Source organism: Micromesistius poutassou (genome assembly GCF_964030765.1).
Source record: "Micromesistius poutassou genome assembly, chromosome: 10".
Classification (NCBI taxonomy): Eukaryota; Metazoa; Chordata; class Actinopteri; order Gadiformes; family Gadidae; genus Micromesistius; species Micromesistius poutassou.
The window spans coordinates 14,321,340-14,390,915 of record NC_140280.1 but is presented as its reverse complement, the minus strand read 5'-3'; the positions used below and the strand labels follow the sequence as shown (position 1 = coordinate 14,390,915).

The 69,576-nt window shown below is 45.2% G+C and overlaps 7 protein-coding genes across 7 annotated transcripts; 4 read left to right on the top strand and 3 right to left on the bottom strand.

Annotated features, from left to right (window-relative positions):
* Positions 1-5,381: 5,381 nt before the first annotated feature.
* Positions 5,382-7,812, bottom strand: LOC311354435 (galactosylgalactosylxylosylprotein 3-beta-glucuronosyltransferase 1-like; the record flags this gene model as incomplete). Its single annotated transcript, XM_084474241.1, has 4 exons — positions 5,382-5,468; positions 5,920-6,216; positions 6,660-7,066; positions 7,698-7,812. The coding sequence occupies 4 exons, from the start codon at positions 7,810-7,812 to the stop codon at positions 5,382-5,384; spliced, it is 906 nt and encodes a 301-aa protein (XP_084330367.1).
* Positions 7,813-21,330: 13,518 nt separating this feature from the next.
* Positions 21,331-29,007, bottom strand: LOC311354942 (beta-galactosidase-1-like protein 2; the record flags this gene model as incomplete). The annotated part of the gene is made up of 19 exons (XM_084474806.1): positions 21,331-21,417; positions 21,503-21,619; positions 21,783-21,894; positions 21,999-22,086; positions 22,189-22,267; positions 22,409-22,480; positions 23,455-23,601; positions 23,785-23,894; positions 24,056-24,136; positions 24,315-24,452; positions 25,019-25,103; positions 25,203-25,267; positions 25,911-25,992; positions 26,070-26,162; positions 26,250-26,358; positions 26,580-26,675; positions 28,099-28,167; positions 28,308-28,493; positions 28,916-29,007. 19 exons carry the CDS (start codon positions 29,005-29,007, stop codon positions 21,331-21,333), a joined length of 1,908 nt encoding a protein of 635 aa, XP_084330932.1.
* A 556-nt stretch (positions 29,008-29,563) lies between these two features.
* On the top strand, positions 29,564-35,664 carry ei24 (EI24 autophagy associated transmembrane protein). The gene is made up of 11 exons (XM_084474106.1): positions 29,564-29,681; positions 30,854-30,990; positions 31,436-31,581; positions 31,694-31,754; positions 31,948-32,014; positions 32,224-32,348; positions 32,704-32,823; positions 33,368-33,479; positions 33,585-33,696; positions 33,857-33,931; positions 34,168-35,664. The coding sequence occupies exons 2-11, from the start codon at positions 30,949-30,951 to the stop codon at positions 34,331-34,333; spliced, it is 1,026 nt and encodes a 341-aa protein (XP_084330232.1). The 5' UTR covers positions 29,564-29,681; positions 30,854-30,948; the 3' UTR covers positions 34,334-35,664.
* A 405-nt stretch (positions 35,665-36,069) lies between these two features.
* On the top strand, positions 36,070-44,155 carry stt3a (STT3 oligosaccharyltransferase complex catalytic subunit A). Its single transcript, XM_084474396.1, has 18 exons — positions 36,070-36,134; positions 36,885-37,006; positions 37,104-37,164; positions 37,276-37,397; positions 37,534-37,679; positions 37,830-37,920; positions 38,017-38,123; positions 38,384-38,548; positions 38,837-39,017; positions 39,508-39,663; positions 40,084-40,175; positions 40,661-40,816; positions 41,594-41,782; positions 42,055-42,171; positions 42,279-42,381; positions 43,037-43,225; positions 43,512-43,627; positions 43,771-44,155. Exons 2-18 carry the CDS (start codon positions 36,919-36,921, stop codon positions 43,807-43,809), a joined length of 2,118 nt encoding a protein of 705 aa, XP_084330522.1. The 5' UTR covers positions 36,070-36,134; positions 36,885-36,918; the 3' UTR covers positions 43,810-44,155.
* Positions 44,156-44,697: 542 nt separating this feature from the next.
* LOC311354848 (uncharacterized protein) lies at positions 44,698-47,913 on the bottom strand. Its single transcript, XM_084474711.1, has 7 exons — positions 47,874-47,913; positions 47,497-47,548; positions 46,642-47,405; positions 46,244-46,544; positions 46,076-46,130; positions 45,555-45,894; positions 44,698-45,262 (listed from the first exon to the last, which is right to left on the bottom strand). The coding sequence occupies exons 2-7, from the start codon at positions 47,527-47,529 to the stop codon at positions 44,965-44,967; spliced, it is 1,791 nt and encodes a 596-aa protein (XP_084330837.1). The 5' UTR covers positions 47,530-47,548; positions 47,874-47,913; the 3' UTR covers positions 44,698-44,964.
* Positions 47,914-48,853: 940 nt separating this feature from the next.
* On the top strand, positions 48,854-52,215 carry thap12a (THAP domain containing 12a). The gene is made up of 5 exons (XM_084473981.1): positions 48,854-49,016; positions 49,131-49,257; positions 49,533-49,631; positions 49,733-49,769; positions 49,939-52,215. Exons 1-5 carry the CDS (start codon positions 48,931-48,933, stop codon positions 51,801-51,803), a joined length of 2,214 nt encoding a protein of 737 aa, XP_084330107.1. The 5' UTR covers positions 48,854-48,930; the 3' UTR covers positions 51,804-52,215.
* Positions 52,216-53,246: 1,031 nt separating this feature from the next.
* LOC311354796 (uncharacterized protein) lies at positions 53,247-66,501 on the top strand. The gene is made up of 11 exons (XM_084474650.1): positions 53,247-53,570; positions 54,655-54,775; positions 56,349-56,456; positions 56,557-56,593; positions 56,743-58,565; positions 58,642-58,672; positions 58,893-60,667; positions 60,952-61,000; positions 61,493-63,285; positions 63,999-64,035; positions 64,250-66,501. The coding sequence occupies exons 1-11, from the start codon at positions 53,464-53,466 to the stop codon at positions 65,803-65,805; spliced, it is 7,437 nt and encodes a 2,478-aa protein (XP_084330776.1). The 5' UTR covers positions 53,247-53,463; the 3' UTR covers positions 65,806-66,501.
* Positions 66,502-69,576: the final 3,075 nt, after the last annotated feature.

Genomic DNA, 69,576 nt, shown 5'->3' with positions numbered 1-69,576 from the left:
TTCCTCCACGCCGGCTCTCACTTCCTCTTGGACCAATCGGCGTCTGTCTTTGCCCAGGGCTTTGTCGTAGCGCGTGGTTGCAACGCTACCAAGCCCTGCTCGTCCAGATGCCACTGGGCCAACCAGCACGCTGTGACGCAAGCGTGACTCCGCCTGCTCGACTGCTTCCTGCGCCCTCTACTTCCTCCCAGTCCTGACTACGATACCAGCCTGGGAGACCTTAGGATCACTGGATTCCCTGTACTGCAGCACCTCTCTTGCATGGGTAACCATAAACTCCTCATTCAGGCTGCTAATGGGGAGCTTCAGTTTGTTTTTGTGCCCGTACAGAGCGATGCTACTCAGACTTTGTGGCAGGCCCAGCCATCTACGGAGGTAACGGCTGATCCTCCTCTCAAAGCCCTGTACTGTTGTTATTGGGAACTCGTACACAAGCAGGGGCCACAGAATCCTGGGGAGAACACCGTGCTGGTAAATCCAGGCCTTTAATTTACCAGGAAGACCCGACTTGTCTACTGCTGTCAGCCACGCCTCCAGCTCCCGATTTGTGGCCTTGATGGATGCAGCGTCCTTCAGGGTGCAATCAAAGCTGACCAATGGAATCTGGGAGCCGTCCAGAGAGAAGCGGAACTTATCAATCACTTTCCCTCTCTTGAGCACCAGGGACCTAGATTTTGCAGGCTTGAAAGACATCCGAGCCCAGGTGATGATCTTCTCCAAGCCCTGAAGGATCCATTGGCACCCCGGTACTGACGTTGTTGTTAGGGACCTAGGTCTTCCCCCCAACCAGCATCACTGTATGTGTTGCAGAGATAGTTGTTGATCTCCTCTTTGGGACAAACGAGGTTGCCGCTTCGTTTTTGCCCAAGCAATTGCTTGGTGACTCCAAAGGGGTTTGCGATGAAGGCAGACCGCCTCTTGGCCCTCTCTTTCCCCCGCCGTCTGTGCCATTCTGCCCTTCGAAGAGTAGTGAGCTTCTTCCTGAGGATGCCGCGAAGTTCTGATAGTGCATCCCTTTCCTCTTCTCGCGCTACCTTGTACTGCTGCTTCAGGACCCGCAGCTCCTGCCTTAACTGGCTGATCTTCTCTGCCCTACGGTTTTTCATGTAGGGGGTCTTGGTACCCAACTTCTCCACTGTACCAAACCTCTCGACAGCAAGGCTGATGATGATGGTTGCCATGCTTTTGAGCTTCCTGTCTGCATCGCCCTTGGCTGCTGATTCTAGGATTGTATCCACATCATCATCGAACTGGAGCCACTGTTTCTCCTTACTGGCCGGAGGCCACTTGACCCGACGATGTTTGGTTACTCTACCTGGGTCTGGGGCTACTGGTACGTGGAGGTTCCGAGCACTGTGGGGTGACTCCGGGCCAGACTCCTCCTGCGTCTCATCAGGTGTGATCCCTGTGTGCTGTATCAGTTGCTCCTTCAACAAGCATTTCATCTTGGCCTGGTGGATCTTCAGGCCACGAGGGTTTTTGCATACTTTGCCGCAGACACATTCTGCAATCATTGTCGATAATCCGTTTGCGTTGGTCGTAAACTGTAGGTCCGTCCTATTGGGGTGCTCATTCTCCCCCCCTCTCGGACACCCCTGGGGGTATATTTCATTAAGGCTTTCTGTAGCTGATTTGGGTACTTCCTCACGGAAGTTGCAGGTTGGGTTGCTGGCCCTTCCTACCCCGGTTGCCGTCTCTCCGAGCTGTCCACTGTCTCTACAGTTGTCGGCACACTATTCATGGTTGTCATCCAGTCTGTTCCTGAACGTCACTGGCCGGGCCAGGGTAAAGTAGTTTAATATACATCTATTGATGCACTTAGACACATCATCAGTGATGGAACCTTACCATTCACATTAATGTTACAGAGTGACATCTTTGTTAATTTAAACAGCGATATAAAGTGTAGGGCGTAGGCTATATTAGACTTGTTGAATGCAGAAATGTTTGCTGGGAGTGGTTATTCAGTTACACCACTCTAACGTAATTTTTCCTGTAAATCACCATTCCTCTAAGATTATGTTTTCATAATCTTATAGTCTTATAATCTTCAGACTCGACGTCTGAATATACAACAACGTCTACTGGACTTGTTTGATTAATCAAACAAGTCCAGTTTCGACATGAAAACATAATGGAATGGTGATTTACTGGCTGGGGTGCTAGATGGTGAAACACTTGTGTATTTTGGCCAGTCAAACTTCTCACTCCCCCCAAACCTTGTACTGGTGTTTTCTTTCCAGCTGCTGTGAAAAGATGGAATTCCAAGGCCACAGATACAGAAATCGAAGCAGCCATGAGTTTACACCTGAAACATGCACCTGCAAGGACTGGGGGGATGGGATTTTGGTCCCAATAAGTTTTAATTTTGTTGTTTAAAGAAGATGTAGGCCTACTTGGGTATAAATAAAATGTTTTGGATAGTGCACTTTATACCCTGAAATCTGTCTTTTGTTGAAGATGAATAGGACATGTATTAATGCTTGAGTGATAGCATATGCATAACTAAACAAAATATTATAGATGTATCTGTCTAGCTCAATATTGCTATCCTTTTGATATGAACCAAATGATCTAGGTGTTTAGCATTTGAGCCATACCGTGTTCTTTGGAAAATCAGGATCAGAGTCAGGATCGCTTTTAACTCACTTTATTTGATTAAAGGTCCGGTATGATGTATATGAAGCAAAAGGAGGGGAATTGTACAAGCACGCGTAGAGATACACTTAGTAGGGCATTTGATAAAATGCGTTACCTGGAGCGTTCTGACCCCTTGGACTGTGTTGTGACTTTATGAGTGGGCGTGGCCTCCTTAATGCGCTCTGATTAGTTAAGCATAGTGCTGAGCTCCCGCCTTTTGGATACCCGTATGTGTACTCGGTGCTGGTCCCTTGTGGCTATGTGTAGGTATTACAACTTGGTTTCCGGCTTGATAATGTCACAAGAATTGATACGTGTATGAATGGTTCTTCTCTAGTCGCCAAGGACATGTCCGGCCTGATGCATGCTAGAATATGCTACAATGCTAAAATACGCTACAGCCACATGTTTTACAGTGGGTGAGATTCAATGGTAAATACTTAATTAAATGACACTTTATCACAGGTGTGTTTAGTTGGTTACAAGTTTAAAAAAGTTATCCTCAAAATCACCACTTCCTTGAGATTATGTTCTCATGTTGGCAAAGGGTAAAAATAAAGTCACGTTGTGACTCAACGTCCATTGGACTTTTTTGAGGAAATATTTGCTGGAATTAAGAAGTACAGTCTAATGGTAAATATGTAACATTAAGAAACAAATAACATTGAGAAATATTATCTACACGCAGCACAAGTTCGCTTGTTATAGGTTTGGTGGGTGTGTCAATGGTCAACTCTATGGTGGCAGTGGAAGCTATAGGCTACTGAAAAACTCAAATTGGGGCAAACTACAAGGTAACTGAAATGTAGCTGAATTGTATTTGTGTTCATAATTAAGTGGGTATGTAGTGACTTGGCTTAAAAGTAAATTTCATGTAGGTTGAAGTAATGTCGTCTATACAATGTTGAAACGACGTGGACTGATGTTGTCTATGAGCCGTCGAAACGACGTAGGTCGAAAGACCGACGTCAGAAAAACTTTCATATCAGCCCATCAACTAGACGTCATATCGACCTCCATGACCAACGTCGATTAGACCTCTGATCGAAATGTTTGCTGGGCACGTTATTTATTTGTATGTATGAAAGTTTTTGGTTTTGCCCCTGCCTACTACCACTGGACTATGAAAGGACCAGACAGACTATGACTTGACAGTATATTGGCTATGAAATTTGCATATATGGGCTATGACATGCCCATATATAATATATAATAAAAGTCCCAGACACAGGGTTTCATTGAGAGGGATATTTATAACATGTATAACCATACCTCTTTGCTATGCTAGCCCTTTGAACCTTTGAACATGAACCAAAAATAACCAAATAAATACACCATCGGTCTCGGGAATGCCTCCTGGAATGCTAAAAGATTATCAGCATGACACACATCCATTGGGTACATTAATAACAGATGTACTACAATATTTAATTAACATAAGGTAATGCAGTTATAAGCATTAAATAACAGTAAAGTAATGGTCTAGTAATCAACTTTGGTGTCAATGTTTACTGATGAATAAGGCGTATTACTGCATTAACTAATGTTAATTAATGGTTAATTAATGTATGTTAAGTGTCACCCAGTCATTTGTGCATATACTACACAGTATTTTTTGCAGTTTTGCACACATCATAATGGTACGATAAAACCATTATGGAATAGACCTACACATAACAACTCTGAAGTCTCAAAATGAAAGGCAAGTTTGGCACATTTTTCGGGAAAAAAAAGAAAATACCCTGACTCATGTTGACCAAAGTGCTGTCAGAACAACAGCAGTAGATACAACAGTTTGAAATAGTATACAGTAACCTGAATGACCTGAATGACTGATGGAGGAAACCGTTAGGCAGGCGATCATATAAATAGTGGAAGGAAAAAAACAATACAAAACGAACCAGCACCACGTCCAAATCCAATCCATACCGGAGACAAAGTCCCACAAAGTCCCAGATGTCCATACAGCCCTATGGATACCTAAAGACAACTCCAAAAAACAAAGCAGGTGACAAAGCAGCACAAAGTCTGCATATAGACACAACATATCCATCTCCATGTACAATCAAAATACAGTTAACATTCACACAACATTCACATAACACACAAATCCATATACCCCATAACATACAACCCAGGAATATTTCAGAAATGCCCTCCACCATGTCTCTGATTGTCAATTGCCGCTGCCTTGCACAAGACAAGGGCCCCATTATTTCCCTGCACGGCAGCCCTGTGCCCCAACCAACTAGTTAGGGGCCGCAAAACAAAAAGGGCCCCTATGTCCAGCCGAGCAGGGGCCCGGGCTGGTGCTGTACGTCGCTGAGAGAGCTCTTTATTGTGCGGCTGAACCCTCTCTTCACGGCGTCCAGACTGACGGTGTGGTGTCCCTTTTCCTCAATGCCTAAAATGAAATTAAATATAATAAACAATGAAATGTAATTATCCAAGCATTGAAGCTTTTCAACGTACGTAACGTCATTTTACATTTACATTTAGGGCATTAACACAGACAGTGTTATCCAAAGCGACTTAATGTGACAATAAGTAAATTTGTCAGAAGAAAGAAAAACAATATATATTGCTGTCGGTACAGTAAGGATGTCCACAGAACCAAGTGCCAAGCACTAACAATAGCTAGATTAACCCATTCCCTGTATGCAACAAAGTTAGCTAGGACAAGAATCAGGACCAGAATAAGAGTAACAGTGTGGTTACCTGGGTTACCCCGGAACATGTCATCATACTTCAATATCAGGGTTTGTGAACCCTCGCTGGCCATCTTTCACCAGTGTTGGCCTCTCTGTCCTGGTGTGCCACACCAGCACCTGGTTGAACCACAGGGAGGAGAGCACATGAGATGGATGAGGACACACCAGATGGATGAGAACAATGAAAAAGAAAATAACCAATTGTCATTATCATTTTTAAGATATTCAACTTTTCTTTAAAGGTCTTCAAAGATGTCTCATGCACACACATGGGATACACACTCACACAACCAAGCAGAGAAAGGACGATTTCACACAAATGTATAAACCGCCACAATGTTGAAATATGGCCCCATTCAAGAAACATGGGAGCATAGGCTATATTATATGTGAAGAGAGTCTAGAAGGCCAAGCCTGCAAGTGACTGACAATTCGACAAAAAAACACAATTTCAACAGCTACTAATCCCCGGCGGTGACACCAATTGTTGACGCATAAAACATCCTTCACTCAAATGTCCTTGTCTCCAACCCAGACCCCCAGAGGAAGGGGGGACCTCTGGGCTTACCTTGGTGCAGTTATCCGCCTTGGGCTCCAGGTCGCTGAGGGAAACCAGCCCACTCAGCAGGTCGGTCTCCTGGTAACCTCCTGGGATGCCTCGCAGCTTGAAGACGACCTCAGACTTTCGGATGAGGAGCTTCAGGTTAATGGCAAAGCCGGCCATGTCGATGGCGAACGCCCGATTCGGTGCGAACCCTGTATCCCAGCCGCACACCTTGCCCTGGGCGTTGATCTTGGGCGACTCGAATTTCTGGCCTGCGATGAAGCCCACGGGCCACACGGACACCATTGTGGTGGAGCGCATCTGGGCGGCATGGGGACGTGAAGAGAGAGCAGGGATGAAGAACCATTGTGCGCTTGGGGTCACCCGTACACGCAATACCAAATTGAACGGAATGGAAAAAGGCAGACTAGCACTTACTGCTAACACTGAACCGTAGCAATTAACCGTAGTCGATTTTGAAGTGCATGTTTGTTCTATGAGCATTTCAAATAAGTTAACCTTAATCGTAGCTATTAATCCGGGACCATGTCCACACTCCTATCCATGAAAATCAGGCTTTTTGTTGGGACAAAAAGATCTCTAGAATACATTGGAGATCAAAAGAGAATTGACACAGCCTCAGTGTAACATTTCAATTCTCTAGGTCTCTAGGTCGACTCAAAGACTTCCCCCCCCCCACTTCCAGACACCTCATCCCAGCTGCATCATGCAAACCTCTCGGGAAAAAGCATGTCTGTCGTCACCTCCTCAAAGAGCTCCAGGCTGTACACGTTGTCATCGTCCGCAAAGTACACCACCCCGGGGGGCGCCTCGCCCATGGTCAGGCGCAGCCAGTGCAGCCCCAAGTTCCTCTGGCTGCTCCCCCGCGGATACCCGATCTCCTTCAAGCGCCTGGGCGTCTCCGTGTGGAGGTGGGTGTAGTTGAGGCCCGTGCTCTTCAGCAGGCGGCCCACCAGCGCGGTGGTGTTCTGGGCGTCCTCGATCACGATCCAGTGCAGGTTGGCCACGTGGAGGAAGGTGTGGGCCATCCGCATCAGCTCCGCCTTCTGCACCGCCCGTTGGAAGGTGGGGGTGATCACATAGATGGGGACCAGCGTGGCGGACCAGGGCGGGGGCCGGCGGTAGACGTACTCGATGCGCACCACCTCCGCTAAATACAAGATGAACCTTAAAATATGGCTCAGGTAATAATGCTATGAGGCTAACGATTTATAAAACAATGCTTCCAATACCAAACAAATGGGATGAAGGAGCTAAACCTTGTTAGGGTGAAAACGTGCATACCCGTCTTCATTGAGGCCTAGATATGGCTTGGCTAGAATTGTGGGAGCTGCTACACTAGGTTAGCTTTCCCTGCCCATTGCATGCAAGATGCATCATATATTGTGTCACATATCAAATAAAATATAAAGCAATGGACCACCCACTATTTTTAGACCATCTTGCAGACTTCCACAAATCAAAAGCAGGGCAGTAGTAGCAGCCAACACTAAAATACTCAGATATGATTCATATTTGTGTTTTGGTATTTGCTCCCAATACTTTTTTTAGCTTTAGGCCATTTAGGCTCCATACTAATTTAATGCATTTCTTAATTATGCAAAAACTCGCTCATTGGGGATCCGTATAGAACATGCTCCTTTATCATTTCATAACTTTCATAACTAGAGTCGTGGCTAGTGTTGTCCCATTCCCATAACCCAAGGTAAAGGATCTCAGTTTACTTTAAGTGGCTTTGGGTGAAAGCAGCTGGCTCAAGGATAAAGAGGGGCGATATATACCTGGCGTTCCTTTCCAGTAGAGGTCCATATGGTTGCCGGTGATTAGGTGCCAGATGAGGAGCGACCAGGACAGGGAGATCAGCAACGGAGCCACAAAGTCTCGACTGGTCAACATCTCACGGCTGCCTGATGCAGGTTGTTTTGGTTTGGACGGGGGTTACTGTTAGAATGGTCAAGAGATAAAGGCTAGAGTCAGTCCTCCACACTCCAACCACATAGGGGGCAGTATAGTATATCGTTTCTTTCATGGCCAATAAAGGAAGGGTCTGGTTCCCTGATCTAACGGGCCATCACTGCAACACCTTGTGATTTGTATTCTAATGTACCGCAGGCTATAAGCCCTCCATTAAGACATCAGCTGCAGACACCTTCAGTTGTGTGTGAGGAGCGCAGTTTTGGGCCACCTCTGCTTAATGCACACTAGAAATAGGGCCCAGAATATGCTTGGTCCTTTCCCTCTCATTTGAAAATCTATTTTACTACAGAAAGTCTTGTGAAAGGTTTGATATTGCAGAATGATTATTGTATTGTCTGTGTTCTCTGTCTTTGTCCTTATTTTGTTTAGTGTTCGTTCTCCCATTGATTACAAATATCAGCTGTATGGATCAATATAATATGCTATAATGATTATATTCATCCATACAACTGATATTTGCTGATCACCCTAATATGCTTTAACGATATATTACCAGATGGACCAGATGGACTTGGGAACAAACATGCATGTAACACAATCTAAATGCAATCTGATGTTGGCTTGTATTTTACTGATAACACATTTGGGGGACCATTATGTACAGCGTGCCATCAGGTAAAATTATTTTTTTGTTGTGTTAATTACTGTGTGCTGTAGAATATTGGTGTATTTTAGTGTCTCTCTTTCTTCACATTTCTCAAGTCTATGAACAGGCCAGTGCCTCTCCTATTGATACCAGGTGTTATTTCCAACATTCCTCCATTTGTTATGTCCCAACAAGGTCGAACAAACCTGGTCGTCTGGGGCATAGCAAGGGCCATATACCTTATCAAGGGAGACTACTTCTGTTATTTTGTTATTTACATTTTCTTATTATAATACTCACCCCAAACCTTTGGTTCGGCGAGAAGAGGGATCGACAGCCAAGGAGCACGTCAGGAGACTGCTCCTCACCACCTACACTATAGATTATTCAACCTAAGTCTGTATCTTGCTGTATTACATCCTGGAATAAACCATCCATTCAACCCTCTGATCCAATCTGTCAAGCTTCCTTGATTTACACTTCAAGAATTACTACTACAATTGGGAATATACACAACGCAGAGACAAACGGTTTAGAAATAAGCTGAAATCTAACAATGCCTTTCATCGCCTTTCAACACTTTGACATCAACACTGTGGTATTATGGTATAATAGTGTAAGCAGTGCCTTTATTTTGAAGTAATGGGGGGTGACGGACGTGAATCGTGTCCTGATTGGAGCAAGGCGGTTCACTCCCCAAGGCGGGTTGCAACAGTGTGTGACCCTGTCTCCCAAACTTTAGGCTACATGAAATATGGCCAATATCCCTATTGTGGTCAATTGTATTTTTTTTATTATTTATTTTATACATTAGGCCTCCATATTCATTTTTGTCTTTAATTTATATTTTAGATGTTTTTTTTCCTTGTCTTTTCCCCCTGTGGCTTCCTCTACTGACAAAAAAGAGTTGTCAGTGTTGTGATATGTAAATAGAACTAGATGATGCCTATGCAGAGTGATACGTCACTACGTGAGCAGCGTAGGAATACCAGTGTTGTATGTTCCTGAACCTGACCAAAGTAAAGTTATGTTGGATCTTATCAAGTCATCTTCCTTGTCTCCAAATAATACTTCATGGTGGCAGAGGTAATGGTTACCTCTGGTATGAAAAACAGCGATAAGACCGCTCTACGCCGATGTGAGTCTCCAACGAATTGTCTGAGGATAATTTGTATATCGCCAGACGTGCTGAGTGAGAGATACAGGCAAGCTAAGCGGCTAGTGGGAGCAAGCTAAGCGAGTGCCGACGTTGATTAAGTGCAAGAAAAGACGATATGGCGTCACATCTACCGATGATGAACTGGTCTGAACCGGATCTAAGTGAGGCTATATCACTGTTCAGACAGAAAATGTGCCTTTATTTGGATGATGAGGGAATAGAGGACGATGTTAAACGAGCTAGAAAAATCTGTCGTGGCATAGGAGATGAAGGGCTAAGAAGGCTGAATGCTAGCGGACTCAGCAATGACGACAAGAAAAAACCTGCCAGTTTGTGGACTTTTTTCGAGGACCAGCTTAAGCTTAACGTGAACTTGAAGGATACACAGACTCCACCTAATGCAATACAGACAAAAACTGTATGAAAATATCGATGATTTTGTGACTAGAGCCAGAACTTTAGCACTGAAATGCCAATTCACAGAAGGGGAGTTGCATGAACGAATCATCAAGCTCATCATTGCTAGCACGCCACATGATGCACTGAGGAACGACCTGTATGGGAAACCCCAAGGCTACTCCCTGGCTGATCTGTTAAAAGAAGGACGGAAATATGAAGCTTTATCAGCAGGGAACCAACAGCTAAACCAGCTTGGATTATCCAACTCTGAAAAAGTGCATGCAATACAAAGAGGGCGAACATGCCAGAACTGTGGCAGAAGCCATGAACCGTGTCAGTGTCCTGCATACAATGATGAATGCTCTGCATGTGGTGCAAAAGGGCACTGGGCAAGGTGCTGTAGGAAGAACAAACAACAACCAAAGCAAGACTTCAGCACAAGAAGAAGTAAGTCTCCACCACAAAACAAGCACTACAAACAACAGTCATAGAGAAAAGGACACAGACCAAAGTGTGAATCCAAAATTTATGTGGTTGACTGTTATGATTCAGACAAAGAACACATGTACCAACAACAATTCCACAGCATCACAATCAGTGAAAAATGTATGCATAGCATCAACAGCAAACCACCAAGAGAGGAGGCTTACACAATACTGAACGTGAGACCACCTGATTGTACTAGGCCATGGACACACACTTCGCCTGAAAATCGACACAGGGGCATCTGGGAACACTCTTCCACTGCGCACATTCAGACAAATGTATGGAAACAACGCACATGCATACACAAGACTGAAGAAAAACAACCTAAAACTGTCTGCTTACAGTGGTCATGAGATCCCGTGCCTCGGAACCATCAACATTCCATGGCAGTTCAAAGAGTCCAGTTGGTTCAACGCAAAGTTCTACGTAGTGGATGTACCAGGGCCAGCTGAAGTTGGATTACACCTACGCCTGGAGTCGAGTCGAGGTGAGTTGAGTCGAGTCGAGCTGATACTGTCGGTGGAAAAGCGGCAAAAAAGGCCTAGGCATGGTGCTAGTACAGAATAACAGACCCATTGCATTCGGGTCAAAGACTCTGACAGACTGCCAATCAAGATACAGCAACATAGAACGTGAAATGCTCGCAATAGTTTGTGGAATGCAGCGATATCACACTTACCTGTACGGAAAGTCATTCCTTGTGATAACAGACCACAAACCACTTACCATAAGTGCCCATATGTGCAAAACCACTACATGCAGCACCACCTCGACTTCAGCGGATGCTTATCAAGACCCAAGGATATAACTATGAAGTCAGGTACCGACCTGGAAAAGAAATGATACTGGCAGACACTCTCAGTCGTTTACCAAACCCTGAAAACAACAGTGACATTGAGCTGGATGAGCGCATAGATGGTATCGATGTAGAGATTGAGGATCCAGAGCGGCACACCATCGCCATAAATAATAAACTTCTCACATGAAAAGCAAGATGCTCTGCGGATCCAAATTGCTGCCGATCCAAAGCTCAGTGCACTAAAGGAACTCATTCATCAAGGATGGCCGGAAACCATAAAGGATCTACCCAAAGACCTGCGTCCATATTGGTCATTCAGAGATGAACTCGCTGAGGAGTCAGGAGTCATATTCAAGGGCAGACAGGTACTTATCCCAGACTCTATGACTGATGACATCCTAAAACAGCTACACGTAGCACATCAGGGCATAGAAAAAACACGCCGGCTGGCTAGAGAAAGTGTCTACTGGACGAAGATGAATGACGACATTGAAAGAGTCTGCAAATCATGCAGTGTTTGTGCGGAACATCATGATGCAAATCCAAAAGAACCTCTCAAACTGCATTAAATACCGTCAAAACCGTGGCAGTCAATAGCTTCTGACCTGTTTGAAATCGATGGCAGTCACTACTTGTTGACTGTAGACAGATACTCCATAATATCCACTTGTGGATGACATGCCTACTCCAGTATCCAGCCATGCAGTCGCACAGAAAATGCAGTCGTACATGTCATTATTTGGACGTCCAGAAGAAATAATGACTGATAATGGACCGCAATACACAGGACAAGCTTTCCAAAGACTGATAAAAGATTGGGGAATAAGACACACCACCAGTTCACCCCACTATCCCAAGAGCAATGGCACTGTTGAAAGACATGTGCGACACATCAAAAGCATTGTGAAGAAAACACAACAAAACAAAGATGACCTACACATAGCCTTGCTACAGGTTAGGGCGACACCTATTGACAGCAAAATGCCTTCACCTGCAGAACTGCTTTTTGGTAGGCCTGTCTCCACCTTACTGCCGAGCCGAGCAGATCCAGGAAAAGAGGGACACCGACAGCATCTGGCTCACAGAGCAGCTGTGATGAAGAAACACCACGACCGCAACTGTCGCAGAGAACTTCCTCTACTCCACCCTGGACAACATGTGACTGTGTGGAACAAAGACAGAAGAACATGGCAACCAGCAGTTGTCTTCCAAAAGTGCAATGAGCCATGGAGCTACATTGTGCAAACACCAAATAGAAACAAGATAAGGCGTTGCAGAAGTCACTTGCGTGGACCATACAACACACAAATACAACAAGCTACAAAAAGACTGCTTTGCTGAGCCACACACACTGGATGAAGGACAGGAGGGTGATAGCGATCAATCACAGACCGCACCACCCTGTGGAACTGAGACTGAGCCACCAGACCAAAAAAGCCCTCAGCCAGTGCGTACAAGGGTAGGAAGGGCTGTAGTCAAACCATCTCATTACAAGGACTATGTCTAACAGCGAGATTGATCGTGGTTTAAACGTGCACGCACGCGCGTGCACGTGCCCGCTACACAGATATAACTTCACACGCACGGAAATAACACGCACTTTTGTAGCCCCATTGGTGATGAACTCTAACTATAATATGCATAAAGACTGCACCAAAAACATGGATATATCAATGCACAACTCCAAAAAAATGCCTAGAATAGATCTTCAGAGCAGCCACTCCATAATACAAAGGTGTCTTAATTAACGTCATGCAGTTAACAAGGTGCGAAGGAGCTTGCTCTTCTCAGCAACCCTGCCTATCACGTCATCAGCATCCAAGTTCATTAGGACCTCTTTCTCTGTCACCATCAGCATAAAGGCCTCCAAATTATCCTGTGACAATCGTGTCCGATTCTTGATTAATTTAAGAGTGGAAAAACTCCGTTCGCATGCCACTTGAGTAGGCTACATGACAGTGTTAGTAGGAATTTATATGCCAACCATATAGGCCTATTGTTGTAGGCACAGGTGAAGAGGTTTAACTGCTGGAGAAGGAAATTGCAACAGATTACACAATGCAGGTAGCACATTTCTTGCTCACCATGTTTATTTCTGTAGCCTATCTTCCTCTATCTCCGGGCATCATCAAATTCCGACGCTCTGACGTCTCTCTGTGTACTCGTTTAGAGGAGACTTTCATTGACAGCCAACAGTAATCTCCTTCTCTCCTTCTGTCGCTGAATTCCTAGATTCATAGTTTAACCTCAGCAGACTCTCTTCCAACAACCCCCTAACACGCAGACGCGGTCTGATTCGGTTTTGAAATTCCCAGAAGTCATTGCTTCATAACCTTTGTTAACCAATAATAAAATAAAAAATAGGCAGATTTGTTGTATTTCACAATGCACTTTTTAAACATCTGATTGAATAAGGCTACAAAAGAATCCGATGTAAACATTGAGGGTAACCATGACTGTGTAGTATAGACTCATATCTGGTATAAATATTGATCAGTATCGAAATACGTGGTATGACTAGGGATTTAGAAATAAATGGCTGACTTGAAGCCGTCAAACACTATTAATGCTTTATAGTGGGCCGAGAGATAATGTGGGGCCGCGCGAACCCGACAAGCATGCCGCTCCGTGATTGGCCGGCCCACGAGAGGCCGCGGCCCCTCTGGCATCTGCCTGAATGCCAGACCGTCCAGTCCGTCACTGCTGTCATGTGAGGAATATGTTTAAATGTGTTGGATGGTAGAGAGAAAAAAAATAATAATAGTTTGACAATGTCAATGGATTGAATCATTCTCATGATATGTTAATGCTTACGGTTTTAATTAGCACTGAATTTAGTTACTTTTTAATAGTGTTGTTAATACACAGTGTTATGTATTTTCCTGGTTCTCTAGCTAAACAGCGGGGATGTTGTGATATGTAAATGTTACTAGATGATACCTATGCGGAGTGATACGTCACTACGTGAGCAGCGTAGGAATACCGGTGTTGTATGTTCCTGAACCTAACCGAAGTAAAGTTACGTTGGATCTTATCATCAAGTCATCTTCCTTGTCGGAAAGTGTGACTTTGCCTCCAACAGTGTGAATTGCAAGAGCTGTGAGTTGGGAGGAATCATCAATTTCTTCACATTTCTTACAGGAAGAAAGGCTTTTTTTTTTTTTTTTCTATAAACATTATTAATTATTGACATGATTAACTAAAAAATACAAGAAATTACAAGAAACACCAAAGCTCGAAATATGCTGCGTAATTGTGTGCAGATTGCAGAATATTGATAAATGTATCAAAATGTATCAACAGCTTGGTGGACATCTTTCTCTTTCAATGAAAAACATAACAAAGATTAAACTGCACTTAGTTGATCAGTTGTTCAAACCGATTGTCAAATTATTGACAAACAACATTATCCACTGTGTGTCTTGGATACAAGCACTATGTCGTGTATCTTATGCTTTTGGATCATGTTTATAAGAAATGTTCAAAAGTGAATCAGCCAGCTATGTGTCACAGATTAGCCAACAAATTAAAGAATGATGATGAAATATATCAATGTAGCCTAATAGACATTTAGAGAGAGAGAGAGAGAGAGAGAGAGAGAGAGAGAGAGAGAGAGAGCCGCTGCTCTGATCAATAAATATTAATAAAAAGTAATTGGGTTAGGTTTTTATTTTTTTTATTTTTTTTACTTTTAACAGCTAGCACCTAGGCGCTGTCCATGTGCTCCAGGCACTGTGGATTTTTGATACGTTCCCTTACTTCTCTCTCTCTCTCTCTCTCTCTCTCTCTCTCTCTCTCTCTCTCTCTCTCTCTCTCTCTTCACTTGACAACCCGTATTTCGCACGCATTCCATTATGCACGAAATAGGGAATAGCGGAATAAAGAAAAAATGCCAAGAAAGCATAGATTACACACCTGGATTCGCGATGTAGCATGCCCCCCTTCCGATAAATCCTCCCTCTTGATTGCCAAAATGTAACCTCAAATAAATCCCGTAAGAGAAGAGAGCCAAAAAGGTCCACCACTTTCTTCACAACATGTCACCAAATGCCCACCGACGCTGCGTCCCGCATACACACCAATCTGTCGTGAGCTGGCTTGTGGGCGAGGCGGGGCAAGCCAAAAGAAGTGTGCGGTTTGTCCCGTGTCGAGCACGTCTGTGAAAGGTTGAAGCTCCCTGGCGAACTACGCGCTCCAAGTATGAATGTGATTGGAGGATAAAAAAAAGCACTAATAATATCACATTAAACCTCCCACACACAATGATTGGATTTCTACAAATAGAATAGCCTACATCTGAATGTGCAGGATTCAAGCACCTACTGGAGTAAAATAAAGATGTGCTTTGCAAGACAAAACTGTTTAATTGTGAAAATAATTGCACCAGGCGGGCCTCTCATCGGTATGTGATCCGTATCACATACCGATGAGAGGCCCGCCTTAGAACTACACCTTCAAGTATTGCTATCCGTCTTTTAAAAACTGCTTTTGGTGGTAATTGTGCCTGCAGAGGTTTGAGGAATAGGTGCTGGCTTGAGACCCATGGGGGTGTCGGTGAGAACACGGTTGTCCAGTCAGAGTTCCAAGGTTCATAGGTCCTAAGGTGCGAGCAGGACTGTATGCAGTGACGGACTGGACGGTCTGGCATTCAGGCAGATGCCAGAAGGGCTGCGGCCGCGTGTTAGGGGGTTGTTGGAAGAGAGTCTGCTGAGGTTAAACTATGAATCGAGGAATTCAGCGACAGAAGGAGAGAAGGAGATTACTGTTGGCTGTCAATGAAAGTCTCCTCTAAACGAGTAGGCCTACACAGAGAGACGTCAAAGCGTCGGAATTTGATGATGCCGCGGAGATAAAGGAAGATAGGCTACAGAAATAAACCTGGTGAGCAAGAAATATATACCTGCATTGTGTAATCTGTTGCAATTTCCTTCTCCAGCAGTTGAACCTCTTCACCTGTACCTACAACAATGGTTGGCATATAAATTCCTACTAACACTGTCATGTAGCCTACTCAAGTGGCATGCGAACGGAGTTTTTCCACTCTTAAATTAATCATGAATCGCCTAAGGACACGATTGTCACAGGATAATTTGGAGGCCTTTATGCTGATGGCGACAGAGAAAGAGGTCCTAATGAACTTGGATGCTGATGACGTGATAGGCAGGGTTGCTGAGAAGAGCAAGCTCCTTCGCACCTTGTTAACTGCATGACGTTAATTAAGACACCTTTGTATTATGGAGTGGCTGCTCTGAAGATCTATTCTAGGCATTCTTTTTTTTTTTTTTGGAGTTGTGCAAGTTATATCTGTGTAGCGGGCACGTGTACGCGCGTGCGTGCGCCCCCGTGTGGGCCGCTGGTGGGTGAAAATGCCAGGGCCGTTTTTTAATCCCAGTCCGTCACTGGGTATGACTAGGGATTTAGAGATAAATGGCTGACTTGAAGCCGTTCAACACTATTAATGCTTGATAGTGGGCCGAGAGATAATGTGGGACCGCGCGAACCCGACAAGCATGCCGCTCCAATTGGCCTGCCCAAACGGCCCACGAGAGGCCGCGGCCCTTCTCGCATCTGCCTGAATGCCAGACCGTCCAGTCCGTCACTGATTGTCAATGACGCAGGACAAACTAATACAACGAGACATAACTACTTGTATAGGTAGTTTATTTAAGTTTAAACATATTTGACAACATATTACCTATAAAAATAAGTAAATGAACTAATGGCCATGACCGCAGACCTCGCTCTCGCTCGCTCACTCGCTCTCTTTTTCTCTCTCTCTGTCTCTCGCTCCCCCTCACTCTCTCTGCGCATAGCTTCCACTGCCACCAGAGTTGACCGTTGACACACCCACCAAACCTATAACAAGCGAACTCGTGCTGCGTGTAGATAATATTTCTCAATGTTAAACATATTTACCATTAGACTCTACTTCTTAATTCCAGCAAATATTTCCTCAAACTGCGTCGTCAACAAGTCCAATAGACGTCGAGTCACAACGTGACTTAATTTTTACCCTTTGCCGACATGAGAACATAATCTTAAGGAAATGGTGATTTTGAGGAGAACTTGTTTTAACTTGTAACCAACTAAACACACCTGTGATAAAGTGTAATTTAATTAAGTATTTACCATTGAATTTCACCCACTGTAAAATATGTGGCTCAAATGCTAAACACCTAGATCATTTGGTTCATATCAAAAGGATAGCAATATTGAGCTAGACAGATACATCTATAATATTTTGTTTAGTTATGCATACTCTATCACTCAAGCATTAATACATGTCCTATTCATCTTCAACAAAAGACAGATTTCAGGGTATAAAGTGCACTATCCAAAACATTTTATTTATACCCAAGTAGGCCTACATCTTCTTTAAACAACAAAATGAAAACTTATTGGGACCAAAATCCAATCCCCCCAGTCCTTGCAGGTGCATGTTTCAGGTGTAAACTCATGGCTGCTTCGATTTCTGTATCTGTGGCGTTGGAATTCCATCTTTTCTGCTGGAAAGAAAACACCAGTAGGGGAGAGTGGGGTGAGTAGTGCCACTTTTTACCCAAAGTGACTTTAAAGTGAGGCCATGACAGTAATGTCTCCAAATGAAATATGTATGTATATTTCAGGATGTGGTGCATCCCTGGCAACAATAACTATGGATCTGAAATAAACTGTTTAAGAAATATAGCTTTCAGAAAAAAAGTGGTCTCGTGGCACAACTTGCCCCCGGTGCAGGGTAAGTTGTGCCTTTGGAGAGAATACGTTGGGGTGACTAATTTAAGGTTTATTTAAAGTAAATATAGGGTTCCAACCAGGATAATGCTGAACATCCTTTCTTCTACACCAAGAAGAAGACAAGAACAAAAGAACAAAATGAGAAAGAAAACTAAACAACTAAACAAAATTAAATTCAAAATCAGGCCGTAATTGACTGAAAACCACAGATCCGGCCTACTACTTAACATTCCCCTTGTCGATGCTGCAGGGGAATATGAACTTCTCCTCCCTTCTGGCTGTACCACCAAGATTTTTTGGTGTTGGTAGTTTTCGGAGCACATCACCTCTAGGGATTGTCTTTAAATGTGAAGATGGGCTTTCCATCCACCTCTTACAACTTTGCCTTAGAAATTTTGCACTGATGTCGGCATCATCAACCTTCTCCACCAATCCAACGTAATTATAGGTTGTAGTTTTATCTGCAAAGCTCACAATGACAAAGTCACTGGCAGACAGATCTTTGACCTGTGGCATTGGTTGGCTCCTTGTGTGATGGTACAGGCAGGTCAGACCGGTCAGGAAGATATCCCTGTTCAACGGAAATATGCCCGTTGCTCTGAAACCTGATGTGATGTGTGTGGGTGTCATTGCTTAACAAGTTCTGCAACCTTGTAAATCAATACGGTTGAGGATCAGGATCTAGGATACGGACCAGGATGTGTGCGCATCCAACCATCCGTCGCTCTGTTGTAGTAGGTTTTCAAAAGGTTGGCAAAACTCACCCCAACCCTACCATTTTGCAAAACTAGCATGATTCAGCAGTTTAGGGATAACATTGTGCTAACTGTATAGACTCATAGTGTAGCATACTAAAGCACTAAAACATGTGTCAAATGTTTTCAAACTTGTCTATAATTGTTCAGACGCAACAATCAAAAAACCTTGATCATAGAAATTTTACTTTGAAAGGCAAAAAACGTTTTTTGAGCTTAAATGTGCAAACCTCTCATTCCATGTGTCTCCCTTCTTTGCAGGATGAGTCTAATGGATGGCTCTTCAAAAATATGTGGTCACATGACCAATTTTTTCTATGGTTTTCTAGAAACAAGGGGTGGCACTACTTCCCCACTGGCACAACTTACCCCACTCTCCCCTACAAGGTTTGGGGAGAGTGAGAAGTTTGACTGGCCAAAATACACAAGTGTTTTGCTCAGTAGATGAAGACAGTTTCACCATTCAGCGCCCCAGCTTGTAAATCACCATTCCATTATGTTTTCATGTCGAAATGAAGTCATGTTGTGACTTGACGTCAAGTTGTATCTTCAGTCATCGAGTCTGAAGATTATAAGACTAAGATTATGAAAACATAATCTTAGAGGAATGGTGATTTACAGGAAAACTTACTTTAGAGTGGTGTAACTGAATAACCACTCCCAGCTAACATTTCTGCATTCATTCAAAGTCTAATATAGTCTACGCCCTACATATCGCTGTTTAAATTAACAAAGATGTCACTCTGTAACATTAATGTGAACAGTAATGTTTACACATGAAGTGTTATTATTATATTATATTATTATTCCAAACGCAATATGCTATCATGTATATGGCCAATACGGGTGTTAAATTTTTTTATTCCAGCATTTACTCGAGTTCCATTTAGAAACTATTTTTCCTTGCGCACCAACACGTCGTAATCCCTCCAACGCATGTGCAGGTGATATCATTTCGCTGTCAAGTTCGGCAGCATGCAAGAGTTGCAGGTGAGTTTCGAAAAGACACTGCAATTTAAAATGCAACTGTATTTCTAAAGACATTACCCTTTTACTATTTGCATGCTAAACTGTTGAATTTGAGGCTACATGGCGTATTCTCATGGATAGCGGGTTTTCGTATTTGTAACGTTTCATACGAACTGGGAGCGGGAAGCTAGCAGGCTAACGTTAGCTTAGCCCTGAAATGGGACGCTGATACTTCCAAGCTGGGGAGCAGCAGCGTCCCGTTTCGGGGCTAATGTTAGCTGTGTGTTCTTGAAAATAAAACACGGTGGCAAAGCCCTTTCCCCGTGCATTAGTCCTGTGAACTGTTGGTCAATTTTAGGACCCATTCTTCTCATTATTCATAGCGAGAGGGGTGATAGCTTCCCATGTTGCTAGCTAAATGGACTTGATGTAGCCACCAGTTAGTCCTTGAGGCTGGGACGCTGGATGGTGAAACGGTCTTCGTCCACTGAGCCAAACACTTGTGTATTTTGGCCAGTCCAACTTCTCACTCTCCCCAAACCTTGTACTGGTGTTTTCTGAAATATTCCTGGGTTGTATGTTATGGGGTATATGGATTTGTGTGTTATGTGAATGTTGTGTGAATGTTAACTGTATTTTGATTGTACATGGAGATGTGTTGTGTCTATATGCAGACTTTGTGCTGCTTTGTCACCTGCTTTGTTTTTTGGAGTTGTCTTTAGGTATCCATAGGGCTGTATGGACATCTGGGACTTTGTCTCCAGTATGGATTGGATTTGGATGTGGTGCTGGTTCGTTTTTTTCATTCAGGTCATTCAGGTTATATACTATTTCAAACTGTTGTATCTACTGCTGTTGTTCTGACAGCACTTTGGTCAACATGAGTCAGGGTATTTCCTTTTTTTCCCGAAAAATGTGCCAACCTTGCCTTTCATTTTGAGACTTCAGAGTTGTTATGTGTAGGTCTATTCCATAATGTTTTTATCGTACCATTATGATGTGTGCAAAATCGCAAAAAATACTGTGCAGTATATGCACAAATGACTGGGTAACACTTTACATACATTAATTAACCATTAATTAACATTAGTTAATGCAGTAATACGCCAGACCATTACTTTACTGTTATTTAATGCTTATAACATTATTTAAACTTATGCATTACCTTATGTTAATAAAATATTTTAGTACATCTGTTATTAATGTACCCAATGGATGTGTGTCATGCTGATAATGTTTTAGCATTCCAGGAGGCATTCCCGAGACCGATGGTTTATTTATTTGGTTATTTTTGGTTCATGTTTAAAAGGGCTGGCAAAACAAAGAGGTATGGTTATACATGTTATAAAAATCCCTCTTAATGAAACCCTGTGTCTGCGACTTTTATTATATATTATATATGGGCATTTCATAGCCCATATATGCAAATTTCATAGCCAATACACTGTCAAGTCAAAGTCTGTCTTGTCCTTTCATTCATCCAGTGGTGGTAGGCAGGGACAAAACCGAAAAACTTTCACACATACAAATAAATAATGTGACAACACATTCACTTGATGTCGGCGGTCATGCCTAGGTCGTGCGTCTCTTCCAGCTGGATCTTGTAGTCTGCTTCTTGCTCCTCGAACGCGATGATCTACAAACACAGTAAACAACACCTCAGAGAGAGAGAGAGAGACACCAAGTGGACAAAATGACTGCGACTGATTTACATTTCAGACCTGATTCATTCCACTGTTGAGAAGGGGCCCCGGCAGATAGAGGGCCTGCTGGGGCCCACTGGACCAGTAGCGGCCCAGGTTCAGCCCGTTAATAAACACAACTCCTCTGCCCCATCCCTGTGGTTTCATGAAAGAAAAAGCCAAGGATGAAATGAAAGAAGAATGAAATTTATCTTGTGCTTAACAACACACATAATTACGTTGCCAACATTTCTGGGGAAAACAACATGAACGGAAGGCGTCATAGCCAGTGTAAATCATCACTTTGGCATTTACTCACAGGAAGCTTCACAAATGTGTCGCTGGGGTAGCCGTAGGCGAACAGCGCTCCCATGAGGAACGCAGGGTAGAGGGGGACCTCGGGCCGAGCTTTCCACGGCGCCCGGTACAGACTGGAACAGAGCACCCGTCATTGTTTTATGCAAACAAAAATCCTTTGACGCAGTATTTTTGCATTTTATGCCGTTCGCATATAGGAAGTCTTATCTCAACAAACCTATCTATGAAGCTTGGTTTCATATCAAGGCTGTAGATGGTGAAATCTCTCAGAGGCGTTCCGTTTAATAAAACATCTCCCACCAGGCCTGCAACAAAGCATAATAAATTAACACGTAGCGTGCCGGTGGACGCGTGTTCAACGCGTGAGTGGTTTGATGGGAGGAAATGCGGTGGAGTGGCGCTACAACCTTTGCGTTGCTTGTCAAGGTCTTTGCCTTGGTGTACCCGGCCACAGTTCTCCACCAAAAGGCTCAAAGTCCGCTTTCCCTTCTGGGGGTCAAAAGTTTTTTTTTGTTTGGTTTTAGGTCAGTGAGTCACTTAACCAGTACATACCAGAGATATCAGCAGCCCACACAGGCAGGCGACGTTAACCAAGAATGGCAGACAGTTGATAGATAGACAGCCTACCTCGCCATCAGGGACTGCCATCTCTAGAGTGTGGCGCTTAAAAAAACCAATATACCGTCTGTCCACAAAGACCTGAAGAAGGAAAAACATATTTAATAAGGCAGACTGAAAATAAACTGGACGCAATACAGTCACACCATTGTTAATATTGGATATGTGTGAAGCACATCACTCTAACAATCATTTAACTTTGATAAAAACGTTGAATCCAAACAAATTGTTTTTTGCTTTCATGACAATAGATAGACAACTCAATAGACAAACTGTCTATAATTCATATCCAAAGCAATGCTATATGTATCTGTGTGGGTGTTCAATGTCAAACATCACCGGGGATGGCATTACAGTGAATTTAACCCCCTCTCCGTCTGCAGACGACGCCGAAGGGTACTTTTCCCGCCAGTGACTTTTTTTGGAATTTGACGTTCTCGGAGTGAGACTGTTGGTGTGTTTATGTTGGTGTGTGTGTGTGTGTGTGTGTGTGTGTGTGTGTGTGTGTGTGTGTGTGTGTGTGTGTGTGTGTGTGTGTGTGTGTGTGTGTGTGTGTGCGCGCGTGTGTGTGTGTGTGTGTGTGTGTGTGTGTGTGTGTGTGTGTGTGTGTGTGTGTGTGTGCATACACCAACGTTTGTGTTGTGAGTGTGTCTCTAGTGTGTGTGTGTGTGTGTGTGTGTGTGCGTGTGTGTGCATGCGTGTGTCTATGGTGTGTTAGTGTGTGTGTGAGTGTGCACAATTGTGTGCACATGCATGTGTGTGTGTGTGTGTGTGTGTGTGTGTGTGTGTGTGTGTGTGTGTGTGTGCATACACCAACGTTTGTGTTGTGAGTGTGTCTCTAGTGTGTGTGTGTGTGTGTGTGCGTGTGTGCGTGTGTGTGCATGCGTGTGTCTATGGTGTGTTAGTGTGTGTGTGAGTGTGCACAATTGTGTGCACATGCATGTGTGTGTGTGTGTGTGTGTGTGTGTGCATGAGTGTAAAGAACATGTCTTATAAAGGGATTCCATGGTTACCAGACTATAGCATTCCATGGTGGCTCTTGAAAGGTCACTCACCAGGGCACGGTCTCGAACGTTGTCCCCAGACTTCAGTAAGCCCCCGCTAGTGATGGTGGTCTCATACAGTGTGTATCCTTGTGACTGGCCGTTTTTATTGTTCACTGGTAGGTTCTCCATATTGACCGGTGTTGCGGATTTAAACGGCTAAGATAGGGAAATTATATTTCAATCATATTTTAAGTTTGCTCCAAATATGAATTTGTCTCATATTTATATATTTTTTCCAGCAAATACACAGACACACACACACGCACACACAATAACGCACACAAGTACCCACATACTAACACACTTGTATACAAACACGCACAATAACTTTGCACTTACACCTTCAGTGAAGCTCAGAGCATCCCACAGGGACAGGTGGTTATACATGATAGCTGGCTCATAGGCCTCTCTATAATGCAGTGCAGGCATGTCAGGCACAGACTCATCACCCACAAATAAAGATACAAACAGGTAATCAGGCAACGACGTCTTCCACTGTTTCTGTGTAGCAATCATGTTGTAAAACAATTAAAAGAGATAGAAACAAGAAACGAAATAAGAGCCATGGTGTGCATATGAAGTGTATTTTTGTAGCTTTGTTGTGACTCACTGTTGTATCGACTGAAAATATCTCTAAGAAGATGGTACTTCGGTGTGTACTCTCCCGCCTCAGACAAGGGAGCGTCATAATCTGGAAGACACCAAAAAAAACGTAGTGGTCAAACAATTGCCCTGCACTGCCATCTAGTTCACACGACAAGTAGTGCGGCTATGAAATCAAAACGAATATGCTTTCTAATAGGACAGTAAGACAGACAGGAGCAGATAAATTGTTTACGGTTAAGGCAAAATACCACATAGCAACCAACCATAGCTTGGAACTATTGCTTTGTATGAAGGGATTCCGAGTGCACCACTCATAAAGCCAAAACTGGTGCCTCCGTGGAACATGTAGAGATTGATGGACATGCCTCTTCTCAGAATCTCCCTCACATTGGACACCATGTCTATAACAAAAGAAAGGTCACGTCATGATTCAACTCCTCTTTGGCCCTCACTGCCACCAGGCGGGATAACTGGTGAAAATAATTCTCAAAACAAAAGTATTTTCTAAAAAGTATAATTATTTATAATTTCAACACAAATTATATTAACTAAAAAAATCATGGACAAAATGGACATCTTCTCATTCTCCCGCCGTTTCATCAAAATAACTTTTTGGCCACTGTGATTTCTCCCTGGTTAAATAAAGTTTAAATTAAAAAAAAAAAAAAACTGGACTCAGTTTTCAGCTGGACTCAAAACTGGACTTAGGCCCAGCTACATCCCTTTCTCTCCAGGTATAACATTTCTACATTCTACTAGGTCTGTTTGTGAAAGCTTTTGGTTATCTTGATATCTCAGGACAACTTTAGACTAATGTAAAAAAAAAAGAAAATGAAGAAAAAAGAGCGTTCACTAAAAATCTCCAAGTTACAAATTTTCATAGTAAACATAACCTTAGCCCAATAGTGCAGCCTTTTCTGAATCAGATGCATCTTTTAAAGATGTCTGCCACAAAGGTCCTTCTTACCTTCGGGAGCGAGCACATGGTGAAGATCCCCCCAGGCATCGGCCATACCGCTCCAGATGTCCGTAACCATGGCGGGGCTGTTGGGCTAACACACAGCACAACGGAGGAGCTATACAGTGATGACTTCTACAGTGATCCCCGCACTATGCAGGACTCCAGGGCGGTGGACGATCACTACTGATACCTGGACAGAGTTCAGCTCCTGCATGTCCTTCGTACGGAGCTTCCAAAGCTTCAATGTTCTGATGGCTGCCAGAGAAGACGTATACATTATGGTGTGTGTGTGTGTGTGTTTATGCGTCCTAGTGTGTGTGTGTAGTGTGTGTATGTGTTTGTGTGTGTGTGTGTGTGTGTGTGTGTGTGTGTTTGTTTGATTGTGTGTGTGTGTGTGTGTGTGTGTGTGTGTGTGTGTCCTAGTGTGTGTGTGTGTGTGTGTGTGTGTGATTCTTAGTATGTGTGTGTGTTTGTTTGTGTGTGTGTGTGTGTGTGTGTCCTAGTGTGTGTGTGTGTGTGTGTGTGTGTGAGTGCTTGTTTGTGTTATTGACGTGTAATTGTTTAATCTAATTGTGTGCAAAGGTGCATGATTCCGTGTATGTGTATGTGTGCTTCAGTATGCATCTGCATGTGTGTATTTGTGTGTCTGCTTGAATCTATGTGTATGCATGTGTGTTCTTGAGTGTGTAATTTAAATGTACATGCAATTGTTTAATTTACATAATTGTGTGTGTGTGTGTGTGTGTGTGTGTGTGTGTGTGTGTGTGTGTGTGTGTGTGTGTGTGTGTGTGTGCCTACGTGTGTGCCTGCATGACTACAGGACTTCATTCATGTGTATGCGTGCGTGAGCTTTACCCATGTGTAATATGTGTATAATGAATGTCTTAGTGTACTATACCTCCATTAACACCGCCTGCCTTCAGTCCATTGGAAAGGTCTGATGTGAGGAGCATTTCATTGACACCCCTGGACGTCAAGGCCTTTGAGAAAAACAACACAGTCACAACAACACACTCACATTGCCTGTACCTATGTCTGAGGCCACATGTCGCACTACCTCCTTGATGAAAGCCATATAGCGGTTGTCCTTGGCATAGGACCCATAGCTATCGTCCAACTGTACTGCAATAATCGGGCCTCCCTTCTTGAACTGAAAACAAAACCGTCACAGGAGATTATGCACAATTTTTTTCCAAAACAACCACATATTTCTGTGACGCTTGTTGCGTGCAATGACCTGAAGTGGAACTATTTTTGGGATGAGTTTATCAAAGAAGACGTTGACGGCGTCCGTGAAGCCTGGATATGTTGTCCTCAGCCGCATGTTCTCATCTTGAAGAAGCCAGCTGCACACAAATTGAGTGTAAGGCAATCAATGTCTGACGCAGAACAATGTGCACGTTGTGCTGCTGGGTCAATTGGCTTCTGTGTGTGCGTACATTTCTAGAGTCTATACAGTAGCTTGATAGCTTTCACATGTTTTCTACACCCGCTGAAAGATGGATCACAGTATGGATGTAAGCAGTATGGAAGCTATAGAGGTTGTATATGATACCATCAGACTAACCTTGGCAGCCCGCCCAGGTCCAGCTCAGCAGAGATATAAGGCCCTGGTCGCAGGATTACCCAGAGTCCCAGATCAGCCGCTAGACTGATGTAAGACCTGCCATCAAGACCACAGAACACAATCAGAGAAAGGGTTCAAATTCGGGAGAGAATTTGGTGCAATCTAAGTATGACTTCTAAGAACCTAGCTCACCAACTAATTCATTTTCAAAACCATACACAGGGTCTACATCACACCCTATAAGAGATTTCAGATGAAATTGCAAATTACTAACAACTGTCATATATGTAACACTAACACTGCTTCACCCGGAACATTCTTACACATGTTTTGGGATTGTCCAGTTATCTCTAAGTTCTGGTCTCATGTAAACTCAGTTTTAGTGGATATACTTGATATTTTTTATGTTCCTAATCCTGGTTTTTTTCTGCTTAATGATAATTCTGATATTAATCTAAAGCAAATTCAGTTCAAAAGGATATTCGCAGGGTTTACCTCTGCAAAGAAAACAATTTTGAAAAACTGTTTTTCTCCAGATATGTGTATGAAAGCGTTCTGGATCCATAGCCTGGTCAACATTGTCAATCTTGAACATACAACTGCCCGACTTAATAAGGCACGACCAGTGACTGTTCAAGCTTGGAACTCTTTCTCATCCAAGATAATCTCTTGGGCTAGGGACAACAACAACTAGGCAATCTTTGATGTGATGTGTTACCTGCTGAACATGTTTTTGTTGCTTTATGTATTGTCTTACCAACCTGATATTTTTTCTTCTTTCTTTTTCTTTTTTACTCTCCTCAATTTAACATATGACTTTTGATATGTCTGTAACTCCCCCCCCCCCACTCCCCTCCAGAGAGAAAGAGAGAGGGCACACATTCCCGCTCCAGAAGTGTATTGATTGTGACATCCCAGACACAAGTAACCAAACACTTAATCACAGTCATCTGGGACCATCTAGGGTGGAACAAAAACAGGTTATCGAAAGACCCCTTTTCTAATTGGCTGTGATGTCACTTGCCAGCGCTAATAACGGTTTTTATATTCTTCTTTAGGATGCATATGTGGCCACACAGCTGCATATCTCCGGAGTTGGAAGTCTGAAAGCCTGGGCACTGAGTGTGTGGCCACAACACTAGCTGATACAGCATCCCTTGGTGGCTCCTGACTCTCCACTAGCGCTAATTGCCTTGCTGAGCGTTGCTGTTGTTGTGGAAAGGCTGCAGTGGTTGTCAGGTGGCTTCGTCCCCTACCTGGTCTCCCCTGGGCCTGGCGGCTTATGGCGGTAATGGTGAGGATGATGATGATGATGATATGAACGTGACACCAGATGCAATGTGGGGCATTCCCCAAACACACCAGAGCTATTGATAACTCAACACTCTACTGGCTGTGAGGTAAGTGGTGAGGTGAGTTGGATGGCTGGATGGCTCACCGACTCCCTGCACCTCGCAGCTTGTGCGTGTGTCGATTGTGCGGACGGACAGACAAACAAGGAACAGATTTCGGCGCTCACTCTAAGTCCAGCTGTGTCTGAAAGTTGAAGACGTCTCTCTCCGGCTGATGCAAACTCCACGGTACATATCTGCAGGGATTCAAACACACACAGCCCAGAATCCCCCCACCGCCCACTCAAATGTTAGTACTCACTGCCTCCATCCACCTCAGATCCCCCTGTGATTATGACAGCCACACAAAGAGGTTGTTTACAGATGTCTGCCTTACGTGGTGATGGTGTTGATGCCACAGGCCTTGGCCTTCATCAGACGGTCCCTCCAGTACGCGCTGGGGACGCGGAAGTAGTGCACGGACCCCCCGAGGATGCGGAAGGGCTCCCCGGCTAGGGTGAACTGAGAGTTGTTGGCGTGCAGGCCCAGTTTCCTGCTCAACCTCCTCCCCCCCACGGGTGTCCTGGAGAAGAATTGGGCCATTTGTGTCTCGTTGCGTTATCCGCCCATTATGCTTTTGTGTTTTTGAATAGAGCACTCATGACATGAGCGAAAGGAATTTGCATGGCCCAAGCAAAAGGAAAAGAATCTTGTCTAAACAAGCAACGGGCAGTATACGTTTAAAAAGGACAAGGCATACGCTAAAAGATTTCAAGAAATTAGAGTGCAAAAAAAAGTGTTTTCAAATCTTAACAATCAACTAGATTTACGTGTATTTTCTTTATGATTTTGTTTTTATTTGGAATGCCTACAGTTTTTCCTATGCAAAGAGATTACCATAAAAAAAACAGCAAAACAAGTCTAATGAAAAAGTAAAACAGTATAATGTTGCAGTAATGTAGTAAATAAGATACAACCCTCATTTGTTGTGTAATATGTACTCACCCTAGATATCGGTACATGATGAATCCAAAGATGCTCAAACAGATAAAAGCATATTTCCTTTTGTGGGCATTTCTTATTCTCAAAACAACCATTGATAAACTTTAAGATGCTTTCCAATAAACTTCCACTGAATAAATTGAGTTGGGAAAGAAAGCAACAGACCCAGGAGCAGAGATTGAGAGAGAGTGTGTTGTCTGTGTGAGGTATGTGTGTGTGTGTATGTGTGTGTGTGTGTGTGTGTGTGTGTGTGTGAGAGAGAGAGAGAGAGAGAGGGAGGGAGAGGGAGATAGGGAGGGAGAGCGAGAGCGAGATATGTCTATATTGCGGGATTGTCCATGTGTTGAGGGGTCATAAACCTTGTTACATACCCTCTATATAGTTTATGTTATAGTATTATATCGTTATATTGTTATATTAATACAACTATACATTAATATATTTGTGTATATTAATACAATCAAATATAAATTTATAATTTTACAACTTTAGCTACCCTGTAATAAACGAACGGGGTAGCTAAGGTTATTTATCAACTCCAACTAAATCGACTTAACCAATTAAATGTTAACTCAATAAGATAGTATTTACTGTCCATCCATACGGGTCTGAACCAACATTCACTACACTTCCCATGGTCCTTTGAGGTCGGAGCTTGCGCAATACCCACGGGCCTGGCACCCAGCGTTTGTTTGGTTTTGTTTTTGTCACTTACAGGGTTGAACACACGTATTGCTGAAGTTCATATAGGTTGAGCTTGTCGCATGAGGTAAGTTCAGATCTTCCTTGCACGTACTCATGTTCTTTGACATCACTCGCGTGTTAAGAGTGTTGTCTTTAGAGAAAACATCAAATCAGTCGCGAAGCATAATGCACATAACGTAAGGCGTAGCTGACAGTGAACAAAACATAAGGAGTCATGCACTCTGTGTAGTCTTAACATCCTGAGAGCCCAGATAGCACGATCACTGGCATTATGGTGGAGGAAACAACAACAAAATATGCTTATGCGTCTTTGTAGGCCGAAAGGAGCCGTCTAACGTTACATTTGAGCTACCATCCAAGCTATGTGGTTGAGCTCACTAACCCAGCACCAGCCAGCTAATGTTACAGATATAAGGAGCCATTGCCTTACGCGTATGGACGCTTCTAGGAAGACCTGTGTTGAAATACGCTCCTAATTATGTACATCATGTGTGGGTCATTAAGTCAAACATGTAGTCTGACTTCATGCCACCACCTTTTGTAAAACGAATGGTCGTCTCCTAAATGTGCTCTGAAATAAATCTCAAATTGTGTATTCGATTGTATTTCTGCTTGACTGTAACGTTACGCACTAGCAATATATCTAGTCTACAGGAAAATGTAGTTATGGATCATTACGCAGCACAAAGTGATCTGACGTCACGAGCCACAAGCTCTTATAGCAATCCGTATTATTATTGTTATTAAGCATATTTAGTCCTATGTCATCAAAACAAAACGCGAATAAACAACATAGGCCAGGTCTGGTCTACGACGCAAGCCCAGCTAGTAACGTTAGTAAAATCATTGTTTTGACATGGACTGTTTACTCGACATGTATTTACACAAATAATTCCCAGAGCCAGGCAGAAGGCAGTCTACAATGTTCTGTCTTCCATCCGACTATCATGGGGAAACTAATTATTCAGTAATATTTTTGTTCAGTAAAATTAATTTGGTGTAGGCTATGGTACAAAACTACCACTACTACAAAAACACTTAATATAGGTTTAGAACCAGGGTTATAAATAAACAAAGTGGCTCACCGACACTACAAAAAACATTGACAGCTGACAGGCATAACATATGTTTGGGGAAATTCTGTTTAATGATAACTTATAACGTGGTTTCTCATACTATTAAACATTAAAACCTGTTGATGTGTGGCCTTGCCCCAATATTCCTCTGTTGTCCCAGGTTACTGGGAAAGCTCCTCCCTGCCATGAGAACTGACCACCAGGTCGCAAACCCCCCCTCCTTTAGCAGTTGATGGATCTGCAGCTGGTCCAGAGATGACAGACAGCGCCCGGGCCTTCCTCCGCAATGTTGCGACGGTCAGCTGGTCAACACATCATTACCATTATACATACACACACGCGTTCACGCATGTTCCCCATCAACTATTGTGAAATGTTTATATACATTCTTAATTCATCCAATGTGAAATACTACTCGGTTCCCCTCAACAGTTTGAACAGTTTAAAAACACTATATGAATGATCTTGTCATATTCCACATTGTGGTGTGAAGACAACCATATCATATCAATTAATAATTATTTGTGTAATTTGGCTAATATTTTCTCTCCAGTCATGATTATTTGTTCAATTTAACATTTAGCATTACATATTGAAGAAGGCCTGGCTGTTGTCTCCCTTCCTTAAGTTCCCGTTTTAGTAATAAAATAATGATATGTATTCTCCAAAGGCTTTTATTTCAGTATCTGCATAACTTTGATTGTATAATAACCCGCACACACATACACTTATTTTCCCCCAGGGAATCAAGGACTCCATTTTGGGGATTGGAACCATCTCAAAGCTGGACGCTCGCATCCAGCAGAAGAGGGAGGAGCAGAGGAGGAGGAGGGCCAGCGGGGCCCTGGCACAGAGACGGGCACAGAGCGAGGAGCGCAAACCTGACAAGTAGGTCCCGGCCTCCATGTGAAATCACACACCTTCTACTCTTGGGTTGAGGTCTTGACTGATGGTAACTGAATGTTAACTGTTATTCCCCTGTCCACTTCTCTTCTTCCAGTGAACCCAAGTTAGCCAGTAGGATTTTTCAATGCTGTGCCTGGAATGGAGGTGTATTCTGGGTAATTACGAGTGTATTCCTAATACTAATGAAAACAAAAAAAAATCATATGACCACATAATGACCTCAACTACATTTCTGACTGATCCAATCAAATGACCCCTTGATTGGATCAAACTACTGCTCCAAGAATAATACTAAGCAGACGTCGTTTCCAATACAATTCTAATAGTCTTTAAACCTATCCTCTTCAGCTCAGTCTGTTTCTCTTCTATCGGCTGTTCATCCCACTGCTGCAGACCATTACAGCCCGAATCATCGGTATGTACACATGCTAGCAACTCCAAACACAGCTGCTGCACTACTAGGTGGGGTTTAGTACTACAGTATGTACAAACAGAATTACCATACCGCTTACACCACACCTTTGATAATCATCACATTGACTTTATCTTCCTACACAAAAGTGGTAAAAACTACTACCTGACATCCAGAGCTTCTGTTTACCGTGGAGCATGTGTCCCCCTCAGGTGACCCGTCCCTCCACGGCAGTGTGTGGTCCTGGTTAGAGTTTATCCTCACCTCCATCTTCAGCGCCCTCTGGGTGCTCCCCCTGTTTGTGCTCAGCAAGATCGTCAACGCCATCTGGTTCCAGGTGAGGCCTGACGCGGACTAGGCCGTAAATCACAATGCTTGTTGTCATCCCGGTAATTTATCAATGAAGTATGGCCGATGGATCTACTCAAGTATCTCCCTCGAGTATATGCTTAGGTCAGGTTTCCCTACGTCTTATGAATCCCTGTTGAGTCTAAAGCTAGGTTGGCTGGATCACAACCCACTAAAGTATCTTGGATATTGATTAGGTGTCGGATTACCATCGGCCACACAATAACGATATAAGAGAGCTTCACATAGTAATCAAAATAAGAGACTTTATGTGCAAACAACTGTCAATTCTTTGACCATTTAAGAGGGATTTTGGTCAATCGCTGTCCTGTTTTGTTTTTTAGGACATAGCTGACCTGGCGTTCGAGGTGTCCGGCAGAAAGGCCCAGTCGTTTCCCAGCGTCAGCAAGATCATCGCAGACATGCTGTTTAACCTCCTGCTCCAGGCTCTATTTCTCATCCAGGTACACATCTCTAAATCTCTTTTAAAGGGTCCAAGCGGCTTCAAGGATGCTTGCCATAACTGACTCATGTGTTTACCAAGAACTGCATTAAATGTGCGTTATGTAAGCTTAACTACTGTTGTGATACTTGGTGTTTATGTGACACTCACTCAAGGTTGAAATTGAAAGAAATATCATGATGTGACACTTTCCTGGTGTTGGCTAACCTTCCATGTATTGTCTGTTAGCTAAACTTAAAGTAAGTCAATTTACTCTTCTGATGCTTTGATACTTGACAGGTCTGATAAGATTTTATTGGGTTTACAGTATTTCTTCAGCATATGTAGCACATGCAATTGTGGAAACGGCAAAACCACCTCTGGTCATTCAACGTTGGTAAAACCTTGCACTATGCTCTTTTTCAATCCAGCTACTACTAGTACTACTACTAGTACTAACCACTACTAGCTACTAACACGAGTGTTTCACCATCGGTGTAACCGGGATTGAAGGTGCTCCGTGCAACTCTGTGTAACTCTGTGTGCTTGACGCCGTGCCGCACCAGGGTATGGTGGTCAGCCTCTTCCCCATCGACGCCATCGGACAGATGGTCAGCCTGCTGCACATGTCCCTGCTCTACTCCCTCTACTGCTTCGAGTATCGCTGGTTCAACCACGGTGGGACACCGCGTCCGTTTCCTACACGCATACATCACCAACGATTTACACTGCCGTGCGTTCTTTCTAACATTTCTACGGTTTTGTGATTTGCACGGTTGTCAGGCGTTGAGATGCACCAGCGGCTGTCCAACATCGAGAGGAACTGGCCCTACTATTTTGGCTTCGGGTTGCCCATGGCTCTTCTGACCGCTCTGCCCTCTTCCTATATAATAAGGTATTCCACTCTCGTCCCAGATGTCTCTGGGAAGAACAATTTGCAGTCCTTTAATCACACGTATATTTCCATATGGTCTCCATTCAGTCGCTCCAGCATTCATTATATTAATGATCTTTCTACGTGTGTTAATTTCTTGGCTTTTGTGTTTGGATTGCAGCGGCTGCCTGTTCTCTATCCTCTTCCCTCTGTTCATCATCAGCGCTAATGAGGCTCAGACGCCCACAAAGCTATAGTGAGTATAGGTGTGTGTGTGTGTGTGTGTGTGTGTGTGTGTGTGTGTGTGTGTGTGTGTGTGTGTGTGTGTGTGTGTGTGTGTGTGTGTGTGTGTGTGTGTGTGTGTGTGTGTGTGTGTGTGTGTGTGTGTGTGTAAAATTATTGATTTGGATTCCTTCAGGAATGAATGTAGCTTGCCCAGCATCGTCACGTCACTAACCCACGTGCCCCTGTCCCCTCCTGCTTCTCCCACAGCCACTTCCAGCTGCGGCTCTTCTCCCTGGTGGTGATGATCAGCAACAAGCTCTTCCACAAGACCGTCCACCTGCAGACCTCACTCACACCCTCCCCCTCCGCCGAGAGGCTGCCATCGCCCCACTCATCGCCCGCGCGCCACAAACCGCCGCCCGCAAGCCACTGAAGGATAGTGACACGGCGGACGGGCCCCGGCGGATGGGCCCTGGAGGACAGGCCCCTGAGGACAGGCCCCTGAGGACAGGCCCCGGAGGACGGGCCCCGGAGGAGGCTCGGGGACAAGAGGAAAAGGAAAAAGATCCTGGGAGATGGATTTGTATTTGGGATGAGGGTTGTGATGATGCTGACATGTGATTAAGGACAATGGGTCAAATGGGTCATTTTTTATTTTATTTTATTTTTTTTACTAATCTGTGGCCCTTTTTAATGTGGATTTGGCATGCCCATCACATTTTTTTTTAACAAGACTGGATAATTGAACTGACTTGCCTGTGCCTCTCACTTAAATCCAATATTAATTATTTATTCTTTTTTTTCCGGTTATGTGCCATTTTGAATGTCCCTCTGTTAATTACCTACAGCACAAGATTTGATCTATGGGGTTCGGAACAGGTTGAAGAAATGGAGTGATGTACCTTGACAGAGGGAGTTTCCATTTACTCTTTGAAGGGACATGTTTGCCTATAAAAAAAGTAAGCACACTTGTAGTTGAGCTTTTTTAGTTTTTCCCTGAGGTATTGATTGGAATCTCTTCAACAGAGGTCAAATGCAAAGTAGCAGGAGAAAAGTGTCTATGATTCCTTCAGAGTAGCAACGCTTTGGGGTCCAGTGGAGCACCTTTCTATGGTCTTTTTATTATTAAGTGCTTTGTTTTTAGGTGCATTTTTTTAAAACCGTAAAGGAAGCTGTCGAAATGTCAGATAAAAAAACATTGTATGCCCCGAAAAATGAATCTCGATGTGTTAATTGCATAAAGTAGATTGTGGTGATTTGTATCTCATCCTTTATCCCAAAGTACCATTTCACTCCCCTATGGGCACCGCAGTTCAGGGATGATATGACCTGTATGAGTTGATAAAAATGTTTCCGTCTTTCCTAGGTAGTTTAAGTTAAACGACTCTACTGGAGTCAGACGACACTGCCAAACTTTTTATTCATGTTTGTTTTTTTTCATTTATAAAAGTTTGCAAAACAACTGAGGGGGAGCAGTGGAGTTAGCTTCTATTCAAGATCAGAAGTGGGCTTTACTAGGCCATGCAGACCATGGGCCTATGGCTGGGAGTGCTGCCTATGATGACCGTGTGTTATGAAGGTGTAACTTGAATTCCACAATAAGTCAATCACAATAACTGACTATGTTTGTGGGGAATTGGAAGTGGCCAGCTTTTGGAAGAGGCAACATACAAGTGATGGGTGGCGTTTGTGGAGACTGATATTTGTCAGTGAGGTTTTGTAAAAGTAACATGTCTAATTTCAATAAAATTGGTCAGTATTCTACATTTGCTGTTTACCCTTATTCCACCTTGTATTTTAAAATTCTTGGAATATAGTAGGCCTATTTAGAGGATCAATGTATGATTTATTAATACAACAAATAGCCACATAAACAATTCAGAGTGGCCTTTTTACATTATTACATTTAGTGTTACGGTTAAACACTTAAACTAATTCAGTGTTTAACCGTATTCGACGTCTAGAGGACAACAACCATCTCCGCTTAAAATAAAAGGACCGGCTGGAGTCAAAATGCTAAGGACACGTCACTAGACTATAGCATCAAGTTTTCCGCCCGGGTTCCGCTTCTACAGCACAGGAACGACCGTGAATAAACGAATCACAGACGTGCGAGTTTGCACTTTAAGGAGCCTAAGCCAATAAACACGCTGATGTAGTTGGTGGAGGCGGGATTATGGTCCACCGAGGTTGTGTGTGAAACGTGAATGAGATACTGGAGTGGAGAGGAGTGGGTGAGTGAACATAGATTTTCAAACCACCTTATTGAATGAAAACAATTGTCTACAAATATTTCTTGGTATCCAATTTATGTAGACGGACTTGCTGTGTTGATAGCACTCAAAGCGGAAAAGAGCACCGCTCTCCTTTTCAGTGCACATCAGCTAGCTAGCTTGCCTTGCTAGTCGTATAGTTGTAGCAAGCATTCATTTATTGATGAAAATTATCAACCCATCCGTTTGTTACAAGAAACACGCTATTAATATAAAATAACAGCAGCCGTTAAATGCTCGTCATGTGCACATATATAATGTTGTAACTACAGAAACAACGGATCTATGTTGGTTTGTTCTTTGATGGTCAAATATTTTTAAAGGTTAGTGAGACGAAACTTTAAATAGTGCGCTATCTGATATTTTTGGGAATCTCTTTTGCTATTTTGGATTGCATTATCGTATTGTGTGTGCGATGCAGATGTGGAATTCCTGCAGAAAAGTCAATATGAACCTGGCCGCTTCCTGGTTCCAGACGCCACATCAACCTATGCGTGGCCTTATCTGGTTGGGCTGGACATAACGCGCTGGGAAAGATACACTGGCATTGATTTATTTAATATATCAGAACTTTTTTAAAAAGTGGCGTATTGGGCAGAGGGTCTAAACCCTTTTCTATGCTGTAAACGTTCTAACATTCTCGCACCCCTTGACCGGGATAAGCGTTTCAACCCTTGTTTAACTATAATGTGCATTACCTGTGTTCCCCAGGTAATACGGTAAGCTGTCCCCAACCTCATCCAAAATGACTAAGTTGGGCTTCCTGCGGCTCTCTTATGAGAAACAGGACACGCTGCTGAAGTTGCTCATTCTGTCTATGGCAGCTATTCTTTGTAAGTAATCTAAAAACAACACATTTATTGACATTTGCATACCATACCTATTTTTTTAAGACGTAGTTATGACTTTTTTTTCTTTTCTTCTGTACAGCATTTTCTACCAGACTGTTTTCTGTGTTGCGGTTTGAAAGTGTCATCCATGAGTTTGATCCGTAAGTCCCTGTTTGTTTGGTTGTTTGGATATTTCCTCAACTTTTGTCAGATGCCAGCATACATGACTTCATCTCCCATCAGTCATTATACCTGTTGCTTGTCCTCCTCAGGTACTTCAACTACCGCACAACCCGTTTCCTGACAGAGGAAGGATTTTACAAGTTCCACAACTGGTTTGATGACCGGGCATGGTATCCTCTGGGCAGAATCATTGGTGGAACCATTTACCCAGGTAGGAATTGGGAGTAGTGTAAGTGCGCTTAGGATACAAAATACTTGGTGTATTTGTATGTATATGCAAGATATTCTCGTCTAAGCCTTTTGAACCTGTTTTCAATTTGGCAACGTTTCTTCTTTTCTTCCTCAAGGGTTGATGGTCACATCTGCAGCCCTGTATCATGTGCTCCACTTTTTCCACATCACGATTGACATCCGCAACGTGTGCGTCTTCCTGGCCCCCCTCTTCTCTTCCTTCACCACCATCGTCACCTACCACTTCACCAAGGAGCTCAAGGTACACACTCCAATGAAAACATATAAGCCTGCACGTTCTGTAGTTTTTGATCCAAAACCATTAACCAAAGTGAAGGTGAATGGCCCAGTAAAATAATCTGCATGGTGAGTGATTCTTAACTCTTTTCTCTGACGCTTTCTCCCTCCACAGGATGCGGGTGCTGGGCTCCTGGCTGCAGCCATGATTGCGATCGTGCCCGGCTACATCTCTCGCTCTGTAGCTGGCTCCTATGATAACGAAGGTAGGGCTGCAAAAAGGCACTGTTCTTCTACCAGGAATAGGGGGAGTTTCTGCTTGCATTGAATTGAATGTAACGCCACTGCTGTGTCCAACGCAGGCATCGCCATCTTCTGCATGCTGTTGACCTACTACATGTGGATCAAGGCTGTCAATACGGGCTCGGTGTACTGGTCGTCCATCTGTGCCTTGGCTTACTTCTACATGGTAAGCGGCAGCTAGAAGCAGCCACCGAACAAACGGCACTCACCAGCTACAAGACGGCAGTGCCATTTTGCTCTTTGTCATTCAATGGTTTGGAAAGAGTATCCGTGTGTGTGTGTGTGTGTGTGTGTGTGTGTGTGTGTGTGTGTGTGTGTGTGTGTGTGTGTGTGTGTGTGTGTGTGTGTGTGTGTGTGTGTGTGTGTGTGTGTGTGTGTGTGTGTGTGTGTGTGTGTGTGTGTGTTGGGGATTTTCTCTCCACATAGGTGTCCTCTTGGGGTGGCTACGTGTTCCTTATCAACCTGATCCCCCTCCACGTGCTCGTCTTGATGCTCACGGGCCGCTTCTCGCACCGCATCTACGTGGCCTACTGCACCGTGTACTGCCTAGGGACTATCCTCTCCATGCAGATCTCCTTCGTTGGCTTCCAGGTAACCTGCCTTCCGCCGTCCACTCCCCCTCCGTGATCTGGGAAAGGTTGCAATTAATTATTGCTGCATATATATTGGATGTCATGTGCCGATTTTGTTACAGGGCTGATCATAATGACCCAGGTCTAATTGCAGTGTGAATTTCCCATACCATCTTATGTTTAGTTTTTCTAATCACATACGATTGCGTGTTATGGCTACAGAATTGGTCACAGCAAGCTGCATAGCATATGTTCTGCAGAGCCTTTTCCTCATGTTGCTAACCCACTCCTCCCCGTGTCCATCCAGCCCGTGCAGTCCTCAGAACACATGGCGGCCTTCGGCGTGTTCGGCCTGTGCCAGATCCACGCCTTTGTGGACTACCTGCGCAGCAAGCTCAACACCCAGCAGTTTGAGGTGCTCTTCAAGAGCGTCATCTCCCTGGTGGGCTTCGTCATGCTCTCTGCCGGAACCGTTCTTATGCTGACCGGTAAGTGTGTTTAATTTTTTGGTTTTCGTGTTTGGATTGCAGCGGCTGCCTGTTCTCTATCCTCTTCCCTCTGTTCATCATCAATGCTAATGAGGCTCAGACGCCGTGTGTGTGTGTGTGTGTGTGTGTGTGTGTGTGTGTGTGTGTGTGTGTGTGTGTGTGTGTGTGTGTGTGTGTGTGTGTGTGTGTGTGTGTGTGTGTGTGTGTGTGTGTGTGTGTGTGTGTGTGTGAGTGAGATTTTAGAATGTCTGGCAAAACGCCACAACCCATGTCATCATTCCGAGTGACGTGTTTTAATAATGCCTATGATCACGACGTTATGATTCCTCACAACTATTCATTATTTCATCTTTTAAGTACATAATATATATATTTTTAATGCAAATCCTGCTTTGCCTTTTTAAACTTTGGTGTGATGAGAGGCCTTTAAGTGGGGGTATCTGAGTCCTGGTTCCTGGTGTCTTACTGTATGCGTGTGTCTTGTCATCAGGTAAGATCTCTCCCTGGACGGGTCGCTTCTACTCGCTGCTCGACCCTTCCTACGCCAAGAACAACATCCCCATCATCGCCTCGGTCTCTGAGCACCAGCCCACCACCTGGTCCTCCTACTACTTTGACCTGCAGCTGCTGGTCTTCATGTTCCCCGGTACGTAGAGGGACACGCACACACGCCACATGTGGCTCACTAAGATTATTAAGGGCCTGGGAAGTCTAGTGGTGGTTATGGCAGTTTGACCCGAGCTCTGGGTTCAATCCCCAAGGTCCATGGTATGCCTGTACGCATCCTTGAGCAAAGCAACCCTAGCCCGTACCTGCTCCTCAATGGCGTGTATCTGAATTCACTGCAAGTCACTTCAAACTTCACATCAAAACGTCTAAATGGTTAAATAGTTGTAGTCGGGCCATTCCTAGACGGTGTGCTTTTACAATTAATGAAGAATAAAAGTGTAGTATTATGTAAGATATACTGTAGTGTACATGTGGATGCCTCAAAATGGACTTTGAATTGACCAGTTTACTTGCATTGCTGTATAAATGACCCTCTCTTATTTCCCTAAACTTCCAGTGGGTCTATACTACTGCTTCAACAACCTTTCTGATGCCCGCATCTTCATCATCATGTATGGAGTCACCAGCATGTACTTCTCCGCTGTCATGGTAAGGCCTTAATGTGTATACTCACTCTCCTCGTACCAAACACTGCTTACCTCAGGTCCTTAGTGGTTTTGGATCCCAACTCCTCCTTCAATCTGCAAGCCCTGACCCCCTTTTAGTTTGTCATTGGAAAGTGTCTATTTTTAACCCTCAAGCGATCTTTAGTATTGTATAAATACAAATTTTCGTCAATAATTCAAGGTACAATGTGTAAAATTGACGCAGAGCATTTGAAATGGTTACAGCCTGTATTCACAATATTGGAGAGAGTTGTCTCTGCCCCCAACCAGGGATACTCTTTACATACAGCTCCTTTAACTTAATTATGGCTTGTATAATTAAAAACAACATGGCTTGGAACCATCTCCACACTATTCTTCCCCTTTGCAGTGGAAAATGTCAGCCTCTAACATCAAAGTCATGCTTCTAAAAAAGGGTGGCAGCCATGTTTGTAGTCCTTAACGCCCGACATTTGCCATCCTATCCAGGTGCGTCTGATGCTGGTGCTGGCCCCGGTCATGTGCATCCTGTCAGGCATTGGCGTGTCACAGGTGCTGACCACCTACATGAAGAACCTGGACGTGAGCCGGCCGGACAAGAAGAGCAAGAAGCAGCAAGACGCCACCTACCCTATCAAGAACGAGGTAGGCAGAGCCCGGCGGCCACTAGATGGCACCAGCATTCTCTTCTGCATGGCGTTTGGTTTATTTGCAGAATAATAAACCTTCTGGACCCTAAAGCACACAACAGAAGAGTTGTTGACACGGTTTGTGTACACTGGTAGCAAAGTGTATTTTTGAAAAAAGTTAAACTTTTTTAATCATTTAAAATACGGCATTGGTAAATTCTTACTTGACACGTCGTCGGAGAACCGTTTCCCAACATTGCTAGCTTAAGGGAGACATTTCACAGTAGCAGGCCTCTCGCTAGGTGCATGGTCTCATTGCGTGTTATCAGCACATGTCAATATTTGAGAGGCTCGAGGTTGAACCACCACCAGGGTGTAGATGTGGAAGGTGCGGCAGTAGAAATCCTCATGAAACCTAACGTGCATTTACATTAACGACTCGTTTTATGTTTTCTAATATGGAAAGGTCTTCAAGAATGATTTAGGACCCTCTTTTGAAAACCCTCTTTATAATAAAGATTTTATTGTAGGAGCTGAATGCCAATAAATAACTGAAAGAGTAACATAATTGTTGTTTTAACTGGTAATAAACACCATTTTATTTAATTGCCTTAACTTAACGAAAAGGACAATTAAACTTCAAGGGTTAAAATGCTATATTAATCCATCACTGCAAGTCAGATCTTTCATATTGTGCGCCTGCTCTTAAAGATGGCATCACATAATCAATAGAAGGTTGCTTTGTTAACCACTCCTTCATGTCCCCGCCCCTCCCTCCCTCCCTCTCCACTAGGTGGCCAGTGGGATGATCCTGGTCATGGCCTTCTTCCTGATCACCTACACCTTCCACTCCACCTGGGTGACCAGCGAGGCGTACTCCTCCCCCTCCATCGTGCTGTCGGCCCGTGGCGGCGACGGCAGCCGCATCATCTTCGACGACTTCAGAGAGGCCTACTACTGGCTGCGCCACAACACCCCCGAGGTGAGCCCAGTGCAGGCAGCCCCGTGCAGGCAGCAGGCAGCCACTTGCAGTCAGAGTGCTTGTGCAGCTAACATGTACAAGTTCAGCTAATGAATGGGCGTTTACCGAGGACAGGGGTATAATGGTTGCCATTGATGGGTATCGCTAGATGGTGTAACAGAATACTATGTATGAAATGGAAGATGGATACGTTTCACAAATTGGGCAAATATAGTTGTATTTAGACTTATTGGACATTAATGTATGTACCCTCCTCCCTCCTTCGTCTCCAGGATGCCAAGGTCATGTCCTGGTGGGATTACGGCTATCAGATTACGGCCATGGCTAATCGAACGATTCTAGTGGACAACAACACGTGGAACAACACACACATCTCCCGTGTGGGACAGGTGAGCTGCCCGGCTCTTGGTCTCAATCCCAAGCTGTTCACCGTTGCGATGCGCATCCGCTCTCCAGGAAGTATCCCTCACCATGCCCTCTTCTTGTCAACGCGTAGGCCATGGCATCGACAGAGGAGAAAGCCTATGATATCATGAGGGAGCTGGATGTCAGCTACGTCCTGGTCATCTTTGGCGGACTCACAGGCTACTCCTCAGACGGTAGGTCAGGATGAAGGAGCCAATCACTGCCTGGTGATTGGCTGGTTTGAATTACCGGGTTAAGCATGAGTGGTTGGATTCGAATTGCTTTCGATGTGACATCACAGCTAGTGTCTGGAGTCTCACTTGCACATTCGACTGACATGTCAAGTCAAAGATTTGACATTAGTGAAAATGTCATCGCAGGCGGCAACACACCTGCTAAAACCTGTTTTCTATCACATGACTAGAAAACGATAAGGACTTGTTCCCACTGCTGCCTTGTCCTTCCCTATTCCTCTGCCCGTTTCTCCTTAAGTGGAGCTGAAAAGAGACCAGTTTGATAACCTGTAATACATCATTCTGTAAAACCTCTGTCCTTTCAACAGGGCGGCAGTAGCTCAGGAGGTAGTGCGGGTTGGCTGGTAACCGCAAGTTTGCTAGTTCGATCCCCGGCTCCTCCTAGCTGAGTGTCGAGGTGTCCCTGAGCAAGGCACCTCACCCTGACTGCTCCCAACGAGCTGGCTGTTGCCTTGCATGGCTGACGCCGCTGTTGGTGTGTGAATGTGTGTATGAATGGGTATATGCAATATTGTAAAGCGCTATGGTTGGCCACTGGTTACAAAAAAGTGGTATATAAATGCAGTCCATTTACCATTTCTGCCCCCCCCTCCAGACATCAACAAGTTCCTGTGGATGGTGCGAATCGGAGGCAGCACGGACACGGGAAAGCACATCAAGGAGCACGACTACTACACGCCCACCGGAGAGTTCCGGGTGGACCGCGAGGGCTCCCCCGTGCTGCTAAACTGCCTCATGTACAAGATGTGCTACTACCGCTTCGGACAGGTCTACACCGAAGCCAGTGAGTTACAAAGAGCTAAACTCGTATCCAGGCTCCTAGCCTCACAGCGCCATTTTTGTTTAAATGCTCTAGTTAGGAGGCAGGGGTGACTTTTTTTTTTTTATCACCTATTCTTGTTGCTAGTGCTAGGAATATTATGCACTTGAGGTATTGAAAGAGGAAATTGATATGACCTCATTATTTACTGTCTTTCCTTAATTGAATGCTGTTCTATTCATGGGTATTCTGGCTAATGCTAAGCTTTAACATGTTACGTATGAGTAAGTGTAATGCCTTGTATCTGCAGAGCGCCCACCTGGCTACGACAGGGTGAGGAACGCAGAGATCGGGAACAAAGACTTTGAGCTGGATGTTCTGGAGGAGGCGTACACGACAGAACACTGGCTAGTTAGGATATACAAGGTAAACACTTTGCTTTCCATCTAGTCATCCCTATTTTTGACATGCATGCATGCACGCACGCACACCACTTTTCTTGTTTGATTGAAAATATAATGTCGCTACATGCTATCCTTGATAACCAGTGATCTGTTTATTTTTTCCAGGTGAAAGACCTGGACAACCGAGGTCTCTCCAGGACATAATGCCTTCAGTTCCGTCCTCAATCACTCAGCCCCTTCTAGCGAACAGCACTGAACAGCCTTCCCCTGTGGCCAGACGAATAGGGGGGAAAACATGAACTTTTTATACTTTGGTTGGGGAGGGCAAGATGCGGTAAAGAGATTTTGGTTTTGTGGTTGAATTTTTTTTTGTTTTTTTTGGGAGGGGGGTGGTTTATTTTGTTATGATATAATGTCATCTGGTCTCAGAGAGAGCTTGTGTTTAAAAGTATGAAACCATTCAAGAAATATGGAGCAGTGAAGTCTGCCATCATGTGGCCAAAATAAAGTGTTTGAGAGGGTTTTGGATTAAAATTTGGAATAAATGTGACCTTTTGTCCTTATTTCATTACACAACGTAGAACCCTTCATTTTGTGGACCGGGTAATGAGCACATTTGAAACTTAATGTTCCTTCCTTTTGGTCCATGAATGAGTTCCCTTCCCCCCCCTAATTGTATTGGTTCTGATTTCGTAGTATTGGTCATGGTCCAAATACAGCTTTGAATTAATGATATGATCAGGCTGAAGACCTAACCAACTCCACATAAATACATTCAAGAATTAAGATTACACTAAGGTCTGCCCCAGCATGCCTCAACTCTAGTCTATGAAAGCAACCTGGAACAGATCAGAAGCAATTTAACAACCAAAAATGCACTGATTTGTCCTTCTGCATTGCAAGACTTGACAGCCTGATCAGTATTTTGCCCAGAAATTGGGAAGATGAAATTATCTGGGTAATTAGCTGAATTGAAGAAACAAACCTGATGTGGAAGCAACAGTAATTTATGTATTGGGATTTGTTTTCCAATCAATGGTGCCATGCAAAGTCATGGTGTGAAAAGTACACGGCTTGCAACCATAATTACATTTAAAATGAGTTTTATTGACTAGTGCATCCTGTTACACACGTCTGTTTTATACATCACAAGTCTGTTTTATACATCACTATGAACCTTTGAACAGTTAAGGCAAACAAAACCTAACCCTACTAATATTAGTGCCATTAGTATTTTTACATAAAGAATTCAGCTGTAGCTTGGTTATTTTAGTGTATAACATTTGTATAATTGTCGCTTTAAAACCTCCACATAAGGCGCCGAGTAGCTATAGTAACTTAAAACCCCCTCCAACTCGTTTAAAAATACTCTGAATCATCAAGTTCTTTTTCGGGCTCCGGCGAGTCCTTGGGCAAGGCAGGGTTCTTCCTGTAGATGTAGGCGTTGGCGTCGTCGCCGCCGTCCAGCCCGACGAGCTCGGCCAGCGAGGTCACGCAGGGGTCGTGGTCCAGCACCATGGGAGGCAGGCGGGAGGAGTTGCGGTGGATGCGGCTGGAGCGGCGCACCGGGGTCAGGAACTTGAGGTCTTTGATGCCCGGCCTCTTCCTGGAGCCGGCGCACGCGCTGCGGACCTCGCCCTGCAGGCCCTTCTTCACACTGAAGCACAGACAGTAAGGTGTCAATTATATATCAATTATCATGTACGTTGCACACAGGACGGCTGCCCGTTATTCAGATTCACAATCACGGTTTGTTTCGACTTTGGAGGATGAAGGAAGGATGAAATGCTGAACTCCGCTTTCTGTCTAAGTTCTTGGAAATTTCACATGTAATTCACTCCCACCACCTCCACTCTGTCACCCACAATATGTTTGGACCCATTCAAAATTGAGGAAGTCAGGTGTGTGATGGTCCTTGATATTGAACTTCTCAGGACCTCTGAACTCACCTCTGCAGGTAGGGGGTGGTTTTAACATTGTATTTCACAGACGACGCATCCTCCGTCGTCGTCGGCGTCGCCTCAGTCTTCTTCATTTCATTCTCCTCAACAATTTCATATTTCTTGCAGTAGTCTTCCTCCTCTGAATCACTTTCTGTCTCCACCTCCTCCTTCACCTCCTTCACCTCCGCCTCCACATCCTCTTTCACCACCTCCGCCGCTGCCTCCTCCTCCTCCTCGTCCGCCTCCTCCTCCTTGCAATCAGTAGACATTTCTTTATTTTCCTTGTCTTGGTTTGCTGTACCGTCGGCCATTTCACAATCGTCAGACTGATCCTTCTGTTGAGGTTCTAAAAAGGAATGGCACAAGTTAGATCAGACTATATAGTGTGACTTTTTTTTTTTTTTTTAATCTTTGTCCATTTATTAACAATGTTAATAATAGTTATAATATTCCAGGGAGGTTTGGAGAGTACAAGTCGTATATGCTGCACATTCTCACAAATCCCTGATTCAACCCAAGACGCTTACCATCCTCCTCCTCTGTTGCCAGAGCTGATAGGGCCTCGCACAGGTTCATCACGATCTGCACAACAGAAAGGGCAGTGTCAGGGACAGCTCTCAAATCAGGAAAAAAAAACTCAAATGACAAAACAACCATTAGTGATTAGAACATAGCAGTTCAAAGTATCCCCTTACGTCATTCACTCCGGGCATCGGGTAAACTGGTAGATCCAAGTCAGAGTTATCCAGCAGGTCCAGGGTGGCGTTCAGGGTGAGGGGTGACGAGGCATCGCTGGCTGGGTCTTCACCCCTCGCGGCCTCTCCAGCCGGGCTAGCACTGGGAGCAGGAACCACAGCAGTAGCAGTGGGGACCTGGCTGGGTTTGGGCTCGACGTGACTGGTTTTGGCTGGCAGTGTTTTGGCTGTTAGTGTTGCAGACATTGCTGGTCTTTTCGGAACCTTGCCCTTGGAAGCAAGCCAGTCGGCCAGTTTTGCCCTGGGGGGGGGGGGTTGAAATGGAAAATGCATGTTATTGTGAATGCCATATGTATAACCCAAATAATGAAATTGAAATATTTGAGGTAACTATTAACCTTCTATCCGCGGCAGACTCCATGGGCACCCTGTACTGACTGAGGCTGCTGGAAACTGAAGGCAGGTCCACCTTCTTGTCTCTCACAGTCATAGTGTTCATTTCTTTGGTCATCACACTGGTCCTAGCAGAGCTGGGGGGCGCTGGCCTTGTGGTACGGTGGGGAGGGGGAGCAGTGCGCAATGCAGTCGGGGGCCGGCTAGTGACCGGCCGCTTGGGGACTGGCAGCGGCCCGTCCGACACAGACTTGGATTTTGTAGATTTGGGCTTGTGGTCAGCTCGGCATGGCAAGTCTGCGACCGATGTGGACCACCTCTTTGACAAGTGGTCCACCCTTCGGCTCTCCACTTTTGCAGTTGAAGGTCTGGCAGTTGGTTTCTGATCCCCCTCTTTGGCTACAACATTTGACTTCCAAATAGATCCAATTTTGGACTGGACAACTTTGCCTTTATACAGTCCTGGGGCTGGTTTGGTGTGGGGCTGAGGTGGCTTCGCAGCCTCTATGATTTTCTTCTGTTTGACTGCCTGTTCCGTGAGGAAAGCTTTACTGAGAGTCTGTCTTTTATGGGCGTTTCCAGCAGGCATTGCTTTGGCATTTTTCTGCACTGTATTGACAGTTTTTATTAACTGCATGTCAGCCTGCGTGGAATCACCACCTTGGTTCGGTTGCGTTTCAATCCCCTTTAAGGGGTGTGGGGCCACGGACCCCGTTCTTGTTTTGGTAGGCTTGCTCCCATGCGCTGGTTCCGCATTTTCCTTATTTCCCTAATGCAAAAGCAAGACATTTTCATGTATCAATTTTCCTTTTATTAGAGCCATTGAGATCGAAAAAATATTAAATGAGAAAGTTTCTTACTTTTTTGGTGAGATTTCGACGTGAAACATCCATGTTGTTTGCAGTCAAACAGCTATAGAGAAAATACGAAAAAAACATCGTTCAAATGAGATTGGATACTAAACTATTTTCAAAACAACACATAACTTCAATCCCATGTAAATGCAGTAACTGTTAAGAGTAACATAAAAAATATCAGACCTAGTCGAATATAAATCAATGTTCGTTAAATCGTCAGCCTAGCCACTTTCATGATGGTATTTGGTGGCTTGCACTAGACTAGAGTCGCGAACTGAACAGCCAATACACTAAAGTACACGTGTGTTAGAAAATAGATACTCTCCATTATTTGTACGATCAATATCAGACATGCAAAACAAAACCTATCGTTAACTTACGCTCCTCTTGCCTCTGACTTTCCTGGGACACACAGTACTACTGTCTGTAGGACCGGCAAAACAAATCGTCTTTTGACTTTGGCGGTTAGGCGTTGGCATTGGTCAATGTGTTATCGCGAGAATGAACATCCAACCAATTCAAACTGAGAAGAAGGCACCATCATGAGCCTCAGGCAGGCGGAGGCGGTCTTACAGGTCTCCTTTTTGAATGTTTGAAACTAAATAGAATTCCAATGGTACTGGTCTAAAGCAACACAAAACGCCCAAAGCGTAATTAAATTCACACGGTAAAGGAAATAAAAGACTCACTGCGATGGGAGATTTTTAGAAAACATGTTCAAACATGTTCAAACATGTCCTTACTGGGGCCAAACGGCAATATTTTATTAATTATAATATCAACATTGAGAACAGAGCCAATATGTCATTAAAAGCTGGCCAGCCAATAACATGACTTATAATAACCAGGGCTTTGTAGCCCTAAATACAAATTAAATAACCCACTATTTACATCTTAAGATTTGAATAAGCAAAATATTCATCACATGACTAATGATGAGATGAAGACTTGTAGTGAGAACCGTATGGATTACTGCAGGGGAATTTCTTTCCACTTCCATTTCTTCAGTGATTCTGCAAGAAGCGCTCAATTTATTCATAATTCGTATATTGCCGCAGATGTATGGTATAATATGGTTTACATATAGGGATTGTAAATCCCAGGATACATTCTGATGTATTATATGCATTTAATTTTACAATCCTTATCAATTAAAAGTTTGGATGTCTAATATAATAATATAGTGGTATAATAAATGTATTTTAGTAATACAAAAAAAATGGTAACAGTATCGCATAATGTTTTGACAGAAAGCGGAAATCCATTCATTCGTCCATCCATTTCTAAGCATTATGGGTAAAAACTGATTGGCGCGTCATTCACGGCGCGCACCCTAGTTTCCGTAGCACGCCTGCGGTGTTGTGATCGAGTTGTATACGGGATTGAGAGTCCACGTCCGTTATTAAATTACATTTCTTGAATCGTAACAGGGGGATCATGCAGTATTTCTGCGCTGCTCCTAACTGTGCGACCGGGAAATCGAACCAGCATCCCCTCTTCAGGTTTCCAAAGGACGCTGAAAGGTAAGGATAGCAAAAAAGCGCGTGAGTTTACGTTGTAAGAGAAAATAGGCTAACACAAACACACGTTTTCATGTAAATATTAAACAATGTTCGCTTTGCTTTGTTTCGGTTCAGATGCAAACAGTGGGTGGACAAATGCAATCACGAGGACCTCAAAGACAAATCGCCAGAACAGTTGTACAGATACTACAGACTTTGCGTCAAACACTTTGATCCATCCTCTTATGAGAGTCACGCTACTGTAAGTAACATGAACATGTTGCATTACACTTGAATATGTGTGTATAGGCATACTATTCCACATACCCTATGTGGAAGAACTATTCGCAAAAGGATGCCGTCCGAGATCCCTAACCTAATCCCTAATGGCTAGCAATCATGTAGACATGAGATGAGAAGCATGATCCTTTGATTGGTAGATGATAAGCTGTCGTCTTAATGTCCTTGTCAAAACCTTTACTGCGTAGCGCTTTCACCTTGTATGTAATGTTATCCTCTTCTTTTTTTCTATTTCAGGAGAATCTCAGTACAGTACTGAAGGACGATGCCATACCGTCTATTTTTGATGTGCCAAGCCAACCTAATTCTACACAGCTGAAGCGCAATAAAGCAATGGTAAATATATTGCACTGCCATTGTTGTAAGTAAGTGTCTTAACTGTACATAAATAAACATTTGAATCTAACGTGTGACCTCTTTATTCTCTCATTATATAGGCAGAAGTTGCTGAAAGGGAAATAAAAATGAGGAAAAGTAGGTATTACTCGATGTTTGTTCTCTACTTTTCATGTTATTTTGCTTCAATTCAATTAATTAATCACTTATTAAACTCTTGATTAGCTCAGTAATAGTGTGATCATGGAAACTACATTAACAACAAGGTATGCATTCATTCATGAGTTTGTATGGATTTCATCTACAGAAGTCAAAAAGACCCAAACAGAGACGACCACAGATGACCCTCCGGAACCCTCGGAGGAGGAGGAGTACAAAGAGTACCTCAAATCTTTGTTCGAATTACTCCTTCTGTTGGGGGAGCAAAACATTCCTGTCAGAGGATCTCTTGATAACAAACAGGAGAGCCTGACTTCGAGCAACTTTGTGGAGTTGCTCGACTACCGCATGAATGCTGGCGAGGAAGCCATGAAGAAGAGATGGGCTGAGGATAAAGATGGCGATCTCCCTACCAGATTGACTGAGCTGATCGACGTGTGTGAGAAATGTGTTCGAAGTGAGCTTCTGGAAGAAGTTGGGCAAAATGGCTTCTTCTCGTTAATCACGGACGAGGTGGTGATTATTTCAGAGGAGTGGCACTTGCCCGTCTTCCTGCGTTATGTGGACAAAACAAACAGCCAGCAGGAAACGTTTTTGGGATTTCTGAATTTTGAGTGTGAGGGAGACAGCGTGGCAGAAAAACTGATCTCTGAGCTGACTGAATCATGGGGTGTGAAAATGGAACAATGCAGAGCTCAGGCCCATTCCTGTTCCGCTACTCATTTTAGCCAAGTTAAAGATGTTGTTGCAAAGCTAAAGGAGCAGTACCCAAAGGCAGTCGCTACACCAAGATCAACCTGCCCCTTAAACATCTCACTGGCCAACACGTTGAATTTGACAGGAGTTCAGCTTGTCATGTCTACCTTCAAGAAAATTCATTCATTTTTCACCAATTCCACAGCTCTGCAATTGGAGTTGGAGAACGCCATTGCTATTTTCTATCCGGACAAGGAAGAGAAAGCCAATGAACTCAAAGAGCTCTGTCACACCGCTTGGACCACAAGCGGTGAGGCATTTGAGGTGGCGGTAGACATCATAGAGTCTCTCCTACTCTGCGTGGACAGTGTGCATGACAACGAAGACATGCGATGGAACGATCAGGTGATCCAGGATGCTCTGGAGATCTCTAAAGCTCTGGCGGACTTTGAGTTCATCATGACCTTGGTTGTGCTAAAAAGCACCCTCTCGCTCACACGCGCCTTCGGTGCCAACCTGCAGGGGTCGGCGGGGGAAGCTCATTTTGCGGTGGACAACTTCGAGTCGGTGCTGCAGTCGGTGCTGGAGGTGGCCGACAACATCGACGTGTACCATGAGTTCTGGTACGACGAAGCGGTCAACCTGGCCAACGCCATGGAGATCCCCATCAGGGCGCCACGCTGCTACGCAAAGAGGCAGGGTTTGGCGCCCGGCGTGACCGTCCTGCCCGACCACTACTACAAGGAACACGCCTCGGCCCCCGTGGTGAGGCATGTCGTGGACGAGCTGAGGGAACTCTTTGGCGAGGAGCACCTGAAGGCGCTGGGCAGCCAGTCGCTCATCCCCGGCCTCCTGAGCAAGAGTAAAGTCACCGAACCCGAGGAGGAGAAACTGCAGATGTACAAGGACGACATCCCGAACGCAGGGACCCTCTCGGCGGAGCTGCACTGCTGGTGGGTCAAGTGGAAGGGCCCAAGGGGCAAGGGCGAGGCCCTCCCAGGCAGTCTCGGGGAGACACTGGGCCTGGCCGACGTGAAGTTCTTCCCGAATGTGCTGTCTGTGCTGAGGCTGCTCGGGACACTGCCCACACTCCCTCTCGAGGGAGACCGTGATCTGGCCTACAGGCGCTACCAGAGATACATCAAGAACACACCGGACCACTGCAGGTCCAAAAGCCTCGCTCTCCTAAATGTCAACATTGACGTTAAGCATGACTTGGACGCCATGGTCCAGGCTTACATGAAGGCGTACCCAGAGAAGGAGAAGGACAGCAAAGAACCAGCAAAGAGCATGGAGCCAGAGACTGAGACAGTTTAAGCAGGATGGTCTGGTGTTGCTAAACATTGATACTGGATTCCGTTGTAATAATGAAAAAGTATATTGAAGCTGGCTTTTTTTTATCTGTATATATATTTTTCTACTCTAAGAGGTCATACATAATGAGGGAAGTTTGTTTTCCTACTGACCAGTTGCTATTCCTTTGAACTCTTTTGTAGGCCAACCCATCCCTCATACAAATACCCCACCAGGAGGTCACCAAACTTGGACATGCAAATAACCATCAGAAATTAACATTTGGGAAGAAAATACCACTAATAGTTCAGAAGATCTACCATTAATTTGCAGTAGTACTATTTCACAATGTATCAGAATAATTGTTCCCCGAAATCCTGTATATATTAGTGACTCTATTTGAAAGGTAGTGTGTACAGCTGTGATGCTTGACATGTTTGTTTAGACGTCGAGTTCAATAAAAAAAAAAAATTCTGATCATTGTTATGATTGAGTTACCACAGTGAGTGAAGCAGAAAAAATGACTCTTGTCATACACATTCAACAATATATTTGACTGTTTAGATCAAGACAATCTATGTCGAGCCCATGGACAGTATGGTAACTGACAAACACACACAACCGCACACAGATCTAGACCCCACAGGCTGGAACAAACCGGCTTCTCACATGGATTGAGATTTGCTGTAGGGTATGGTTTAATAATTTAAGTTGTCTTATGAATGGATACATTAATTTTCTTCGCTGGCGCTATACGCGTCTGGATGTATTGTTACTCATCAGGCAATGTATTCTGAAGCTGCTGCATAAATGATGACTACGGTCTACTGAGGTTCATTCATTGATAGATTCAATATAATTCAATTTAAATTTGCAACACTGGTGATCAGGCTTTCTTTGTTCATTGAAGGCCTACTAATTGTCATGGACTGGAGAAACCATGTACCCTGACATTTAATACTGTTGCCCGACCGATCTAATCTTCACTGAGAGGCATAACATGTAATTTATTTTATAGCCTTTTCCATTTACCACCCCAACATTTTTCACCAGCCACTCGACTCACCCCATTCCAAATGTTGTTTTCTTGGGTCTTGGTAAACCCAATACCTAATAATTACTAACCCATCTCGACTTCTTGCCCCAACTTTATAGTTCAAACATGCAGAAACGGTGCTCTCTTACGGCCTTCAATCTATGCATTATTCTGGATAAAAGGTGTGTGTTTGGAAATGGCTCTAAAATTAACGGTTTAATTACGGTTGAATAAATAAAAAAAATACAAATATGGGAATACAAGCGTCCCCTCGTGTGGACGGATTCACGACTCAGCAGCACACCAATCACAGCAGTGAATCCGTTGGAGGAAGACACAAGGTACAAAGCCGAAGAACGCGACTCCATTCCGCGCTCTAGTGGCGGAACAATGTATTGCACATCTTAGTTCCTGGTTTATGTGTAGGTACATGCTCTCGGCACACCGCGCACCATCAACTTTTTAAAAGAATGGAATAAGTCCATTCTCTATTCCGCGTAGATACGTCCCGTGAGCGTTGCAATAAACTCGACGTGTTGGTCGCAAATACCGCACCAGGCATGACTTTGTAGGCTACTCTGCAGGCTTTTCTCCAGAGTAGGCTTGTCAGCTTGCAACCGCCAGCGAGCTAACTTGCTAGCCATATACATGCAGTCCAAGATGACTGACTGCTGCGCTGCGACGAACTGTGGGTCTGACCAGGGGAAAACGGATTCAGATATAACCCTTTTCAGTTTTCCTTCGGACCCCGACCGGTAAGTTCTTTGCTATTTAATTATGATGCGAATTAAAAAATAAAATCCTGGAGAGTGAGTACTGTAGCCATCCACCATTAGCCGGAACATGATGTTAGCTAATAGAAACACCAACTCCATTGAAAATGGCGCAGACTAGTGTTGAAAGAAAAGTCCCACATAAAATGGGTTCTATTTTTTTTTTTTTTACTTTATGATCTAAACTCATTTGTATGACCTGCTATCAATGCTCTCTTGGCCGATCAGCCTAACCATGACAAATAAACAGCCCGTAAACTTCAGTTGTGTAAATATCCATTTGAGAGTAGGTGCAGGGGTGGTTGTGTTAGGTTAGGTCAGCTAGCAAAGATCATTTCTCAAATATCTCTATAATGTCCCATTCAATGATAGATTTGCAAGCAGGATTTAATCGGACTAACAACGGCTATCACATCTCAGTAAATTGTAGATAATAGTCATTTGAATAGGGCTATACTATTACTACTATACTATATTATTCCAAGTGCATACGGCTATCCACGGCCACAATACTGAGTGTAGGATGTACTAAAAGTCACTATCTGCAATCTGGCGCCTCCACAAGCTGCGCTTTTCAAATCAGCTTGCTTTTATTTTGAGACCGCATTTAACCAACCTATATTCTTATTTAAATTCATGGACGAAAAGACAAACAAGATTGAAGAATCAACAAGCATACCATTTTTCATTTTTAACTGGCACTGGCGTTAAAAGCCATTTAGTTAGAGCCATATACAATTCTTAAAACTATCACCGTTTTAAATGTGGCTACCCTTGTTAGTTGATGATTCCTGTCATATATAATTTTAAATTCTCTAATGTATTATTGTAGTCCCTTTTTTGGGATTAAAGCTTATACATTTATAATATTTTCATTGTATGAAGTAATTTGTTTAATCAATGCATAGGAAGAGAAATCCTTCAAACATGCAAATTAAGTGAAATTGTGTAAGGGCCTACTAATTTTAAATAATAAGCTTACTGTAGCTAGTTTACCATTATGCCAAAATAACAACCCTATAATTGGACACCCATACACAATTTTGATATATTCCCCTCTTTGCAGCTGTAAACAATGGCTGGACAACTGCCATCGTCCAGACTTGGCATCTAAAGGTCCTGAAGAGTTGCATAAACTCTACAAACTTTGTGCTAAACACTTTGAGCCTTCCCTAATTTCCCATGAGGTAAGAACCCGAATGGATCATTTTGGTAATTGGTTGGTATTTTTTATTTATACATTTTAAGGTATTGCCACAATAAATACAACAATGCAATGCTAGCACACAATCAGTAATTCTACGTTATTTCTTATCAGGCCAACTGATTAATTTGTTTCTTAATAGTTTCTCTAATTGATTAACCTGAATAAATTGATTTTGTAAGTAATTCAAAGTTAATTACTTACTTAGTTGGCTGCCAAAGGGTATACTATACTATAAAGACTTTTATACTAAAAATAATTCAAAGTCCCAATGTGCTTGAGCCCCTCCCAGTTAGCATGTATCCTTCAGAATTAAAAAACTCAACAACGGCATGCTGTCCACTATAACTGTCCGTGCAGCTGTGTGACGCAATGTAGCATAGCTTTGCTTGCGGGGTGGCATGTGTCAGAGGGGTTTTGGGAGTGTCATTACGATTCTTCTTGCCAAAGAGGGTAATGGGCTGGCCAGCATTTTTTAATTGATAGAATATATCAGTTAAAGAATGCAATTTTGCAAAGCATAGTAACTGATGTCTCCAAATCTTTGGAGATCTTTAAAGGTCCCATGGCATGCTATTTTATGGATGCTTTAATATAGGTGTTAGTAGGCCCCTAATACAGTACTTGAAGACGTTCAAGAAATTCAGCCTTGGTGCAGAGTTACAGCCACTACGAGCCAGTCCCACAATGAGCTCTCCACAAACATGCCGTTTTTAGAGGCGGGTCAAGGTGGAGGGTGGGAGTGTGGCCCTGAGCAGCTTGCGGCCACGGTACCATGCGCTAGTGTTTACAGTGGAACACTGAACACTCCGGGTGCTCCAGCGGGAGTCCTGGAGCTCTTTATCTAAATAATATCATATTATATTTAGATATCTATATAATATAATATATATTATCATGGGCTGTTTGCGCCTCCGGATGATATTATGAATCTCAAACGACTGTGTCGGGTTCTCAGACGCCTCTGGTTCTTCCACGTCAATATCAAGTATAGACTGAACCGCGAAATGGAGGAGAAAGGGATTGTTGCCCGGAGTTGTCTTAAGATCCACTGTAACTAGCCAATACCTTTTTTATTTTGCCTTTATTGTGTTGATGACTTAAAGTTGCAATATGTCACATTTAATCTAGAATTTAAATGAAGATAACCTTGATATATCTTTAGTCAATGCTGAGTGAGCGATGGTGATCTCAATAATAAAAACACATCCTATAACAGGATTAATTTACAATTATCTTATGACAAATCCTTCCAAGTCACTCCACCTACACAGCCAAGCTATGTTAGTTAGCTTCACACAGTTGCAAAACCACCTGTGTGGTGTAACTGAAAACCTGAATCCTTTAAAGCCTCCCGCCTACTAACTGAGAGGTGCTCAATAGTACACATTTCATCTTTAATATAATTTCCTCTAACATTAGTATTGCTGGCCCCATTGATATCCAACAGTTACTTTGATGATTGGATTGTCATTTTAATTATCCTTTCTCTATGAAGTTATTTCTCTGTCTTTTGTCATGTTGTTTGTACCAATCTTTTTTGTTTTCTATTTTAGGGCATTTCCAATTTTGTGTTGAAGGAAGATGCAGTTCCCACAGTGTTTGATGACACAGAACCATCAACCAATCCCCCAACCACCAATAGAAAACGAGCTGGTGATCCTGTAAGTGTTTCATAGAGCGTCAGTAGGATTTTTTTATTCTAGTAATATTGTACAATGAATGCATGTCAACCAACCTAATCTCCCCTTGTCATGACTTTAGCTTGAGGAGGAACCTGCTTCTGTCAAGAAATCAAAAGGTAGACCAGTTTACCTCAATAACAATGTATACAAGCAGAAATATTATGTCAAAATATGATTTGACATGAACATTTGTAATAAATTATAAAATGGTGTGTAATGTATTTGTGTAATATTTTTTAAATGAACATTATTTTTTGTTTGTCAGACAATACTGAATCCGATGAGGTCTATCAAGAGTCCGAGGTCTCCGGGGAAAACAGCACAATGTGTGTATCCCTACCACGAGATGACCCGATGCAAGAGGACCCGGCGGGCTCCAAAGCCAGAGAGTCTCTCAAAGTCTATTTTAAGGAAGTCCTTGCTCTAACCGGGTTCAGCATCAATGGCACGAACATGGAGGAACCGATGCAGATGGGAGAATCCCGGGGCCGGCCGGAGCTAAATCCCATCTGTGTGGAGAAAATCGACCAGAAAGAGATCCTCCAGTTCAGTGAGGACCTGATGCGTGACGAGATCCAGAACAGCCTGCAGATGGCCCGCTTCTTCTCCATCCTGCTGCAGGACGCCACCAACATGGAGGGCAAGGAGCAGATCCCCGTGTTCGTACGCTCCGTCACGGTCGAGGGCTTCCCCCAGAAGCACCTCATCGGCTTCCTCCCCTGCGAGTTGGACACGGAGAACCTGTTTTACGCGCTGCTCACGGAGCTGCGGAACAAGTGGGGCCTGAGGATGGAGCATTGCCGCGGGCTCTCCTACCTGGTGACCGGCGGCATGTGCCAGAAGATCCGCGACCTCACCTGCAGGATTCTCCAGGAATTCCCACAGGTGGTGCTCTCTCCCAGCGACCCCTACGTCTTCAACATCTGGATAATCCGCTGCATGCCGGTCCCCTTCATCCAGAGAGTCGCAGACGCCGTCGAGGAGGTGGCCGGGCTCATCAGGGGAACGCCGGAGCTCAGCCAGAGGCTCGAGGGCAAGATCCAGATGACGTACGGGCACGTGAAAGGCCGGGTGGACGGCATCAAGGAGGCCTGCCGCGGGAACTGGGAGTACGGCACGGACGCCTTCCAGACCATGCTGGACATCCTGGAGCCGTTCCTCAACGTCATCAATGAAGTGATCTCCAAGGTGGACGAAGACACTGCTGAGCAGCTGGCCAAGCTCCGGCCCACGCTGAAGAACTTCAACTTCATCGTCACACTGGTGGTCCTGAAGAACACGCTTTGTTGTGTGAGCATACTCAACTCAAGTCTCAGGGGCATTATCAGCATCAGCAGCACACTGCAGTACACCATCTCCAACGCCTTAAAGCTGGTCACCAAGTACCAGCAGGAGATCGCCATTTTCCACAGGAAGTGGTTTGGCGACGCGATGGGCCGGGCCAAGAAGCTCGGGGTCGAGGTCATGGCGCCCGAGCCCTCGCTGGCCGCGCTGGTGGCGGACACCGGGACCACCACCGAGACCCCGTTGGAGGACATGTTCCGCGAGAACCTGAGCCGGCCCATCCTGCAGTATCTGGTGGCGGAGGTGAAGCGGGTGTTCAGCGTGGAGATGGTGCGGATCCTCCGGTGGCTGTCTCTGGTGCCGTCGTACATGGCGGACCACAACTTCAGCATCCGCCGGGACAAGGTGGCAGACGCCAACCTGAACAACCTCGCCCGGCCGGACACCTTCTACGAGGAGCTGGGCTGCTGGGAGCTCAAGTGGAGACACGCCAGCAAGCGCAGGATCCTACCCACCACTGTGTTTGCCACTCTGAAGATCCAGGACATCGGCTTCTACCCCAATGTGCAGAGTCTGCTGAGGGTCTTGGGCACCGTTCCCTGTGTGAACGCCGAGGCCGACGTCTACGGCCAGTACAACATGGTCCTGGAGCGATGTCATTTCTACCTCAAAGGCACACCGCCGGACCTGAGACGGTGCCATTTGGCATACGTGTTTGTAAACCAAGATGTGCACTTCAACGTGGAGCAGATGGTTGAGACCTATGCAAAATCCCATCCGGAAATCATGCAGTTGTTACAAACGGTAAGCGTGATTCTTCAGATGTCTGCCAGTGCCTCATGTATTTTAGATGTCTAATCTGTTTGTTCCTTTGTCACAGGAAAATGCAGTTAAAGCAAAGCAACCCAAAGGTAAGAAAAGCTATTCTTACATTAAATTTTTGATACATCTCTTATCAATAATATCAAGAATTGTGTCTATCTATTCAATGTTTCGTTACTGTACCTTATTAAGTAGAATGTTTTTCTAATTAATTATAATAATGCTACATGTGGAGAAAAAAAATACCATTATGGTATTCATTTCTATTGTTTGAATGAATTAAACGACTTCCTCATATAATTATTTTAGCTGTTGCAAACGATGGGAACCACGTGGAAAAGGACAACGAAGACGAGCCAAAACCGATGACCATAGATATGGAGGGCGAAAAACTGGTCGAGCTCAAGTGTGCCGAGACGGACCGCGAGGCGCTCAAGTCCGCCCTCCAGGCCGCGGTGACCGCCGCGTACAACAGCCAGAGCCGGCAAAACACAGAAGTCTCCGCCGAACAAGAGAGCGAGGTGTCCAAGTACGTGTCCAAGTCGGAGATGAAGGAGGTCCTGAACGTGTGCGAGAACACAGTGCGGGACGGCGTCCTGCTGGAGGTGGGGAGCTCCTTCTTCTCCCTGTTCATCGACCGTGTCGTGGTGCTTGGCGAGAAGGAATATCTCCCGCTCTTCCTGAGGTTCGTGGACAGCTTTGACGTCATGCGCCTGGAGCTGATGGGGTTCGCCGAGGCGGACCTGGAGTGCGACGAGATGGTCCAGCGCCTGATGGAGATCCTCACCGTGGAGTGGCGCCTGGACCTGAAGTACTGCCGGGGGCAGGCCTACCTGGGCTCCGGGGACATATCCTACAAGCTGAAGGCCTTTGCGTGCAAGGTCCAGGAGAAGTCCCCGCTGGCGATAAGCACGCACAGCTCCTGCTACTCTTTCAACACATGGTGGTCCAAGACTATCCCGGTGCCGGCCATCACCAAAGCCCTTGAAGTGTTTGAGGAGGTTCTCATGTTTTTCGGCAGCAGCTCCCTGCTCGAGAAGCAGGTCGACCACGTCATCGCCTACGGCCTCAGAGAAAGCTACGAGAAGGTCCAAGAGTTGCAAGGGAAGTTCTGCTCCCAGTGGCAAGAGAAGCACGATTCTTATGAAGTCTTTGTACAAATAATGGAGCCTCTGGTCGAGTGTCTGGAGAAAATCAAAAACAACCCGCAGCGATGGAAGGAATCGCTGTCCGAACAAGCGGGCACGCTGCTTCGAAAGATAATGGACTTTGATTTCATCATCGCCATGGTGATCCTGAAGAACACCTCTTCCTTCACCAAGGAGCTCAGCGCGGGCCTGCAGAAGGACCACTTCAGCGCCGCCTCCCAGCTGTGTCAGATCAGCGGCATCCTGGCCACCCTGAGCCGGGTCAAGACCAACATGAAGGTGTTCCACCAGAACTGGTTCGACGAGGCCTGCGCCGTGGCCCAGAGCCTGCGCGTCCAGGTGGAGGAGCCCGAGAACCCCGCCCAGCCCCGGGACGCCGCCCGCAAGCCCCTGGGCTTCTTCAAGGACGCCCTGAGCGTGCCCCTCATGGACAACCTCATGACGGCCGTGAAGGACCACTTCTCAGAGGACCACAAGGAGGCGCTCAACTTCCTGTCGCTGGTGCCCTGCTCGGTCACCGTCAGCTACATGTTCGAGAGCCTGAAGTCCAAGCCGCCGCTGTACAGCACCGACCTCCCCGACGCCGACAACTTCTTCACGGAGCTGTGCTGCTGGCGGGTGAAGTGGAAGACCAAGGTGACCCTCACCATCCCCGACACCATATTCCACACGCTGCGGCTGCCCGTCATGCAGTACTTTGGGAACATCAACACGCTGCTGCGGATCATGTCGGTGCTGCCCAGCACGGCGCTGGAGGACTGCGGGGCCAAGATGCGTCACAAGATGTTCCAGGAGTACCTGAGGAACACGGACCCCAAGGACCGCACGCCGTGTCTGGCCATGCTCCAGGTGGGCACCGACTTCAACCGGGACCTGGACCGTATGGTCACCCAGTGTCTGAAGGTCACCCCCCAGACTCTGGAGGGCATCTGTCTGGTAAGAATGAATTTAGAATTATTATAATAATATAATAATATTATTATTATTATTATTATTTATTATTATTATTTTTATATATATATATACATTTTCACAAATGGAGAACATGAATTCTATATCATGTATATATAATTTGGTTTTCACAATGGTCACTTCTGCAACACAGATAGTATTTGGATGTACCGGGACTTTTGTCATTGCATAATTACAAATTCATGGAGCTAAGGTTTCATGTGTGTTCAATATTTTGTATTACAAATATTTGTTTTATTTCTTTGCAGGATAAGGAATCCAAAACGTTAATGAAGAACTCTGAAAATAACATGGAAGGTATTGTACTCGCATCAGATATTAAAACACACAAACACAATTGTAAATTAAAATATCATTATACTCAATCAAATGTAATCATAAAGCCTGTTGTAGCTTGTTCTTTATCAGATAGAAAACCACAATCCACACAATAATTAACTAACATTTGTGTGAAGACGCAAATTCTTATTATTTTTTTACAAAGCTCAGCCTTATTTTGATTGTGAAAGATTGGGTTTATACAAGGACCGTTACGTGCATGTTTATGCATGAAAAAAGTATAGAACTACAAATGTGTACATAAATGCCATGAAGCAATCTGTCTTTCACAAAGTGGAGAACAAGAAATAACAAACAGAAGACATGACTCTGCAATTTTTGTAGTCAATATTGTATGACCAACCACTAGCCTAAAATAACACCAGTGGGAAAAAAACCAAGGCAGTTGCATCATGCATGCAAGGCCATTCATAATGCCTCTCTTGATTGTCTTTGCATTTTTGTGTTCAGTTGACCATCTAAAAGATGAGGCCGAGGAGGTTGTGGTCCAGCCAACTGTAGACGCCACCGAGGAGCAACCAGCCGAAGAGAACGGTCACACCGGGGACAACCAGCAGAGCCTGGAGACGGTGTTCCGTCTGGCCGCGCTGATGGCAAAGAAGAACGGCACCCTGGCCGAGATCGCCACCGATGAGACGGAAAGCATCGTCCAGGAGCTGGGCCTGTGTCGCTGGCTCGGGGCCGACGGCAGAGGCAAACTCGACATCGGGGAGACGGAAATAGCCATGCTGTTGACGAAAGGGATCCGTGATGTGATCCTTCAGGAGATCCAGGAGTCCCCCTTCTTCTCCCTCATCACCGACCGGCCCGTCCAGGTTTCCGACGGCAGCCGTTTGCCCGTTTTCGTCCGGTACGTCGGCGGATCAGCCCCAAAAGTGGAGCTTCTCGGCTTCCTGCCTTTCGACGAATCCCCCGTCGATGTCGATGGACAAGCGAAGACCCTCGCTAAGATTCTGACCGAGGACTGGGGCCTGCCGATGTCCCAGTGCCGCGGACAGGCCTATATGCACTCGGGCTCCGGTTGCCAGAGTCTGAAGATAATGTCTTTGGACTTCCTGAAGAGCTTCCCGCTGTCGGTCGTCACGCCGAGCGAGTCCTGCGGCCTGGCCTACTGGCTGGCCGGATGCGTGCCTTGCCCCCCGGTGACCAGGATGCTCGACGTGGCCGAAGACCTGCTGCGCTTCTTCGACAGATCCCCGGGCCTCGAGGCGCAGCTGGCGCAGGCCGTCGACGGGCTGCTGAACGCCCCCATGGAGGCGCTGGGGGAGAGCCCCGAGACCTGCTGCTCGCGCTGGAAGCGGCGGGACGACTTCTTCGACGCCCTCGCCGACACGCTGGAGGGCGTCCTCAGCTGCCTGGACGCGGTCAGTGCCGGTACCGCTGGCGGCACCACGCCGCTCTATGCCCAGGTGCTGGCCACGGCCGTGCGCAGCATGGACTTCATCGTCGCCCTGGTGATCCTGAGGAACGCCTGTGCCCCTCTCCGCAACTGCAGCACCGTCTTCCGCTGTGGCAACCCGGCAGACATCATCGGCGAGGCGGAGAAGATCCCCCAGATCATCGAGGCGCTGAGCAAGCTGCTGGAGAACATCGGCACGGCGCACGGGCCGTGGTTCGAGCACGCCTTCCAGCTAGCCTCCAAGGTGGGGCCCGAGCAGGTGTGCTTCCCCGAGGAGGCCAGCAACTACGAGTCGGTGGAGATCTACTACCGGGAGACCCTGAGCATCCCCGTGCTCAAGTGTCTCATCGAGGAGATGAAGCACTGCTTCTCGGAGAGCCACCTGCAGGCCCTCTCGGTCCTCTCCCTGCTGCCCTCGTGCAACCCCCAGTCCAGCCTGGAGTCCACGGACAAGCCCTTCGGCGCGTACCTCACCGACCTCACCGACCCCGACACTGCGGAGATGGAGATCAACGCCTGGGCCGTGGCCTGGAGGGAGAAGTACCAGGAGGCGGCGCCGCCGGCGTCCATCTCGGAGACGCTGCTCCACCCGGAGGCCCGGAGCCACCCCACCGTGACCTCCCTGCTGCGGCTGGTGGCCGTGCTGCCCAGCGTCAGCATAGAGTGTGACCTGATGAAGTCCACCCTGAACTCCATGAGGGACCTGCTGGAGGGCACCATCTGCAGGGGCAGCAAGACGGACCGCGTGATGCTGCTCATGCACCAGCAGACGCTGCAGAGACTACCCGAGCTCATGGAGAGGTGCATGGAGATGGATCCGGAGAGTAGGCCCTGTCTGGCCCAGGTAATCTTAATTTATTTATTTTGAAGACTGCTGGCTTGGGTGGTATCAAGGTATTGTAGTGTACCGGGGCATTGAGAAATCCCGAAGGTATGACTTTCAAAAACGGTAATAATACAGACTATGCTTTCTATTAAACTGATGCAGAGCTACTGTATAGAGGCACTGTAGTGTAGTACACAGCACAGGCCACCAGAGGTCAGGCTATACGCAAAGCTGAGCTGGGAAAGATGGCAGTGGTGGGGATAACTTTCCAGGACTAGTATGCAATGTAAACACCACATATCACTTTAACTTCAGATTACCCCTCCATACTACAAACTCACACCACCAACACAACTCTGTTCAGCCCACTGATGTGACGGGCTCCTCCCAGGAAGAATCTAGAAGATGGGCACTTATTTCATCTATCTATTCATGATTTTATGTATTTATCCCGGCAGACTTGTCTAAGTAGGCTAATTGCATATAAGACAGAATTTTAAGCTAGACAATGTCCTACATGCTATTATGACTTCCCCGGCAGCTCAGCTTTTCTGTTTTTGTTTTTGGGTGGGTGGTGGTTTACATAAATACCATTGCATACCCGGGAAAATGTCAGGAAGGTGTGAAAAAGTAGATGCCACCCAAGCCTTCTCTGCACGATACCATTGATCAAACTTATTGACACAGTGTTTATATTTAATGCAAATGTATTTGTGCTCATTGCAATTTAGGTCCTGGAAACCTTTCAAGGACTAAAGCTGATCAAAGGCAAGTACATTTACAGAGCAGTCACTAGTACAGAACCCTTGAGTCTTCCAATGTGTTGCACCCTCCTAGTCTGAATCCTACATTTTTTGTAAAATAAAAAGATTTGCACTGAAAATACATAATGAAATGTAACCCATAATCCTGTAATATTTGTTATCTTTAATGGATCACACAGACGTCATCATCATGACTCATTTTTCCATTCTGAAATCAGGCGCTGCTGCCGACGTAAACCACATGGAAGAGGAGACGAGTGGCCCCGCTGTAGCGGAGCCCCCCGCCGACGCAGCGGCGGCCCCCCAGGAGGGCAACGGCACGCTGCCGCCGGAGGCCCTCCTCCCGGAGCCCCGCGGGCCCATGTCCTTCTACGGGCCGGAGCTGCGCGAGGAGATGCTGAAGGAGCTGTGGGACTCGCAGTTCTTCACCATCATCATGGAGCAGGCGGCGGAGGTGGACGGCGAGCTCTACGTGCCGCTCTGCATCCGCTACCTGAACAAGGAGGACATCCAGTGCGAGGAGACGCTGGCCTTCATCCCCTACCACGCCGACGCCGGCGCCCTGGCGGACGCCGTGGAGACGGCGCTCTCCGAGAAGTGGGGGCTGAACATGGCGTACTGCCGGGGCCTGGCGCTGCTCAGCGTGGGCGCGGCGGGCGCGCAGATGCGGGCGGTGTGCGCGTCGCTCGCCGCCAAGTACCCGCAGGCGGTGCGCGCCGTCAGCGCGGCCGTGTCGCTCAACGTGTGGCTGGCCCGCTCCTCGCCGGTGGCGGAGGCGGCGGACGGCGCCGCGCTGACGGAGAGCCTGCTGCAGTGGTTCACGGCGGACGCGCGGCGGCAGAACAAGCTGGAGGACGCCATCCTCGGCGCCTTCCCGCACGACGAGGCCCGGGGCCACGAGCTGCGGGACAAGCTGGTGAAGAGCTGGGAGCGGAGCCACGACATGCAGGAGCTGACGGTGGAGCTCCTGGAGGCCCTGATGCTCTGCCTGAACGACCTCAAGGACGAGGGCGGCGGCGGCGGCGACGCTGCCGAGCGGCGCCAGGCCGGCGAGTTCTTTGACGCCGTGCGCCGCTTCGAGTTCCTCTTCGCCACGGTGGTGGAGAAGCACGTGCTGGCCGCCACAGGCAAGCTGAGCGCGTCGCTGCAGGGCAAGCCCCTGGACATGCTGCTCGCCGTGGACACGCTGCCCGACCTCAACGAGGCCCTCTGCAAGCTGCGCTGCGACGTGGACGTCCACCACAAGGCCTGGTTCCAGGAGGCCGTGGCCCTGGCCGCCAGGCTCCAGGTGCCCACCCTGCGCCCCGTGCTGCTGGACCCCCTGAGTGACTTTTACGCCGAGTCGGTCAGCGCCAAGGTGATCGAGCACTCCATCGCCGAGGTGGCCGACCTCTTCGCCGAGAAGGTCCTGGACACCCTGCGGGCGCTGGAGATTGTGCCTTACGCGATGTCCAAGGTGGAAACGCCCACCTTCGGCGGCCTTCTGTTCCGCCTGTACAGCGAGGACCTGCCAGACAAAGTGTCTCTGTTTCAGGAGATCAAGTCGTGGAAGGAGAAGTGGCTGGACCCCTTGGCGGGCTACCTGCCCACCACCGTCCTGGACACGCTGAAGACCTCGCAGATCCGCAGCTTCAGCAACATCGAGACGCTGCTCAGACTGCAGGTGGTGCTGCCCTTCTCCCGCAAGGAGAGCTCGTTCAGGGTGGGCAAGAGGAGCCTGCAGGGGTTCATGCAGCAGCAGAAGAGATCGCTGGCTGAGCTCCATCCTCTGTGAAAATGTTGAAGGTGTTGAACCGCCCCCCCCCCCGCCCAAGATCATGTAAACTAGCAAAGCTCTTGAGAGGTTGTTGACAGCGCCACACCTCTGATTCAATGTTCCTTAGCCCCCCGTCCCTGTCCCCCCCCCCCCCACCCCCCCTAACTTTTGAACTTGACCAGATAATTGAGTGGGTACAATATTAATCAAGATACTTTTGAACTCTTTTGTTTTCCTGTGTGCAGAGGGAAAACCTTTGTAATTTTATTTTTCTCCTGTAGTTTCAACGGTTGTACTGCCCCTTGGGACCAATGTCTTGCCAAAAAAAAGTAATGCTCAACGGAGGGTTATCGAAGCTTGTGTGCCTTTATGCAATTCTACCCAACCATCGGCTGCACCATACAGATGCAGGAAGTGACACAATCCCATTAGGCATTTGTTTTTAGCATTACCAAAAATGACTACTGTAAAAATCACATTATGAAATTGTTACAAAGTCATTTCAAATTATTAAATTGCACCATTGTTTTCCTTTTTAGGCACACATAGGTTAGATTAGATTAATCATGTAATGTTTTTTTGATTCCCCCTGTCATCCTGTCCATATACAGGGGTCTATTTGCTGTAACTGTATCTTTGAAAGAATGTTTCCATAATAGGAAATCCCTCATATATATATTTGTCAAAAAAAGTAATAAAATGCTTCTAAAAGATGTCCTTCTCAGATGATCTTTACATCCGTTTTTTGGTCTGTACTGTATTTGACTAAGTTACCACAAGGGGGCGCCATGTGACCTTCTCTAGAAGTCTGCTCCCGATCAACTCATGCAGTCCCAAAAGCAAGAATATATATTTTTTTATATTTCTCCAGAAAGATGAGGCATATATATAATACAAAGTAAAAATAATTAAATGGAAGACTTCTTATAAATATCAAACTAGCTACATTGATATATATATATGTATGTTTTTTTTCAATATTACTTTAATGTTTACCCAGCGCATCTTAAATGTGCTCAAAGTGATGAGATTTAATCATTGCTGAAGGGTTAAATTGAGGTAAGCGAAACAGTTTCTTTCACTATAGTTAGTCATCCTATAAGAACGAAGCCGATCTTTGTTTAAGTGGAGTTTGGAGTCTAAATTCTGTTGCAACTAACACTGTCCATGCAAATATTTTTCAATAATTCCTAAATCTTGTGCTCTCAGATTAACTTTCTACATTATCACCACGCCGTAGCCTGCGTTTGTTCTGTCAGAAATGTCTAACATGTTTGACTGGTGATTTAATGTAGTTTTGAGTTTTTCTATTCTTCACTGACTGTTCTGGCCATTGTAGAATTATGGTTAACAATTAATCTCCCCAGACAAATGACACTGTACCAGTGTCTCTTAGCTGTCAATCATTTGCCAGTGACAATGGTGGGCCTTTGCACCAGACCTCCAACTCACAGAGAATCATAGTTCATGTTGATAGAAACCCTGAGGTCTGAAGTCAAATATTCCCATTTATTCTCATGTTTTCAATGGGAGGGGCGTGAAATGCTTTAGGAACGGCTTGGCTATAATAGTCATAACACCCTTACTCGTTTTACTACATCCTCAGCCCACCCAAACTCAGAATTTTCAGTTATTTAGAATAACCTCACATTAAAATAACGTAGTACAATGATGAACTCAAGTTTACGCTTGGTATTCAAGTTTTCTCTTCTCAGCGGGAGTGTGGCTTGTTTAACTTCTGAGCATCCCCCGGCCTGCCTATCTGGTAAAGACGGGTGTGGGGGCTATCTGTAGAGACCCCCTCATCCCAGGTCTTAGAGGTCAGGTAGGCCTCGTGTTTGTATTTACCAGCTCCAGGCATCAAGGTGGGCACTATTAACCTCACCCACAGTGACACGTTATGAGGAGACAAGTATTCCTCCTGCGAGTTGTGACAACAGACAAAGCCAGATCGCGTGTGTCTAGCTCAGTGTGAAACGGGGATCAACACGTCTCTCTCCCTCTCTGTGGCTCTTCAAACAGATCCGTCTCAGCTGCTGTGGACCACCAACAGTCCATAGTCCCTACGCTGCCTGCACGGGCTGGTCTATGAGCCCCAAGACAGGGTTTACCTCAGGAAGATCTTACACTTTATAACAGTCCTCTTCACCTTTCCATTAAACAAGTAGGCCTTACTGACTCTCCACTCAGTAGCTGCTGTGCTCTGATCTCCGTTTAATGGAGGGGGGGGGCGAGGGGGGGGGCGTCTTGATGGATGGAAGGACGGGTGGTTTGGCCGGGGATACATGACACACAGACGGTGCTATGGTGGAGACAATCTCTAAACACATTCATCGTGCTTGTACTGAAAACAAGCTATATTTTCATCAGTGACGCATGTGCTGGAATGCTGCTGGAAGTCCAAGTTTTTTGGGGGGGGCTATGGCTGTGGCTATGGATCCGCCAGCCTGGATTTAGCTCCAACATGGGGGACGACAGCAGGGTTTAAGTGGGGTTCAGTTCAATGTTCCCCTTCAAAAGGAACAGAAAAAAATGCGCTGGCATTTAGGGGAAGATTTCAAAGGCTGCTGTAAACACACCATTTGGTTTGTTTTGGGGTGTTGCTGATTTGACTCTAAACACCATTTTTTGGTGTTCTGCTCATCTAAACTTTCTACATATAAACCATTATGTTTATTGGACTAGAGACAAGATACCATTTTTAGTTTGATAGGGTGTGTTTTTGGTTTGTTAGTTTTTTCCCCTTGGCATTCAGGGCATATATTTATGAGTTACTCTATATATAGAGTTTAACCATTAAATTGCAGTTAATCCTTTCCCCATTTTATTTGTTTGTTAGCTTTAAGTACTTTGGCCGACCCATTTTCTCTAAAGAATAGCACAAAGAATAAAGAATGCCTAAAATAGCATAGCTGGCAAAATGTACTTAATTTGTAATAAAAAAATAATAATAATAATCTTAAAATGTGTGTCTCCCTGATTCCATTCTTAAAATCTTGGACCTCAGAGATGAACACCTCTTAACTGGTGACCACAACCTGTGAGGCAGTTCGATTTTCTGTCACATCCCAAAGGCAGGAATCAACTACTTCAACAAGAAGGAAAAAAAGAAGAAGGAATCTGTTCTGTTTACAGCGAGGTGCCTGTGTCTGTGTGTGTGTGTCTGTGTGCATGCGTGTAGGGCGGAGGTGGGGGATGGGGAAGCGTGAGCCCAGTCTCTGCTCAAGTCATCATTCAGCCACACGGCAAGACCCCGATCTCCTCTACCACCACCACCACCACCCACCCCATCACCTGGCTGGAGATCCAGCTCGTCTTTCCCCAACACCTCATCACTGCTGGGAGACACAGTGCCACAATCCTTCATGGGTGGAAGTGTTTGGGTTTCCTCTTTTTAAAGATGTATTTTTGAAGGTTTTATCTTTTGTATTGTAGAGTAAGACAGGAAGGTATGGGAGAGAGAGGAGAGGACATGCAGCAAAGGACCAGGGGCAGGAATCGAACCCTGGTCGATGCGGTAAGGACTGGGCCTTAATGGTACGCGCTCTACCCGATGAACCACCGGGGTGGCCCAGGTCTGACCGTGGGGGCTCCTCCACCCTAGTGACCAGAATGAAGTGGTGGAGGAGTACGATTAGTCGTCTCTTTACTTTCATCTTTTTTTGGGGAGCTAACGGACAGTGTTTCGAGTTGGTTCAAGGATGTTATTTGTTAACGTTTTTACAGTGTGTTAAGTTTAAACAAAAGCATTTAAATAATTTGGTTGAGCTTTAGTGAAGAAGATCATAC

Excerpts from the sequence above, each read along its gene's own strand:
- ei24 (XM_084474106.1), top strand. The coding sequence starts at position 30,949 with ATGACAGACAGCGCCCGGGCCTTCCTCCGCAATGTTGCGACG. Across the intron at positions 30,991-31,435 it reads TCCTCCGCAATGTTGCGACG|GGAATCAAGGACTCCATTTT; the intron begins GTCAGCTGGTCA and ends ATTTTCCCCCAG. Across the intron at positions 33,697-33,856 it reads CCCTCTTCCTATATAATAAG|CGGCTGCCTGTTCTCTATCC; the intron begins GTATTCCACTCT and ends TTTGGATTGCAG.
- stt3a (XM_084474396.1), top strand. The coding sequence starts at position 36,919 with ATGACTAAGTTGGGCTTCCTGCGGCTCTCTTATGAGAAACAGGACACG. Across the intron at positions 37,680-37,829 it reads ACTTCACCAAGGAGCTCAAG|GATGCGGGTGCTGGGCTCCT; the intron begins GTACACACTCCA and ends CTCCCTCCACAG. Across the intron at positions 39,664-40,083 it reads GCTGGTCTTCATGTTCCCCG|TGGGTCTATACTACTGCTTC; the intron begins GTACGTAGAGGG and ends CTAAACTTCCAG.
- LOC311354848 (XM_084474711.1), bottom strand. The coding sequence starts at position 47,529 with ATGGATGTTTCACGTCGAAATCTCACCAAAAAA. Across the intron at positions 46,545-46,641 it reads GAGTCTGCCGCGGATAGAAG|GGCAAAACTGGCCGACTGGC; the intron begins GTTAATAGTTAC and ends CCCCCCCCCCAG. Across the intron at positions 46,131-46,243 it reads CGATGCCCGGAGTGAATGAC|ATCGTGATGAACCTGTGCGA; the intron begins GTAAGGGGATAC and ends TCTGTTGTGCAG.
- thap12a (XM_084473981.1), top strand. The coding sequence starts at position 48,931 with ATGCAGTATTTCTGCGCTGCTCCTAACTGTGCGACCGGGAAATCGAAC. Across the intron at positions 49,632-49,732 it reads TGAAGCGCAATAAAGCAATG|GCAGAAGTTGCTGAAAGGGA; the intron begins GTAAATATATTG and ends CTCATTATATAG. Across the intron at positions 49,770-49,938 it reads GGAAATAAAAATGAGGAAAA|AAGTCAAAAAGACCCAAACA; the intron begins GTAGGTATTACT and ends TTTCATCTACAG.
- LOC311354796 (XM_084474650.1), top strand. The coding sequence starts at position 53,464 with ATGCAGTCCAAGATGACTGACTGCTGCGCTGCGACGAACTGTGGGTCT. Across the intron at positions 54,776-56,348 it reads CTTCCCTAATTTCCCATGAG|GGCATTTCCAATTTTGTGTT; the intron begins GTAAGAACCCGA and ends TTTCTATTTTAG. Across the intron at positions 58,566-58,641 it reads TCATGCAGTTGTTACAAACG|GAAAATGCAGTTAAAGCAAA; the intron begins GTAAGCGTGATT and ends CCTTTGTCACAG.